This window comes from Rattus norvegicus, chromosome 20 (assembly GCF_036323735.1).
Source record: "Rattus norvegicus strain BN/NHsdMcwi chromosome 20, GRCr8, whole genome shotgun sequence".
Lineage (NCBI taxonomy): Eukaryota > Metazoa > Chordata > Mammalia > Rodentia > Muridae > Rattus > Rattus norvegicus.
In genome coordinates this window covers 36,523,150-36,595,238 of record NC_086038.1, presented here as the reverse complement: position 1 = coordinate 36,595,238, position 72,089 = coordinate 36,523,150, and the positions used below count along the sequence as shown (strand labels likewise).

The 72,089-nt window shown below is 39.6% G+C and overlaps 1 long non-coding RNA gene across 2 annotated transcripts; it reads right to left on the bottom strand.

Moving 5' to 3' along the window:
• Positions 1-26,712: 26,712 nt before the first annotated feature.
• Positions 26,713-67,959, bottom strand: LOC102552402 (uncharacterized). Of its 2 annotated transcripts, XR_005497696.2 has the most exons (4): positions 67,547-67,959; positions 67,075-67,134; positions 30,096-30,170; positions 26,713-27,073 (listed from the first exon to the last, which is right to left on the bottom strand). It is a non-coding gene; the product is annotated as an uncharacterized LOC102552402 (long non-coding RNA). The 2 variants fall into 2 exon arrangements; XR_362236.5 differs by lacking the exons at positions 67,075-67,134; positions 67,547-67,959 and adding an exon at positions 30,365-31,645.
• Between the last annotated feature and the right edge of the window lie 4,130 nt (positions 67,960-72,089).

Here is a 72,089-nt window from a genome sequence, read left to right as displayed (position 1 = left end):
CACATCACAAGCAAAATCTGATTGCCACTGTGCCCATCCTTTCACGATTTGATGAGGAGGCATCACAATGGAATTTACAATCTTCAAAGCAAGAAAGAGCATCAGCAGTTTGATAAAAATCAGGGAGTGGAGAACATGGTGAATCTGAGAGATGCAGTCCTGCCTAGAGTCTCATAAAGTTTCATGGGTCTCATTTTGGAGGAGGGAATTTGTTTTGGCTGAAAAATAGTCCATCAAAGATACTGTCCATAGCAGCTGCCATAAATGTCCGTAGCAGCCATATCCCTCCTTTGTATGTACTATGCTGTAGAGAGAATATTTTATGTATTGTATAGATGCATCACCTGTCCATTGAAAAACCTATGACCTATAGGAAAGGGTGTGATAGAAGGTAGGACATCCAGGAGGCAGATAGAATTCTGGGATAGAGTCAGGCATGTGAGAATGCCCCGGAAGATGTGAGGCATTGGATGCATGGTACCTGAGCACATGTCATGTAAGAGAATGTAGATTAAAATAAATGGGTTGTTTCAGTTACAATCTAGACAGAGAAGAGCCTAGCTGTATGGTCAAGGTATTTTTAAATGTGTTTTGAGGCTGAGTCTTACTTCTTGGAGGGAGAGCCACCTAACATCGACACCAGGCTATTTATTTTTCAAAACACCAGTGTAGGGTATCAGTTTCTTCCTTGTAAAAGGAAGAAAACATATGCCTCGTTATCATGTGCTCTGGTCTATGTCATCTAGCTAATTAGTGGAAGATCCAGTCAGCCAAAGCATCTATATTTTCACAAAGAAGGAAGATATGTTGGAAAGATATCCATTTTCTGTGTTCTTTATGACTTCAGTCTAGTGTCGCACAGAATTATATTACACAGAGTGCAAAGGGGCAAACTTCTTCCTACTTAGAAAAGTCAAATATCTATGACAGAAATTAAACATCCTGAAATACTTAAAGCCATTCCATACCCTTGCTGAACTGTCACAGAATTGGTAATAAATTTGAGATTTATTCAGTGTACCTATTCAGTGTCTTTGCTATAGACATTAACATTTTCACTATAGTGTATTGCTAAGAGAAAAAAAAGAGAAAGAAAGAAAAATATGAGTTACCAAATCTGAAGGAACTTACAACGTTCCTGCCCCCCCAAAAAAATTCTGCATAAATATGAGTCCATGTTTAGTAAAACTCTGGGTAGAGACTTTCTGGGTAGAGACTGAAAAATATCACTCTCGGTGTAAGGCACTGAGAAATGACTCCTCCTTCTAGACCAGTACTGGAAGCAAAGCTGAAGGGGTCATGGAGGTTTTTGAAATTTTAAGTTGGGAAATTTTAATTATATGCATGGACAATGAAGGAGTACAAATGGAGGCTCTGAGAAAAATTTTAGAGGAATCCAGCCATCAGTGAAAAGGAAGAGACTAGAAAGAGGGATCCAATGGGGGAGAGTTTAAAAAGTCCTACATAGACATTAAATATTTGAGATTTCTCTTCCAGCAGAATAATTGGAGATTTTGAAACTACATATGGAGTTGACTTTGGAGGGGGATGTGAGAGTTAGAGTTTGTTAACCTGACATAAGGTATAGTCTCCTAGGAAGAGGAAATTCAACTGATAGAGTGCTTCCCCAGACTAGTCTGCGAGTATGTTTGGGGACATTTCCTTGATTCATGATTTCTGAGAGGGGCATCTTCTGTTGCAGGGCCATCCCTGGGCAGGTGACCCTGGGTTTCATAAGAAAGCAGGCTAAGAAAGCAGTGAGATCAGTTCAGTAAGCACTATTCCTCCATGGTTTCTGCTTCAGTGCCTGCCCTTAATTTCTGCCCTTACTTCCTTCAGTGATGGACTGTAATGCGGATAAATAGAAAAAAAAAATAGACCCATTCCTCCCCAAGTTGATTTTGGTGCTTATCACAATCACAAAGCAAACAGGAACCTTGAAAATACATTACAAAGTGAGAAAGGGGAGATGGGGTGCCAGAGAGGAAAGTAGAAGCTGTCTAAAATGGTTTAATTTAAGACATGAGAAGAAAATGCAGAGCCCATGTGAAATTACTTCTTAAAGATGATTTATGATCATTATTAATATATTGTTGTTATTGTTGCTATTAACAAGATTTTGGGCCCTAATGGTTAATCAAATTATTTTATTGAAAATTAAAGACAACTATTTTTATTTTGAAATACAATTGGCATATCACAAAAATTATTAGAGATGGACCTCTATGCTCACAAATGGTTCAAAGAATGTTTTTGGTGGAACATCAGAGTTGTGTTTGCATTTTAGATAATAAGAGCATGTTAACCTTTTCCCATGACCTTGTCAGAATACCTGGCAAAAGCATTTTAGAAGAGGACAGTTTTATTTGATTCACACCGTATGTCTGTCATGGTGGAGAAGGCAAGATAGAGTTCATGTGGAAGAAGAACTCCTCATAATCCATTGGATCATGGTGAGCCTGAAAGCAGGGCCAGGTAACGTTCACATACCCCAGTGGCCTATGTTCACCAGATATGAAATGCTTCCTATAGGTGCCGCACCTCCCAAAACAGTGCAGCCAGCTGGGAATAAGTATTTTGAGGACATGAGTACAGGGGACAAGTTTCTTTCAACTATTACAAAGAGTAAGCAGATGTAAGGGAAGAGGACGTATATGGAGGCTGCCAATCTAGGTAACTCAATCAACTGATTGGACGTATTTCGAAGGCCTGAACTGTAAGCCAGTGTTATACTTTGATAACATCAAGTGAATGCTTTCCAATGCTTTTTCCCTCCAACCATGTATCCACTGCTTGAAACTCCAAGACTAAATCAGACAATCAGATCTGAAGTGGTAGATACTTATGCTCTGAAAAAAAAAAGATACAAACTTCTGGCCTTTCAAAAGAGAAAAATTAAGTTTCAAAGCTGACCTTCCTAATGGTGTGCTTCAGGGAAGAAAGCAAACCAAGAATGAATTAGTTTTCCAAAGTTTAAATAGAAATGCAAGAACTTGCTGACCGAGATGAATGTCACCAACATGTCTTAAAAGAGAAGCATCAGGGGGCAAGTGATAAAGATTATAAATTAGTGTTTATTACAGCACATAAGTACAGCATTTATTTAGATGGAGGGATGCAGTTTTAAGGGTGCTGTATTTGCTCCTTTGATGTGCAAAGGTCAAAGGAAATTATAGTAAATTGAGGAAATTGTAGCAGCTGCCATCTGTGGCCTTCAACGGACATTGCCGACCCTTTGTTGTGGACAGAAGGGAGCAGCATACCAGTAATTCTTGTCATTTTAAGGCTGTTAAGGGAAGCTTGCTTTGAGAACATTATGGCTGAAAGCTTTGAAGTAGACTTGCATAATATCTAAGAATCTCAGAGTGTAAAACAGTTAAGTCGGTCACCAAATAAAACACTAGACCCTTAAGTATTCTCCTGCCTGTGATTTAATCACTGGAACCAAGCATGTCTTCTACAAGGGTCACATTCCTTCTATGTGTGACTCTTACCACTCACTGAAAGTACATATAATGTCAGTAAGTGATAAAATTTCTTCATGATTAATACCCTAGTGTGCGTGAATACCTAAACTGTTCTCTTTGATGTATAAGCACTTAGTTCTCCATTATCTAGGTCATAATTCTTTGGCTATATTGTCAATAAGAAATAAACAAAGAAACAAAATGCCCTCAGGAAAACAGACTTGTCTGTAAGTTAAATGTATTAATTAGCAATTTTGAAATTCATATATATAACATTATTATATATAATATTATGTATTATTAATATGTAATATTAATAATACCAACAGGGTTGGCAGAATTGATTCTGCAATTTTGACTTTATCTCTTTATACCATGATTCCTGATCAAAGAAAGAAGAAAAGAGAAGACATGACAATAAGACAAGGGAAGACAAAATGTGAAGAGAACAAAACAAACAGAAAATCCCTCACAATTATCCATCCACCAGCATCACATCTGCTGTTGCTCACATCTCAGAAACTCTGGGTAGCTTACTTGTCTATTCACCTCACTAAAGATGGGCAGCGGCCAATGGTATAACCAAAATCATTGGAACAAAGGAATGAGTAGCATCAATCACTACCATCGATAACCAAAATGCAGGAGTACTTCCCAGAGGACTGCTAGAGTCCTATTTTATTCTCCTATTCTCCAAACTAAAACAAACAAACAAAAAACAGTTATGTAGTGATGGTGAGTTATAAAAATCCCCTAATGTTCAATATAATCCCTCCCAGACACACTATTCCAGAGAAGTCTAAATAAGACAATTTGACCACTGATCAGAGACAATAAACATCTTTGTAGTGTACAGACTTATATAGCACCCAACTATTGATACAGACTCAAAAGAAAAGATGGCAGGTTGGAAAATGTAGCAGTATTTTGTTGGCATCCACCTGGAGAAGAAGTTTTAGCTAGACAGTGAAAGCCCTACAAGGGCCTTCCTTCTCTCTGTAAAAGAACTCACATTTCCTGATTCTGTATGTTATCTAGTAATCGGTCACTATATTTAGTTAGCAGTATACTTATAAGAGTCAGTGAAAATTTTATTTTCAAACCTAATAAAAACTATTTCTTCAGTGTACATTAGTAAGTCAGCAATAAGGAGCAAGTATGTCTCTGCAAAACTTTGCTGGTGTAAGTTTTCTCATGACTTAATCACTTGATAATCAGCAAGTAAACAGAAGGCAGGACTGAGTGCTGTGACTCAGGCTGCCCATCTCATTCTGATATCTGTGATGCTGAGAAGCTGGGCTATGTGGCACTTGGATAAAAGACGAAACATGAAGCTTTTTTGTGACTTCTACTCTGTGTGCAGAACTATGACACAAAAGTTTCTGCCTTTGCAAGAAATATGCTGAGAAGTTTCAGTTTTTGCAGGACTTATGGTATGAACTCAGATTTTCCTGTCCCTTGTGAATTGAACAGATACTGATGAAGAGAGAAAAATGGTGCCTGAGAATACTCCAAACTATTAGTTTTAGGGTATAGATTTTAGAAAGGGCTGTACGGTAGCAGGGGGAGCAACAAATATTATAGTCTTAAGATAATTATTTTTTGAAAAGCTTCTGTATGGCAACTGACATAGTCATTCTAATAAAGCAGCAGGGTACAGATGAGAAACAATCTTTATCAATTACACATTTGATGGAGGATTGATATCAAAACTATATAATGAACTAAAAGTATCTTGACATCAAGGAAACAAAAGAATGCAATTTAAAAATAAGGTGCAAGACTAAACAGTTCTCAAAAGATGAAATATATTTCAAGAAATGTTCAATATCCTTAGTCATCTGGGAAATGAAAACCAAATCTGCTTTGAGATTTCATTTTATACCAGTCAGATTGGCCAAGATTAAGGAAAGAAATGACAGCTCACACTGACTAGAATTGGAGATAAGGAGAGCACTCATCCATTGAGAGTAGGAATATAAACTGTAGAGCCACCATGGAAATCAGTATGACAGTTCCTCAGGAAAATAGAAATCAATCCACCTCAAGATCCAGGGGTGCCATTCTTGGGCACATACCCAAAGGACTCTATATCCCACTATATAGACATTTCCTCAGTTATGTGCACTGTTACTCTAAGTCATAATAGTAGTTGGAAACAGCCTAGATGTTCATCAAGAGGTAAATGAATATAGAAAACATGTCACATTTACACAATGGCATGTTATTTGCCTTTTAAAATAATAGCAAAATTCTCAGGTAAATGGTTGAAGCCAGGAAAGAATCACCTGAGTGAGGTAAACCAGAATCAACAAGACAAATATTATGCATCCTTATATGTGGAGATTAGCTTGTAAGCTTTTGATAGGCATGCTACAATCTGTATAACTGCAGAGGTAGGATTTGGAGTAAGGGACTGTGGGGAATGGGAGAATCTCTAACCCAGAAAGAAAGGAAAGAAAGAAAGAAAGAAAGAAAGAAAGAAAGAAAGAAAGAAAGAAAGAAAGAAAGAAAACATAGTTATGGAGAGACTGGACTGAGAAGATTAAATAATAAGGGCAAGGGAATAGGGTGAAAATGGAGGACTAAGAGCCATTTGAGGGGTCATGTAAAAACTGGAGAAGCTTCCTAACATATACATGCAGATGAACAAAATCTAAATGGAATCAGCACACAACAAGAGAGATAATGCCCCAACTAGACATCATTTACAACCCAACGAAACATTCAGTGCCAGGAATGCAGGCTAGTGACAAGACTCCAAAAACTGATAATAGGGTTCTATAGCTGAAGACAACACTCTTATATCTCATTGAACATGGAGAGATTGAGCTGATAACTAACTAGACCCCTACTGATTAGTGTTCATGGTACTAGGAGATACTTTCCATGCTACCACAAGAGAAAAGTAAACACCAACCCATTTATAAAACCTGCTCTCTACAATGGTGCACTGCCGCATGATACAGTGGTCAATAGTGGCCCAAGACCTCTTCGATTAATCAACCACTATCTGGTTGTATTGAAGCCTCACTCTATAGGATAGTAGCCATGTCTGACACTACTTCAGTATTCAAATGCTTGAGACTAGAAAGGAATGACCCTAGGGGAACACCAAATACTGTTGTTCTGCTAAAAGAGCATGGCATTAAAATGACTCCTAACCACATTCTGCTATACCCATAGATCAGTGTCTTGCTCAGCCACCATCAAAGAAGCTTCCACTTGTGGTAGATGAAAACTAATACAGAGAATCATTAACTGGATATTATGTAAAGAGTGAGAGACCTTGAATCACTCAGTCCTGAATATGATGTCTCCATTCAACCCCTCCTCTCATGAATTGGGGGTTATAAAAAAAAAGAAGAGGCAAAAGAGGCAGAAAGCTTGTAAGAGCCAAAGGGGATGAATTATATGAAGGAAACAGTGTCTTCAGACACAACAGGACTGATGATACAAGTGTGCATTGACAGAGACTGTGGCAGAATACACAAGGACTTCCCAGGCTCCAGTCAGACAGGGTCTGTGTATGTGTATGGGAGATGGGAGTAGACCAGATCTCCCATCCCTAACCAAGAAGCTGTCTCCAATTAACAATCACTTGCAAAGAAAAAACTTACTTTTCACCAATGATGTCTCACTGGCTGTTATAATCACACTTACAGGCCAACCTCATGCCAGTCAATAGATGGACACCACAGAATGAACTCAGTGGTATTTTTGTACACAATTTGTCTCACAACACTTTTTTAGGCATTTTTTGATCTTACTGATCTTTTTGGTTTTATATTATGGTTTCCAATTTTATAGTGTGTGTGTATGTGTATATGTGTGCATGCGAATGAAAGTATGTGTCTGTATATGTGCTTCTTGTGCTTTTTCTTCCTTATGTTTTTTATTCTGGTTCCTTTGCTTAATTTATTTATCTATTTGTTTTCTAAAGTGAGAAAGAAAGAACGTATGGAATTGGGAGAGTGAGGATCCGTAGAGGATCTGGAAGGAGTTGAGAGAAGAGAAAAATGTGATCAGAATACATTGTATGGAAAAATAAACTTTCAATTAAAAAAAAACTTGGTCACGTAGAAATTTAATTACCTCATATCATGAATTCTGGACTCCATGGAGGGCTGGAGAAGTATTCTTTATCTTCATTGCTCAAACAAAACTATTTTTATTGTATTATCTGCCATCTTTCTGTGCTGATGATAAAATAATAGAGACATTTCTGACATATAAATGTAACTTAAACGTTTTATGTAAGTGTACATACAGTTCCTAAGTAATACTTCTCATCTTTTCCTAGTTTGTAACTGTATTATTTTACCTTTTTTAAAGTCATGAGTCTCTTGTATCACAGATACCAATCTTTTATTAATGATTTGTAAATATTGCATTCAGTGTTTTATTTTCTTTTTATTTTATTGATGGTATTATTTATTGCAAAATTTTGTAAGTTTTATGTAATCCAGCTCGATATTCCTTGGCACATGTACTTTTGTTGTGACATTTTGGCTTCCTTGAGTCCTGTGATTTCCATATCATTTAGGTCTTCACATCAGCATCTGCAAAATAATCAGACACTGAAACAGGCTGTCTTGAATCTGGAGGTTAGTTGAGGAAATTGTTTTGGTATTGAATCTGTAGGTCAGTCCAGGAAACTGTCCCATCTTAAGAATATCTAGGGATGGAGAGATGGCTCAGCCATTAGGAGCCCTGGCTCCTTTTCCAGAGGACCCAGGTTCAAGTCCCAGTACCTACAGGGAAATTCACGTAGGGTTTCCCTTAGACCCAAGACAATTTCTCCCTTAGACAATTCCTACTTCTCTTCCTCTTCTTCCTCCTCCTCTTCCTTTTCCTTCTCTTCCACCTCCACTGCCTTCTTCTCCAGTTACAAGAGATTTACAACTTTACACAAACATAGATAAGGAGAACACTGATGCACATAAAATTAAAAATTAAATCATTTTTTATATTATATCTTCAGGTGGTGGAGGTGGTACATGGCTTTAATTCCAACACTTGGGAGGCAAAGCCTGGAGGATCTCTGAGTTCAAGGCCAGCTTGTGCTACATAGCAAAACCCAGGAAACTAGGACTTTACAGAGAAATCTGATGTCAAAACAAAACAAAACAAAATGGAAAATTATAATTTTAATCCATAAAGTAAAAAAAGTATTTATTTATATTTTCTTTAATTTCTTTCAAAAGTATTATATAGTTCTTATACATAGCTTATTAAGGTTTTCTTTAATTATTTCATTTACATGTATGTGTGTCTGTGGGCGTGGATGTCACATTCATGCAGATTCCCTCAAGGTTCCAAAAGGTTACATGGTCTTCTGCAGCTGGATTTACAGGTGGTTGTGTCTTCTGCAGCTGGATTTACAGATGGTTGTGAATCACCCCACATAGATGATGTGTAACAACCTCAGGTCCTCCAGAAGAGTAGTGAGTCCACTTAACAATTGAGCCATATTTCTCTGTCCTGAGTCTAAGAATTTTACAGTTTTTATATTTATGTGAGTAGAATTACACTCTTAATTTAATTGATAGATCATTGCTCATGTATAGAAATACAATTGATTTTTAACATTGAGCCTGTATTTAATAATCTTGAATTCAATTATTCATCCTAATTTGTTTAGTGAATCTCTCAAGAGTTTTTGTGCCATGTATGAAGATAGTCTCTACAGTTCCACATTTCCCTTCCTAATCGGGTGATTTCATTTCTTTTGCTTGTCAAATCGTCCAGGTTATTTCAATGCAGAGGGAAGATATTTTAATCTTGTCCCTTGTTTTAAGGCAAAGGATTCAGCCTTTTATCCTTAAGGGTAACTTTAGGGTTGATTTCTTTGCAGATGTCCTTTATCATATTGAGGAAGTCTGCTTCTAATTTGTTTGACTGTGTTTTATCTTGAAAGAATGTTGGGTTTCTCTGATAGCTTGTCAACATCCATTGAAGTGATGTTCTAGGAATGCATCCATTTCTGCTGAGCTATCTAATTTGTTGGCACATTGGCGGTACTAGACTCCCAGAAGAGCCTCCTTGTTTCTGTTAGGTCCTTAATAATTTCTCATCTTTCATTTTTTTCTTTCTTTCTCACTTTTTTTTAGTTGAGGATTTTTCCTGTTTCTTTGTGAAAATGTTCATTATGTTGATACTTTTCTGTTCTTCATTTGTTTCTAATCCAATCTTTACAGTTGTCTTTCATTCAATGTGACTTAGTCTCATCTTCTTTTTAAAGATATAATCATGGTTTCATTTTAATGCAGGTATTTTCTTGAGCTATATCCATAAGATTTTTATGTCATCTTTGTTCCTTTGTCATGTTGATTTGCTTTTTTATTAATTTCCAGTAAATTTCTAATTTCTTGTATGATTGATTCATTGAGCCATTGGTTATTTAGTAATATATTGCTTAATCTCTGCATGTAATTTCTGTGGTATAATATAGAATATATGCATTTTGACAGTTACTCTCAGAGACCAGAAGGTGATGGAAGCCTTGTAACTGGACTTGTGGATGGCTGTGAGCCACCTAACAAGGGCACTGGGGATTAAACTAAGACCCTCTGCAAGAGCATCATAAGTTCTGAAGTGAGCCATTGCTTCAGGCCTTAATGTATATTATTAAAACTTATCTTTAAATGAATAAGAAGAAATGGACACTTATATGTTATTTCCTAGATGCCTACAGATTCAACTTTACTGGCAATCTTTTTTGAATGTGTAAATTTTAATCAATGTTTATTGTTATTTCATCTCATGCTGAAGAATCTCTGAAGTATTTTTTTCACTTAAAACAATTTTATGTGTATGTTATGTGGTTTAGGTCTTTTGCTATGTTTATATGGTAGATTATATTTATTGCTTTATATATTTCAAACCATCCCTAAATCTCTGGTGTGAATTCTTCTTGATGATGGTGGATGATCTTTTGAATGAGCTCTTGTATTCAGTTTACATGTATTCCATTGAGAAATTTTTCATCTATTTTCATAAGGAAAATTGGTCTGCAATTTCTTTGTTGGATTTTTATGTGGTTTAGGAATCATGGTAACTGTGACCTCATAAAACAAACTGGGCAATGTTGCCTCTGTTTCTGTTTTATGAACTAATTTGAGAACTAATGGCATTAACTTTCTTTTGAAAGTCTGACTTTTTTGTCTTTTAACACAGCTGCCTCTAAGATTTTTGTGAGGTAGGAAAATGTAGAATTTAATCACTTTTTCTATTTCACTAGGATTTATAGGCTTGTTTAATTGCTAATCTGACCTTTATTTAACTTTGGTAGATGGTATATATTAAAAAAATTATCTTAGTATTTGCTGGAGTATAGGAGTGCATAGCCTGGATTTCCTTGGTGTCTGTCATGATGCTTCAGTTTTTGTTGCTTTTTGTCTTTTTGTGAATTTGAATCTTCTGATGCTATCTTTCTGTTGGTTTGGCTATGGGTTTGTCAACCTTACTGATTTTCTCAAGAAAGCAACTCTTCATTTAGTTGATTTTTGTGCTATTTGTTGTTTGTTCCTACTACATTGATTTGAGTCCAAAGTTGGATGATTTCTTGCCATCTAGATCTTTTGGGTATGCTTTCGTTGTCCTCCAGAAGCTTGCAGGTATAATGTTAAATTAGTATTGTGAGATCTTTCCAATGTTTCAGGCAGCTTGTCTCTTAGATCCCTTCATTGTGTCCCATTAGTTTGGGTTTTTGTACTTATATTTTCATTCAAGTCTAGAAAGTCTTCAACTTATTTCTTAACTTCTTTTTTGACCAAATTTCCATTCACCTTCTTATATATTAGCGAAAACACTAAACAAAACAAAAAATTATTAAAATCTTTATGGGAAAAAGACCAAGTAATATACAAAGATAAGTCTATCTTATTAGACTGACTTATTAGAATGACGCCTGACTTCTCAGTGGAGACTCTAAAAGCCAAAAGGGTCCAGACAAATGTTCTACAAACCCTAAGAGACTAAAATGCTCAGATTATTACTTTCAGATACAATAGGTATGTGGGGGGAGACATTCTATAATGAACTCAAATTTATGCAGTATAAATCTAAAAATCCAGCCCTATAGAAGGCCACTGAAAGGACACCTTCATCTGAAGAGGTTAACCATGCCCAGGTAAACGTAAGGTATAAATAAGTCTAGACCAGCAAATAAAAGGAAGGGACACACACAGACACACAAACACAGAGACACACACATGTACATGCATACACACCACCACCACCGTCACAACAACAACAGCAACAACAAAATAACAGAAGTCAATGAACACTGCTCATTGAAAACATTAGTGGTCTCTTCACCAATAAAACACACACACACACACACACACACACACACACACACACACAGACTAACAGAATGGATTTGAAATTGCTATCTATTCTTCTACTGCGTCCAAGAACTTACCATCAAGAATAGACATCACCTCCAAGTTAAAAAATAAATAAAACTACCCCATGTAGCCATAACCTCTTAAGAGGGTTTTTCTTGTGCTTAGGGCAGTCTCTTTTGCTGTTTTCAGGGTTTTCTATGCTTTTTGGTTTCAGTATTTTGTACATGATTTGTGTGGGGGTACTCTTTGGGTTTATTATATTTGAGACATTGAGTAGAGATTATTAAAGAAATTTCATTTCTCAACCATTTTTTCTTTTTAACTTTTCATTTTCTTTCTTTTCTCCATCTTGTTCTCTTACACTGCTTGTGCAGACAGGTTTAATCATAACCAACATTCCTCTTATGGTTCATGTAATTTCTTTTGTTCTTTTTTCCTGTTGTTTAAATTCCACAATTCCTCTTTCTAGACTTAGAATTAATAATGTAATTCTCCAAAATTAGGGCTTGGCTATCCTTTAGTGGCTGCAGCTGGGGTTTACTCATACTGTCTCTTACTTACCCTGATCCTAGGAGAAATCTTGATGGATGCCTCATATCCTAGTTTTCAGATTGTGTGTCTCTTTTCTTGTCTTTGTTTGTGTGATGGAACCATGGAAACCCTCTTTAAATTACACAAGAAACATTCTGCTGATACCACCTTTCTGGCATGGAATAAGCTATCCTTTGTTCCTGCCTGGGTAGAAACTTTTTGACTATACAAGACCTGGTGGCAGGGATTTGACTTCCTTCTGCAAAATGATACTTTGACTACATGAATGAATGATTGGAACATGATGCTCCCCCAGCCTGCATTGTGAGTCCAAGAGAACTGAAAAAGCCAACATGCCAGGGCGGGAAAACAGGAGTGGGTGGGTGGGTGGGTGGGTGGGAGAGTACCCTCATAGAAGCAGGGAGAGGGTGGATGGAATAGGGCATTTCCAGAGGGGAAACCAAGAAAGGGGATAGCATTTGAAATGCAAATAAATAAAATATCAAAAAGAAAAGACCAACCGTTCCATCACCTGTTCCTGAAAGGTCAACAGAAGATGAGAGACCCCTTTCTGTCTCAGTGTTAGAATCAGAGACCCTGCAGTAACTCAGCTGGAGCTCTGGGAAGAAGAGCTAGGCAATGTGTCATGGCCTGAATGTCATAGACTACTGTTCTCGCTAGGTTTTAGTTTTTCTTGAATGAATGTTTCTTTATCTTCTATATCTCTTCATGATAATAGTCATATATTTCAAATGGCTGCTTTAAATTATTTTTCTGTTTACATGCTATTTGTTAGAGAAAGAGTATGCCTTAGTATTTGCCTATCAGTTTCATAGAGAGATTAGAAAAAAAACTATCAATGGAGTCCAAGGACATAAATAATTCTGAAACCATGCGCTTTTCCATGTGTGCCCAAGTTCTTGAAATAAAGACTTTGACACTAAGTTATTTCTGAATAAATGCCTAAGCCATAAGCTAGGGGCTGTTTTCGGACTAGCTTGTAACTTACTTAACCCATTTATTCTATTCTATGAATGTCACATTGGCTGGTTACCACTTCTCAGTTTCATGTGTCTATCTTCTCGGAGCTTGGGACAAATCTCCCTCACACCTATCTCTATTCTAGAATCTTCCCTTCTTGACAGAGCTCCAACCTCCTATTTCCTGCCTCAGTTAACAGCGCAACAGCTTTTTATTACCAAGTAATGCTTCCACACAGTTCATAAGAGATTCCCTCTACATAATTCAGTAAAACTTTTAAAAAGAATACGGGGTGTTGTTTGGAGCAATGATTTATAAAGGTTGTAAACCAGAGGTTTCTCTGGCTGTGTGAGTAGAGCCAAGGCCAGTCACAGAGCCACACATGAAGCACTTCTGAAAAGCGGGGTCTGGGAGATTAGGTAGAATCCATCTCTCCAACAGCAGTACGTGAGTGAAAGGTAAGAGTATAATAGTATACTCTATTTCATGCTGAATTTCACCCAGCTAAACAAAGACTGCTCTGTGTAGACTACTGTGTATGAAGCTACCATACATCGAGACAAGTCTTTCCATGCTCTGCATATCATTCCCATCCTTATGACCAGATGGTGTCCAATCACCTAGAAAACTAATGGCAATTTTAATGACGGAATGATCAAACTAGTAAGCTGACTGGCTGGAAAAAAATAATCAATGTCATTTGCATTCAGTTTTTCAGAGACCAGGGCAGGAAGCCATGTGTTCTGACAAATTTGCCTAGGAATAATGTCCCCCTCCCCAAATATCTTTTGTATGTATGTAGTGTGTGTGTATCTTTTGGAAAGTTGTTATTCCTTTATTTGTTTCGTTTTTATTGATCTGGAACCAGTCTGTAACTCACTATGTAGACCAGACTGACCTGAAACTCAGGACAATTCTCCTGCCCATACCTGAAATTACAGCATGTATCATGAAACATAGCAAACAATATTCGTTTAATTCCCCAGACTTATTAATATTTTTAGATTACATATAATGTGCTAATCATAAAACCTTACATGAAGTTAGCTTACCTACAGTGTTCATGCGTGCCCAACCAAAGTATTTTGCACATGGAAGAGAAGATACAAAAGAGTAAGTACCTTTGATAGACAGGTAAAAGATATGACCAAGAGTACAAATTTCCAGTTAGACAAAAGAAATAATTTTAATCTCCCTATTGTATGTCATTGGTAACTATAGTTAATGGCCAAGTGTTTATACCTAGAATGTATTGAGGGGGCAGTGAGATTGATTAACAAGTATAAGCACAAGTGATGTAAGAGTGATGATCAAAGTTTGAGCCCAAGAGTCAATGTGATGGCAGCAATAAAGAACCAACTCCAGAAAGTTGTCCTTTGACCTCTCCTCCAGTACTATGACATGCCCTCCCACACACATCACACACCGACTCCACTCCCCCTACGCACACACAATAACTGTTTAAAATATTGAAAGTAGAATTAAACATTGTTCTTGGCACTGAAAGATAAACACATAAAGGTGATTCGTATATTAGTTACTTTAATTTAGCCAATCTAGCTTTTTTTATTCAAACTTTGAAGATCAGATTTACACCATAAGTGTGTACAACTTTCCTTTATCGATTTAAAATAGAAATGATTTTGAAAAGAAGAAAAGAAATGGGGAGGATTTGAATGGTCATTACTGGCTTTAAAGATGACAGGAACAGTGAGCTTAAGAAGGTGGGTGGCTTCTAAAAGATGGAAACAGCAAGGAGAGCCACTTCCACTAGAGCCTTTAGAAGGAATGCAGCCCTGCAGGCACCCTGATTTTATTCCAAGGACATTTATCTGGGGTTTCTGACTTCTAACGATGAGATAATGGAATTGTTTTAGCAACTCAGTTTGTGGTAACTTGAAAAAATAAAACTAAGATGTTTGAGCTCTATGCTCTCACGTTACAACTTAGAATGCTGAGATTCCAAGCTGCCAAGTCTTACAGCTAAGATTCACACCAGTCACGTGGATCAGAGGAGTGAGGCTCACTGTTTTAGTCTGTTCCCTCCTTGCCTGCCAGCCTGCACATTCATTCATGGCCAAGGCACTCTGAGAAGAACTTGTGGCTTCCACGGTCAATTGTGAATTAAAAGATCAGTCGCCTGGTGGTGGACACATTGTCAACACATGCATCATCCACTGTCCTCAGAGGTCTTCTTTTCCTTCTACTCCTAATATCTCAAAGTGCTTCCTTACATCAAACCAAAATTTGTCCTCCATATGTTATGGCAATGTTCTTGATCCAATGTTCAGGTCACAAAGAAAGTCTTTATGCCCATTGTTTGATTATGCGGCTGGAATTCCTCCTGACTCTCTTGTTTCAGGCCATCTGCCATCTGACCCATGTCTGAAGCTTTTCAATGTTCAATGTATTATTCCTGTTTCAGAGGATGACCACTCTCCTCAGAGGCATCCTCCCTGAAAGTGACATCTGGATCCACACACACAGCATCCACACAACTGTGTGGTTCACAGGGCACCACCCTATCCAGTTCTGTAAATGGCTCTCTGTACTTGTCCTTAACAGATAACTATGAGGCTGGCTTGGGCCCTGGGATCTTGTGTAAATAACACAAGAGTGGATCAACTTTATTCTTTAAAATTTTTCCAACTGTTAAAGCTTTTGTAGATTTATCTTTTCATTTGTGTAATTTAAGTTTTTGTTACTTTGTTATCCTTTTAAAAGTAAAGCAACTGTAAATAAACATGTAGAAGAGAGGTAAGTATTCCACACAGTGGACTCAGTACAGCATTCCAGATATCCTGATATGTTTGTTTTTGTTTTGTTTCTTAAGCCAGAATTTCTCCCTGGCTGACCTGGAACTTTCTTTGCAGACCAAGCTGGCCTCAAACTCAGAGATATGCCAGCCTATGCTTCCTGAATACTGGGATTCAAAGAGAATGTGCCATGTATGGCATCCTTTTTTTTCTTTTAATCAAAAAATTTCTTAAATAAATTTACTTTGGGAAGTGTGAGTAACACTGTTTGTTTTTTTCACTGACAAAAGAGATCTTAGGAGAGAGCCAAGCTTAACTTTAATAGTAAATTATATATATATATATATATATATATATATATATATATATATATATATATATATATATATGGCAAAGGTTACAAAATAAAACCTAGTAGTTTTTAAAAAAAAAAAAAGAACTTTGATGTCTGTGTGCATGCTCACATATAAATAAATGTGTAGCCCACACACAATCACTTTGTATGGTTTCATCTCTTCTGAGTCTAATGAAAACCTCTTGGGGAGCGGTTAACCTTAACTTGGATGGGCTTAGTGACTCACGTCATTCACCTAACAGTGTCCTTAATCCTGTGTGTCTGGCATCTGTCTCTTCCTTCTTTCATCCAGACGTTTGTTAGATAACTATGGACATTCTCTGGGGTTTGCTCCATACTCTGGATTGTTATGTGTTCAAGGGGAACTTTTCCTCACTCCACACTTTGGTTGCTCATTTGCATTGTCTTATCTGTGTTATTCAACCCAAAAGCCTAATACGAAGAACAAAATAGTAACAGCCGAATGCATATAAATCATGTAAATCACATACCAGTATGTAAAATATGAAGAAACCAGATTTATTTTACTAAGATATTAGAAAAGGGGAACAAAAGTAACCTAACAGTTTATGAAGATATTATTTTGTGTTAAAAATTAGAATAAGGGGCTTGGAGGCAGATCTGCTTGTATACTTCTTTCTCTCAACACTGCACAGTCTGTAGGGCTCCAAGGAGATCTGCTGCAGCCAGGGCAACAGGTGAGACATCTGCCCAAATAACCACAGAAGTGGGGATGCTCGGATGCCCAGCTGATGCAGGACACCTCCCCCATGCTTTCGAACCCCATCTCCCTTCAGGTCTGCACCTGCTTGGGGGCAGATCGGTCTGTCTCCCCACCTCTCTCAACAAGTCTTCAGGGCTTCCCAGAAATGTGCTGAAGCCAGTGCAAGAGTCTGCAAGGCTCCCAGGAGATGAGCTGCAGGTAGGGCCACAAATCCTCCAGGAGATCTATTTTAACCCAGAGACACAGGAGGCAGGTATAGAGACATCCAGGCCAGCTGTTAGAGTACTACTGCTGTAAACAGACACCATGACCAATGCAAGTCTGATAAAGGCTATTTAATTGGGCCTGGCTTACAGGTTCAGAGGTTCAGTCCACTATCATCAAGGTGGGAGCATGGTGGCATCCAGGCAGGCCTGGTGCAGGAGGAGTAGATAGTTCTACATCTTCATCTGAAGACTCTAGCAGAATATTGACTTCCAGGCAGCTACAACTAGGGTAGTAAAGTCCATACCCACAGTGACACACCTACTCCAACAAGACCACACCTCCTAATAGTGCCACTCCCTAGCCCAAGCATATATAAACCATCGCACCAGCTAAGATAAGACCAAAGATAACCAGATGGCAAGAGGCAAGTTCAAAATCAAAAGCAACAGAAGCCGATATACTTTGACAACATCAGAACTCAGCTCTTCCACCAAAATAAACCTGGAAAACATGATGCTGACCTAAAATCCCAATTTCCTGAACAGAACATCAATGGCTCAGGCTCTAAGATCAAGAATTGATAAATGGAACCTCATAAAACTGAAAAGCTTCTGTAAGGCAAAAGACAGAGTCAATAGAACAAATCGGCAACCCACCTTCACCAACCCCACATCCAATAGAAAGCTAATAGCCAAAATGGATAAAGAACTCAAGAAGTTAACCTCCAAAAAAATCCAAATAACCCATTTAAAAAATAGGGTAAGAGCTAAACAGAGAATTCTCAACTAAGGAATCTCGAATGGCCGAAAAGCACCTAAAGAAATGTTCAACATCCTTAGTCATCAGAGAAATGTAAATCAAAAGGACCCTGAGATTTTTCTCTTACACCAAAAAATGGTTAAGATCAAAAACTCATGTGACAGCAGATGCTGGCTAGCATATATAGAAAGAGGAACACTCCTCCATTGCTAGGAGGATTGCAAGCTGGTACAACCATTTTGGAAATCAATCTGGTGGTTCCTCAAAAAAAATTGGAAATAGTTCTACTTGAAGACCCAGCATATACCCAAAAGACCCTCCAACATATAACAAGGACACGTGTTCCACTATATTCATAGTAGCCTTATTTATAATAGCCAGAAGCTGAAAACAGCCCAGGTGTCCTGTAATGAAAGAATAGATACATAAAATGTGGCACATTTACATAATGAAATATGTTTCAGCTATTAAAAATGACAACTTCACAAATTTGGCAGGCAAATAGATAAAACTAGAAAATATCATCCTGAGTAAGTTAACCTAGACACAAAAGGACTTACATGGTATGTATGCATTGATAAGTGGATATTAGCCCAAAATCTTAGAATACCCATGATACAACTCACACACCATATGAAGCCTAACAAGTAGGAAAACCAAAGTGTGGGTGCTTCAATCCCACTTAGAAGGGGGAACAAAATAATCAAGGGAGGTAGAAGGAGGAGGGTTCTGGGTGGGAGATGGGAGAGGGAAGGAAAAAGGGTGAGCAGGTTCCAGTATGGGAAGAGACATGAGAGAAGTCCAGAGGACCAGAAGAGTTAATAGAAATATGTAGCAGTGGGGAACAGGGAATGGAGGCGGGGAGGGGTGGGGGATCACCAGAAAGTCCCAGATGGCAGGGTTTCGAGAGGTTCTCAAGACCCAGTGGGGATGACATTAGCTGAAATACTCAACAGCAGAAAGATAGAACCTGAAGAGACCACCTCCAGTGGATAGGCATGATCCTCAGATGACGGAAGTGGCTGTCTAAAGGAAATGCAGGAACAACAACAACAAAAAAAAATGGAGTAGAGACTGAAGGAAAGGCCATCCAGAGATGGACCCACCTTCAGGTCCATCCTATCCACAGACACCAAACCCTGACACTGTTGCTGAGGCCAAGAACTGCTGGCAGACAAGAGCCCAGTATGGCTGTCCTCTGAGAGGCTTTACCAGAACCTGACTAAGACAGGTGCACACGCAGCCAACCACGGGACTGAGCCTGGAGACCCCAATAGAAGAGTTAGGGGAAGGGCTGAGGGAACTTAAGGAGATTGGAACCCCATAAAAAGAACAACACTATCAACTAACTGAACCACCCAGAGCTTCCAGGGACTAAACCACCAACCAAAGAACATACATGGGCCAGTCCATGGCTCCCGCTACATATATAGCAGAGAACTGCCTCAGCTGACATCATGGGGGGGGGTGCTTGGTCTTTTGGAGGTTTGATGCCCCAGAGAAGGGAGATACTAGAGGGATGAGGCATGATGTGTGAGTGGGTCAGTGGGTGAGGGAGTACCCTCATAGAGGCAAAGGGGAGGGGGATGGAATGAGGAGTTTGCAGAGGGGAGACTGGGAAGGGGACAAATTTGACATGTAAGTAAAAAAATAATCTATAAAGAATTAGAATATTGGGGCTGGAGATAGAGTTTGGCAATTGTAGGAGCTTGCTGTTTTCCCAGCACCCATGTCAGATTGCTCATAACCACTTATAACTCCAGCTTCAAGGAATCTGACACTTCTGGTGTGCACAGACACCTGCCCTCAAATGCATTTATCTGCACACGCGCGCGCACGCGCGCGCGCACACACACACACACACACACACACCCCAAATAGAATAATTTTAAAATAATTAAAACATAGTTTCTAACCTTGAATACCTTACAGGTTGCCGTGAGTGACATATGTAACACAGTTTAGTGGTTTTAGATGATACAGTTCTCCTGGGGAAAGTGAAGACCCTCTATGTCAACCCTTATATATTTCAAAGTGATTTGCACCCTCCCCCTTTTGACTTGACAGACTCTCCCCAGTTTCTGCCTGCCCCTGATATCATGGATAACCTTCTAGACCGTAAGGATAAGTGTTAGTTACCTCTTGTATGCAAAACATCCAGGTACTTCTAGAGGTGGGAGTGATAACACTCCCAGAATATTCTTAAGCCCGGCTTGAGTGCATGCTCTCATGTTCCTGGCCTAGAGGGCAAACACAACAGACAAGAGAAGATTGCAGTATAGGCTCAGTGTGTAATCAAGATAAGCCCGGATACGGGATATGTGTGGAGGACCAATCAGAAGCAGCCCCATCTTTATTAATCTGTTGAGAGTAGTTGAGTTTTAAGAATGTAAGGAATGCTTCTGAATTCTTAGTGGCTTTTAGCTGCTTTCAGGCCATGGCTACAGTGCCAGCTAAACTGTGCCCCTTTCCTGGTGTGACTTCAATGAGGAAAGGGTATGCTTTTTTCGGGATGGCGGCTGAGCATTTCAGTGGTCATAGCTGTGCATCCCGCAGGTGTCAGGTTTGGTCCTGTTTGCATGTGCCACATTCTGGCAAGCCGCACTGAAGGAAAGCTTTCAAGGCTGGAAAAAAATAAAGCCTAGAATAACATGCCAACAATGCGCTGCTGTGGATTTGGGTTTCTTCTTCTTTTTCTGGAAAAGGAAAATCTAATGTTTCGTCCACACTCCCACCAGGAAAGACTCATTTCTTTCTACTTCGTGGCATGGAATTCCCGGCATCCAGGGGAACTAATTGTCTCAGTCTGCCAGTTTCACAACCATGATAATTCATAATTTCCTTGGTTGGTAAAGTGGAATGGAGTCAAAAGGCAAAAGGGAAAATAATTTCTGCTGGTGCTTTCACTTTTTCAAAACCAAAACTTGTTGTGCTTTCAGGAGGCGCAGGTGTAAAGCCTTTGTAGCCAAAACAGAACAGCAGTAAAATCTGTGGGTGGGGAAAGTTTACACAGCCTTTTATGAGGTAAGGCTATCGCTTGTGAATTATGAATTTTTATATTAAAAATACTAAAATTCTTGTTCATTTTTGTGAGTTACACCTATCACTCTAAAGTTTATTCTTGTTTCTGGCCCTTCCTTAAGGACTGTGCAGGTGATTGGAAACCAACTTGTTAGAACATTGTTGTTGTTGTTGTTGTTGTTGTTGTTGTTGTTGTTGTTGTTGTTGTTTGATTTTGGTTTTCAAGCCAAGGCTTCTCTGTGTAGCCCTCCTGGAACTAGCTCTCCTGACCAGGCTGGCCTCGAACTCGCAGAAATCCACCTGCCTTTGCCTCCTCAGTGTGGGGATTAAACACCCACTAAGGAAGGAGAGAGGCAATCTACCCTACGTGTTTGTAGGTATAGCTCTTATAGCCAAGGTTAAGAGTACCTTGATAAGATAAGACCCATCTGTACTTCTCCAGCATAGTACATGGTCCTCTGTTTCTTCCTGAACACTGTCCTGATCAGGTCATCCACAAGGAATGATGACCAAAACAGCCTTAGTCTAGGGCCACGGGATTTGAGGATATTTATTTGCCCTCAACTTCACTTGTCAGAAAATTTACATTTTCACTGTCTATGTTGCTTCTTTTGATTTCTAGGGAAACTGTCCTCAAAGCTCTGTACCTCATCCCTAAGCTCTGAGCTTCAGTCTGAGAGTAATAGATAGCAAACACAGTCCTTAAGACTCTGTCTCTCTCCTCCCTCCCTCCCTCCCTCCCTCCCTCCCTCCCTCCCTCCATTCCTTCCTTCCTTCCTCTCTCCCTTCCTTCCTTCCTTCTGTCCTTCCTTCCTCTCTTTCTCAAAATATATTAGACTTGACCCGCGGATCCCGGCCCGCAGCAGCTCTCTGCTCCCAAACCCCGTGGGAGAGAGACCTCACCGCCTGATCAGGTGGGCACTCCTGAGGCTGCAGAGCGGAGGAGACCACCAACACTGCCCACCCCTGCCCACATCCCTGGCCCAAGAGGGAACTGTATAGGGCCTCTGGGTTCCCGTAGGGGAGGGCCCAGGAGCGGCAGGATCCCTGCGCCTGAGACACCGCCGGAACCTGAAGGAAACAGACTGGATAAACAGTTCTCTGCACCCAAATCCCATGGGAGGGAGAGCTAAACCTTCAGAGAGGCAGACAAGCCTGGGAAACCAGAAGAGACTGCACTCTGTGCACATCCAGACGCCAGAGGAAAACACCAAACGTCATCTGGAACCCTGGTGCCGGAGGCTCCCGGAAAGAGCGGCGTAGATCTTCCCAGTTGCTGCCGCCGCGGAGAGGACTTAGGCAGTACCCCACGAGCAAACTTGAGCCTTGGAACCACAGGTAGGACCAACTTTTCCCCTGCAAGAAACCTGCCAGGTGAACTCAAGACACAGGCCCACAGGAACAGCTGAAGACCTGTAGAGAGGAAAAACTACACGCCCGAAAGCAGAACACTCTGTCCCCATAACTGGCTGAAAGAAAACAGGAAAACAGGTCTACAGCACTCCTGACACACAGGCTTATAGGACAGTCTAGCCACGGTCAGAAATAGCAGAACAAAGTAACACTAGAGATAATCTGATGGCGAGAGGCAAGCGCAGGAACCCAAGCAACAGAAACCAAGACTACATGGCATCATCGGAGCCCAATTCTCCCACCAAAGCAAACACGGAATATCCAAACACACCAGAAAAGCAAGATCTAGTTTCAAAATCATATTTGATCATGATGCTGGAGGACTTCAAGAAAGACATAAAGAACTCCCTTAGAGAACAAGTAGAAGCCTACAGAGAGGAATCGCAAAAATCCCTGAAAGAATTCCAGGAAAACACAACAAACAGTTGAAGGAATTAAAAATGGAAATAGAAGTAATCAAGAAAGAACACATGGAAACAACCCTGGACATAGAAAATCAAAAGAAAAGACAAGGAGCTGTAGATACAAGCTTCATCAACAGAATACAAGAGATGGAAGAGAGAATCTCGGGAGCAGAAGATTCCATAGAAATCATTGACTCAACTGTCAAAGATAATGTAAAGCGGAAAAAGCTACTGGTCCAAAACATACAGGAAATCCAGGACTCAATGAGAAGATCAAACCTAAGGATAATAGGTATAGAAGAGAGTGAAGACTCCCAGCTCAAAGGACCAGTAAATATCTTCAACAAAATCATAGAAGAAAACTTCCCTAACCTAAAAAAAGAGATACCCATAGGCATACAAGAAGCCTACAGAACTCCAAATAGATTGGACCAGAAAAGAAACACCTCCCGTCACATAATTGTCAAAACACCAAACGCACAAAATAAAGAAAGAATATTAAAAGCAGTAAGGGAAAAAGGTCAAGTAACATATAAAGGCAGACCTATCAGAATCAAACCAGACTTTTCGCCAGAAACTATGAAGGCCAGAAGATCCTGGACAGATGTCATACAGACCCTAAGAGAACACAAATGCCAGCCCAGGTTACTGTATCCTGCAAAACTCTCAATTAACATAGATGGAGAAACCAAGATATTCCATGACAAAACCAAATTTACACAATATCTTTCTACAAATCCAGCACTACAAAGGATAATAAAGGGTAAAGCCCAACATAAGGAGGCAAGCTATACCCTAGAAGAAGCAAGAAATTAATCGTCTTGGCAACAAAACAAAGAGAATGAAAGCACACAAACATAACCTCACATCCAAATATGAATATAACAGGAAGCAATAATCACTATTCCTTAATATCTCTCAACATCAATGGCCTCAACTCCCCAATAAAAAGACATAGATTAACAAACTGGATACGCAATGAGGACCCTGCATTCTGCTGCCTACAGGAAACACACCTCAGAGACAAAGACAGACACTACCTCAGAGTGAAAGGCTGGAAAACAACTTTCCAAGCAAATGGTCAGAAGAAGCAAGCTGGAGTAGCCATTCTAATATCAAATAAAATCAATTTTCAATTAAAAGTCATCAAAAAAGATAAGGAAGGACACTTCATATTCATCAAAGGAAAAATCCACCAAGATGAACTCTCAATCCTCATCTTCGATTGGTTTATATACAAGTGTGCAATTTCTAGGCTTGAAAGTAAAATGATGCTATCTGGTGCTGGATAGAGGAGCCTTATTTTTTATTATGGCAGCTTGCTATTTTTGTAACATGGTGATTTGGTTGAACACAATAAAGTACAGTAGTAACTGATCTCCCCCTCTTCCTGGATGAGTGAGGAGATGATTAAATGTTGATGTCAGCATCCATGAGCATATTCAGATGAGCTTCTGCTTCTGTTGAAAAGGATGCTGTGTTTGATTGTGGTCCGAAGCTTTGAAGCACTACTTGGCATCTCCTTCCTTGGAGGTCTCACTGTTTAAACATAACAGATTTGATAGCTTGTTGGTAAGGTGAGGTCCAGCTTGTCTCCACTAGGTCATCTTCATGTGAATCCGGTGGTTATACGGTTTTGTTCTAGGGATATTTCATTTTTTTAATAACGGTTTTAGCTGACATTCATGGAGAGAATGAATCCTTAGAAGTGTGCCACTAGTGAAAGGAAATCCTGTCTAGAGTATGTTTCTTTACAAAGCTGTATCACACCATCCTTTGGGCCCTCTGCTGGAAAAGTAGAATCAAGTCTCAAATAATGCCTTTTAAATTGTATCCTCTAGTATTATAGATGTAGGACAGTACTGTATCATACCTCTGTGGATGTAAAATAGCTCGTACCTGCTTTATGATACGTAGTAGTGACCGTGCTTTATCAGAGCTGTTTTTAATGATGTTGCTCAGAATGTTTTCTTTCCAGATGATGATTGAGAAGCTAATTTAAAAAAAAATGGTGCCAGGTACCACAAGAGTAACAGAACTGTGCTGTTTTCTCAGGTTTTGTTTTTTTACTTTTTTTTTTTTTTAATGGAGTGTGCTGGATGTCTCTACAGTTTTGTTCAGATGACTGCAGAACCTGGAAAAGCTGTTGCTGCTGTTGATGCATAACACACTGCTATTATTGGTCTTTTTATATAAATATAAATATATATATATACAGATATATAATTTGAATTTTTTGAAACTTTACCTGTGCTGTCAACTTTCAAAAAAAGTATCCCCGTTTACTGTGTTGAGTTGGCACTGTACAGAAATTAACAGCCATATTGGTCTAGAAATGTTGAACTTAAGTTTTTTCCATTTGTACAGGGGTAACACACTGTATTAAATATGTAAGGTCTTATCTACGTGGGTTTGATTACAAAAACTAATAAAGTATTCTCTAAATTAAAAAAAATATATATTAGACTTTTAAATCTTTCCCCAAAGTTTAAATATATAGTAGTTCATCATCTTTAGCAATTCTTCATTATATTCCTATTAACCCACACATCTGAAAAATAAGTTTAAAAAAACGTAAAGACCCATTTGCTGAAATTTTTCGTGTCTTCCTATTGACCAAAGTATTGCATAAGGGGGAGGGGTTATATTAAATTTCACAAAACTAATCTCTTCTTACTGATTTTCTAAATAGTGATGTTAAATTACTTCGTGCTTCTCCTTGAAATGCAGCCATCTTGCTAGCCGAGGCACACAAGAGAATCTACACTTAAAATAAGATATTTAAAACGGTGACTATTTGAGACAAGGAAGGGGGCCAACAGGAAGTGGCACAGCAAATAGTAAAGGGGAGATACGGGATCAAAACAAATGTTATATGTGCCAGACAGGGAAAGATAACATGATAAAACTTAGTTTTTAAATTACTATATTAGTTAAAATAAGGAGCGAGGTAACATAATCATGTATATTATTTCCAAGAAAACTATATTTACAGTTTTGCAATATTCTACCAAAGGGGGAGCAGGCAGACATTTGCCAGCGCCATAAAGGGTTATCAGTGACCTTGTACGGTAGACATTGAAACCTTTTTCATATATCAAGGATGAGTCCCTACCCGCACTTTCTGCTTTCTGTAGTCTCAGTTACCCATAATCAACCGCAGTCTGAAACTATATAAAGAAAAATGGCTTGACAAGGAAACAGTTCATGACTTTAACTCATACGCTCGTCCAGGCAGCACTGTGAAATTCGTAATCACTCGCCTTCATCTTTCCCACGGACGGGACGTGCTCTGTGTGATGCATCCCAGGGCAGACCCAACCTGCCCGTTACGCACTTAGCTCCAGAGTTCGATAATTACTAGAAATATCACAGTGCTGATATTCAAGCAAATAACATTTTACTTAATAAAGTCCCGTCTTTGTAAAAGAAGTCAGGTCAGTAATTTGAATGTACAAAAGAGGAGTCATGAAATGATGTATTTGAGTGAAAAAGTGAAAGTTACAGGATTTATAAAGAAAAAATATTATCAGTCACTGAACTTGGTAAGATTTTTTTATATTATATTACATTTTATTTATTTATTTATTTATTTATTTATTTATTTATTTATTTATTTATTTTTACACTCCATGTTTTAATCCCCTCCCAGTTCTTCCTCTGACTGTTCCCATCCCATACCCCCTCCCCACCCACCCTGTCTCCATGAGGATATTCCCACCCCACCCACCCCACCAGACCTCTAAACTCCCTAGGGCCTCCAGTCTCTTGAGGGTTAGGTGCATCTTCTCTGATTCAATCCAGACCCAGGAGTTCTCTGCTGGATATGTGTTGGAGGCCTTATATAAACTCATGTATGCTGCCTGGTTGGTGATATGGTGTCTGAGAGATCTCGCGAGTCCAGGTTAATTGAGACTGCTGGTCCTCCTAAAAGGTTGCTTGTCAGCTCCTCGTCAGCTTCCTCCAGCTTTCCCCTAATTCAACCAGAGAGGTCAGCAGCTTCTGTTCATTGGTTGGGTGCAAATATCTGCATCTGACTCTTTCAGCTGCTTGATGGGTCTTTCAGAGGGCAGTATGAGGATGAATCTTTTATAGATGTAACTGTGAAAAGGGAAAAAGAAATGTCTGTTAATATTTAAGATTTTCGTTTTCTTTGGGTTTTATTCTCATTTTGTTTTGTATATCTCTGTGTATCCTTGGCCCCTCCAGAAACTCTGGGTTGGCTTGAACTGAGATCAGCGTGATTCTGACTCTATAGGTAGATGTATGACATCTGACTTGTGTGCTGGGATCTGAACATTCTTCTACGAGAGCAGTATGTACTCTTAACTTGTGAGCCATCTTCCCACCCTGTTGTGTAATTTTGTTATCTTAGGATCATTTCCTGTTTTGGTAAAATGTGAGTACAAAAGTAGCTTAAGGAAGAAGGGTGGACAGGTTGGCGATTTAGCTCAGTGGTAGAGCACTTGCCTAGCAAGTGCAAGGTCCTGGGTTCGGTCTTCAACAACTCCAAAAAAAAAAAAGGAAGAAGGGTTGAATAAGAAGAACAACAATATCAACCAACCAGACCCCCCAGAGCTCCCAGGGATTAAACCACCAACCAAAGAGGGACCCATGGCTACAGCTACATATGTAGCAGGCCTTATCTGGCATCAATGGAAGGAGAGGTCCTGTGAAGGCTCCATGCCCCAGTGTAGGGAAATGTAGGGGCGGTAAGGTAGGAGTGGTTGGTTAGGTGGGGAGCACCCTTATAGAAGCAGGAGGAGGGGTGGGATAGGGGATTTTCGAAGGGAAAATTGGGAAGAGGGATAATATTTGAAATGTAAATAAATAAAATGCCAATAAAATTGAGCCACAATATCACATCCCCAACTATTGGCAATTGGGAAAGGAAAACTCACTGATAACGGTGTGCCCATTGGTAGACACACTATGCTCCAGTGGAAGATCACATTTCTAAAACCAAAACAAACTGTTAAAGATGGCTTTTTTTTTTTTGGTTCTTTTTTTCGGAGCTGGGGACCGAACCCAGGGCTTCCTAGGTAAGCGCTCTACCACTGAGCTAAATCCCCAGCCCCAGGCGTTTTTTAAAGAAAGAAAAATGACACAAATTTGAGTGGGTAGACAGATGATTGGGGATCTGAGTGAAGATAGTGTGAGGGTTGAGGGGTGTATATATGAATATGATCAAACACATTATACCAAATTCTCTATGAACTAATAAAAAATTGCAAAAGAAAACAAAGGAAAGGGGGTTTATTTGGCTCTTAGTTCCAGGTTATAGTCTGTATTAGCTAGTTTCTGTGCTGTGATAAAACCCTATAATCAAGGCAACCTGCAAGAGGAGAGAGAGAGAGAGAGAGAGAGAGAGAGAGAGAGAGAGAGAGAGAGAGAGATATTACAGTTCCAAGGGTTTAGAATTCAAAATGTCAAGGAACAGCATGACAATTGGCCTCAGGCATTGTTGCAGGAGCAGGGAGCTGAGAACTCACATCCTAAGACTTGAGCAGGAACCAGAGAGAGCAAAGAGCCAAACTTTCTAAATTTCCCCCAAATAACCCTGCTAGCTGGGAACCAAAGTGTTAAAATACAAGAGCCTATAGAGGAAATTATTATTCAGACTACTCCATAGCCCAGTGTGATGGGGAAGCCAAAGCGATAGTAACTTGAAGTAGTTATTCAAGTTATAGTAAAGAGCAGAAATCAGTTTGTTAATGTTTGCAGGCCAGTACTTAACTCACCTTTTCTCTCTTAAATAACTCAGAATCTCCTACCTAGGGAATGGTGCCACTGTGGGTGGACCTTCCCATCTCAACTAAGGTGATCAACATTAGCATTAGTGGTGGCATTAGCAGACCGCTGACCTGCGACTTCATTTCTTACCATCCACAGTAGAGAGTGGCCCGGCAAAGCCATTGACTGTACATCTGAAAGTGTGCCCATGGCTCTAAGTGTGTAACTGAGACTGAAGAAAAGCATTGAACTTCTGGGTGAATGAGAAAGCATGATCTATTGGTCACAAGTTGTGGCAGCATGCATTGTGTATATAAAAAAACCTTTGTTAAGAAAGTCCTGGAACAAACAATCTCAAGCCCTTTCCTGAAAGAAGACATTCCTTATGAGCTTGAGCTGACAGATAGAAATAGCCAAAGATGCTGAATCTGCTGATAATGCTCACACTGCTGCATTTCCAGTGATGCTAAGTGTTGATTCAGAAGACTTCTTTTGACTGGCAATGGTGGCATGTGCCTTTGACTCTAGCACTTAGGGGCATAGGGAGGTGCATTGCTATGAGTTCGAGGCCAGCCTCATGTACAGAGTTGAGGAAGAAGGAGAAAGAAGGAGGAAAGGGGAGGAAGAAGAAGACACAATGACATGATATAATCCTAACCAAGATTTCAACTATAATAATCTAGAGTATTCTGCAAGATGTTCAATAGAAGTTGCATCCATAAACATCCAAACACAGAACGTGGATAGATGGACTAATAACCTCATTCTGGTACCATGTTGCAGTCACACAGAGCATAGGGTAAAGCAAATGTATGAACAGCAAGAAGCCTGTACTCTCAGAGTAATATATTCTCACAAGCACTATGTGCACATAGCTTTTATTACATCACGAGCTGTAATCATTCTGTTCTATGAGTATTTTTAATGCTTTACCTGGTTTAATTTATAAATTAAATCCATCATAGGTATGAATACTTTGGAAAATCACAATGTATATAGGGTTCAGTAATATTATTATAAGTTTCAGACAGTCACTGGGCATCTTAAAACATTCACCCACCAGTAAGAGTAGAGGTATAACCCTGCACTGGTAGGATTTAGAGGAATAAAGAAGAAAGCATTAGAAGACAATGCAGGATTCCAAACATTGTGAAGATTATGTGTCACCCATTGTCTCTCGGCTATAAAGGGGAGACCTCAACAGAAATCCTGTGTTAAGTGACAGTGGAATGGGTAGGGTTTATTCTGCTTTGTGATTGTGAAAGACTGAAGAAAATATTTATAGACAGAAAAATGAGAAAAGTATTCGTTCCTTTAGAAAGTGTGAAATATAAGTAAGTCCTCTCCCGTAATGCTTCTTACCTACTCCTTCTCCCAACTAACACTATACCTGGATAGAATGGATGTCAGAAGTTGTGAAGCTGAATCCTGAGATCACCCACTGAGATTTCCAAGTTCCTATGTCCTGGAACAAAGAATCAAAACAGGGACACATGAACAGTGAAGGAAGTCAAGATGGTTCATCAAAGAAGAAAAAGAGACTCCTGAAAAGGGAGAAGTGGCTACAGAGCTAGGATAGGTTGAAATCAAAACCCAGACTCCAAAAGGCCCAGGCTCTCAGTATCAGAATCTTTTATAGGTAATTTACATAACACCCACCTGCTCTGTTTTATTACATGGAGACTTAATGGAGAAGGATTTGTAGTTTGTCAACTGTCATCTTGTCATGATGCCTTGGTCCCCACACCTTTCCTCTCCTCCAACATTGTCGAAAACCCTGTCTTGCGAGGAAGGATAGGTATCTTAAAAATACCAAAGTTGTTTTCTTTTTTCTCTCCCGGGTTTACAGTTGATTCTCTGAAGCTTATCTTAAGAATTCTAAGACCTTGGTGAAATTCAGAATGAAAAAATGATGGTTGGCTAGGAACTGTCAGTGAGCCAGCCAGGGCTCTCGTTTCATTTAATTTGATAAGAGAGTAAACAGTCTGGAATGTAGATGTATGACTTGGCCTGTTTTCATTTTCTTCCCTTCAAAGATAACGACTATCAGTTCCTGAATGTACAAGAAGTAGTGGCTTTTATTTTTTTCCTTTTAATTTTTAACAAAGGTAATGTGATTCTCAAGGGATTCTGAAAACTTACAATGTGGGGGATTTTTTTTATGGTTCTCCGGATACATGGCCAAATTTTCAGCAATATCTAGCATGAAAAATAGGACTTTATCATATCTGTATGCATTTTAAGACAAGTTTCCTGACAGAACAATTTCCTTTGCCTTAGATAGATCACTGCAGCATTCAGAATGAAGTGCTTTATATGTGTGTGTGTCTCTGTGTGTGTGTGTGTGTGTGTGTGTGTGTGTGTGTGTGTGTGTGTGTGTGTGTTTGTATTGACTTCTCCATTTGTAATCATTTTCATGGAAGTCATTAACCTTCCACAGGGGTTTGTAGGTGTAACTCTGTCATATGCGTCCAACTGTAGTAGTTGACAATTTACTATCTGTATAATCTGACTGAATCTTTCTTCGTGGGCAGTATTTTTTATGGCTTAGTATATAGAAACCCATAAGAACCACAAACAAAGGCCTTCTTGTGATGCTGTTGTTACCTCTGGCCCCATGTGCTATGTCTTTTCTTTCTTTCCTTCCCAGATGCTCAGCCCCATGTGGCTGAAGCTGACATCAAGATCAGGATCCTCCTCCTCTGACTTCCTAATGCGTCACTAAGCCCAAATTGATAATTAGAACCTAAATCAAGGTTGTGTTGAACAATCCTAGATTCTCACACACATAAACAAAAACCTTTTCTTAATTTGTTCCTGGCTCAGAAACTAAATAATTATCAAGTGTAATATACTGACACATCCCACTTTCAGGGTATAAAACCAACACTAGCTACCACACTAGTAAAACTCAAATCTAGTGTGAGAAACAACCACATGCAGATTTCAGATTCTATTTCTTTATTAGGCAAACTACTTATGTATTAATAGTAGTACATGCTAGGACATTGGTATCAAAGCTTTGCCTCTCTGTGCTACCCTCAAAAAGAGATAGAGAAAAGAGGCAGCAGGAAGGAAATGAAGATAATAGGTGGGATAGACCAGTGGCATTTACTGGAAAAGGCATACCTCAACTTGCTAGGAGAAATGAGCTTCAGAAATACCATGTCAGAGATGGGGTACTCTAGGTGCATAGCCTAAATTTAGCAATGAAAATTAAATCAGCATGGGGAATGGTCAACTAAACTTTTGAACACATTTTTCAGTAAGTATGGACTAGGGTGATAAGCGTTCACAAATGTATGCTAAATGACATATTAAGGACAGATTGCACCAAATATTGTGCTAAGTACTGGGAGGGGGATGCATATGTCATGTATTTACACAAGACCCTTATAATTTATACATATATGTAGCCAAACAGAGTAAGAGATTTGAGCACCCAGTGACATCTAAATCCTACCAAACCAAAATAATAAAAATTAGCAATTGAACTGGATTATACCAGGCCTCTTTAGAACTTTTTAGAAAAGTAGAAGAAAAACATACAGAGACAGAGAGCAAAGGGGAGTACATAATGCTTTAACATGAGTGTGTCTAGAGAAATGGGAGGGGAAAAAACATCTGGGAGTCATGGCAACAGGATGAGTGGCAGCACAGGGAAATTGCCCACTGAACTCCAAAGAGGTTGACTCTGCCTTAGTCTAAGATTCTTGCCTGTTAGAGTCCGTTTGAACTGATTTCCCATGAACCTTCTTATAGTTTTATTTCGCTTCTCATTAAGATTGTCTTAAAAACATTTCTTGAAAGGAAAAACAAAATCACTAATATTCAAGAACTGGAGTTGTTAGGCTGATTGTTTAACAAGTGAATATGTCAATGGACAAACAGACAATATATTTCTTAAAGGCACATAGAAGCTCAGAAGCATTTTTCTTCATAATATTTTTTAATGAAAACAAGCAGGGATTCCAGAAGAAAAATGAGTCAGGTAGGAACGTGCCAGATGTTTAAATCAATAGCCTAAGTCTACGAGCAATTATACACACACACACACACACACATATGTGTATGTATATATATATATGTATGTATGTATATTACTTTGAACTCCCATAATGATTTAAAATAAAACACAAATAAATTTGTTCTTCCCGACACATTACAAATCATGTGGAAGTTCAGTAGTCCCATTATACGACAAAACAAAACCAAGAGGGGTACAAATGTACTTTGAAATAGTAGCATCAAAGAGTGGAGGCTAAAAAAGAGGGCTGGTTCTTTCCTGTTTGCACCCCACCCCACCCCTCTCTTATTTTCATCTGTCATATTGAAATAAATAAGAAGGCAAGAATTTCTTTTTCCCACAGTGCTGTTTGTGGTTAGGGAAACAATAAAGGATATTGTTACAAATAGGTGGGCAACATAATGAGAAAAAGAAGGAGCCTGTGGTCACAGCTGCAGCTGTGTAGGCCAGAAGTAAGGTTTCCAAGTGGGTAAGAAAGAAGCTAGCAGCAACTGTTAAGGAGTGAAGAGGACTGAAACTCTTGCATGCAGTACGGTTATTTGGAAAACATTGGCCCTAGACTCTAAAGTTTATGAGTGGTTTTCCTAATTTACCTTCTTCTGGAGAGCTTTTGCCTTATGTGTTTTTACTTTTCTCTCTCCATATAGTTTCAGTTCCTTCCATAACCATATGTTGTATACAAACAGCTTGACAGAGAAAGGATGGAGGTGAAGACCTTGTACACACTTGACCCACACTGGAGACAGCTTGTTTGTGGGTAACTATGACTCTCCCCATACCCCCATTGACTACAGAGTTCCACATCTCAGTCAGAGATCCCTCAGTCTAAGGTATTATCATGGGAACCAATGTAAATGCATCTGATTTAGAATTTGTTGTCATGATAGTAGTTTATTGTGTGACATTCTGAAATCAGGAAAGCAATAATGTTTAGTCTGCCCTTCCTAGAGATAATGATCTTTATCTTAGAGATAATATTGATATGCTAGAGATCACCCCTCCCCCCCCAAGAGATACCGGAAATATAGAAGTCTCTACAACCAGAGCCTAGAAGATGGATTGCTCTTGTTAGAGCTACTGTGTGATTTCTTGATCATAGCAACTGAAAAATAAAATGATGCATATTGGTTGGGGTGTACAACTTAGAATGGCATGTCTGCATCTGAAGGTGCCTTTGTTTCCAGAAACATCATCTTTGTGGTTGGAGTTTTTCTTGAAAACACAGCTGACAATGTAGTTTTGTATTTGAGGCCTATTCCAAGGGTCATAAACCAGTTTTCATTTCAAAATAAATGAAATGGATACAGAAAAATTCTGTCCAGTACAAGACATATCTGCCAGCTTGTTACCCAGTTCTCTCTAAAGCTACTGTCTGTCATAACTATCCTACCACTAATAGAATTGAGATCCCTACACTGGTACACACTGCAACAGACTAAACTCCGGATCTTATTCCAATCTTTCCAGCATTTCCAGGGATGAACACTAACTCTACCTGGGTTTGATCCCAAGCAGCACACTGCTGTTTATTTTATTCTCTCTCTTTTATTAATGATTCCATTTCTTTACATCTCAAACGATATCCCACTTCTCAGTTACCTTTCCATCAACTCCCCATCCCACATCCACTCACCCTCCTTCCCTTTGCCTGTGTGAGGGTGCTCACTTACCCACACTCACTCTCCCACCCTACCACTCTAACATATCCCCTTACACTAGGGCATCAATATTTGGGTACATTTTGATGCCATAATAAAGATACTCAGTTTTCTAAACACAAATTGGTAAGCCTTTAAGGTGTTTGGGAATTAGTATAATTGAAGCTATACTTAAGGACAATTGATCTTCATACCTATAAAATGTAAATTTCAGAGGGAGAAGGCACAAGAGGCAGGGCACAATCTAGATTGTATTCCACTCTCCAACAGTGAAATAATGATTGTCCGAAACAAGTGTACCAAAGCTCAAAAGAGAGAATACAGAGAAGCAATACCTTGATTGACTTAGGAACTAGGGAAAACTAAAGAACAGCTAAGTTGTTTTGAAAAACAAAATGATCTGAAGACATAGTTCTGTGATTAACAGAATTTGGGATGCCATAAAGAAAAGTCAAGACATGTTTGAAGTACTTGGTAAATTTGCTTTTTGGTGCTTGCATAAAAATTAAATGATTTTCAAGAGACAGCAAAAACTGCAGGTGGTCATGTCTTAGCAGGAAACTGGTCCTGAATATAGTCACAGAAATCACGGTTGGGGTGATGGCTCAGTGGTAAGAGTGCTTCTACATGAATGCAAAGACCTAGTTCAGGTTCCTAGTGCCCATATGGAAAACCTGCTGTGTCTGTGTGTGTGTCTATAACCTCAGTGCTTGGATGAGAGGTGGAGACAGAAGGATTGCTGTGTTAACTGGCCATCAGACTATCCAATACATGGTGGACTCCAGATTCTGTGACAGTCCTTGTATGAATTGAAGAAAGTAGAGAACGATAGACGAGGACACTTGACATTTCTATCTGAACATGTATGTGAACATATGTGGCTACATATGCAGACATCCCACACTCACATAAATCATTTTTTCTAGGAAAAAAGAATTAATTTCAGTGGGTGGCAATTGATGCTTTTAGAATGCAAAGAGAATAAGTAAAATCAAAGAGAAGACAGAATTTAAATAAAATACCTATATTTCAAAATTAGAGAAAGGATAAGGACTAATGATATTGGTGGAATTTGGGGAGGGTAGGTTGGAAGAAGAATGAGGGGTATGCTGTACTATAAAATAAGAAGCCAGCTTTTTTAAGAAAACAAAATTAGTTCACAATATAAGAAGCTTCACAAATATTGACACTTGTCTTCTAACTTGAAATCTCTATGTTTTATTTTTTCTTACCATGAATTGTGGAATACTAGGTCATACTATTTTCCAAGCAAAAGTTTAAGAAAAGGAATCATGGTTTAAAATACCAAACTCATTTATTAAAAGACCCCTGCCAGGCAGATCATCAGTGTGCCTGCCACTCTGAAGTCCCCACAGTCTGAAAGCCTCCCAAGAGATCTCCTACAATAAGGGTTACAGGTCTCACAAGAGACCTGCAGCAAACCAGGAAAACAGGAGGCAGGCTCCAGACAGAAACACGCAGACCAGTTAATATAAGATAATCAGATGGAGAGATGCAAGCACAAGACCATAAACAACAGAAGCCAATATACTTCGGCATTATCAGAAAACAGTTTTCTCACCACAGCATACATCAACACACCTAAAAACTACAATGCTGACCTAAAATCTTATCTCATGAAGATAATAGATTACTTTAAGGAGGATATAAATAACTCACTTAAAGAAATACAGGAAAACACAGATAAAAAGGTAGAAGCCTTTGAAGAGGAAACAAATAAATCCTACAAAGAAATACAAGAAAACACAGTCAAACAAGTGAAGGAATTGAATAAAGCAGTCCAAGACCTAAAAATGAAAGTAGAAACAATAAAGTAATCACAAAGAGAGACAACCCTGAAAATGGAAAACCCAGGAAAGATGTCAGGAGCAACAGATGCAAACATCAGCAACAGAGTATAAGAAGTAGAAGAGAGACTCTCAGGTATAGAAGATACCTTAGAAAATATTGACACAACGGTCAAAGAAAATATGAAGCATAAAAACAAAACTCCTAACCTAAAACATTCAGGAAAACAATGACACGATGAAAAGACCAAACCTAAGAATAATAGGAATGGAAGAAAGTGAAGATTCTCAGCTCAAAGGAGCAGAAAATGTCTTTGGCAAAACCATAGAAGGAAACTTCCCAAAACCCAAAGAAAAAGATGACCATAAATGTACAAGAAGCCTACAGAACACCAAATAGATTGGAACAGAAAAGAAAATCCTCCCATTACATAATGATCAAAACACTAAATGCAAAGCACAAAGAATGAACAGTAAAAGCTGTAAGGGGAAAAGGACATGTAACATATAAAGGCAGACCTATTAGAATTATACCAGATTTCTCAACAGAGACCCCAAAATCAAGAAGATCCTGTGCAAATCAAAACAACCCTGAGATTTCACCTCACACCAGTGAGAATGGCTAAGATCAAAAACTCAGGTGACAGCAGATGCTGGCGAGGATGTGGAGAAAGAGGAACACTCCTCCATTGTTGGTGGGATTGCAGACTGGTAAAACCATTCTGGAAATCAGTCTGGAGGTTCCTCAGAAAATTGGACATTGAACTGCCTGAGGATCCAGCCATACCTCTCTTGGGCATATACCCAAAAGATGCCTCAACATATAAAAGAGACACGTGCTCCACTATGTTCATCGCAGCCTTATTTATAATAGCCAGAAACTGGAAAGAACCCAGATGCCCTTCAACAGAGGAATGGATACAGAAAATGTGGTACATCTACACAATGGAATATTACTCAGCTATCAAAAACAACGGCTTTATGAAATTCGTAGGCAAATGGTTGGAACTGGAAAATATCATCCTGAGTGAGCTAACCCACTCACAGAAAGACATACATGGTATGCACTCATTGATAAGTGGCTATTAGCCCAAATGCTTGAATTACCCTAGATCCCTAGAACAAAGGAAACTCAAGACGGATGATCAAAATGTGAATGCTTCACTCCTTCTTTAAATGAGGAAAAAGAATACCCTTGGCAGGGAAGGGAGAGGCAAAGATTAAAACAGAGACTGAAGGAACACCCATTCAGAGCCTGCCCCACAGGTGGCCCATACATATACAGCCACCCAATTAGACAAGATGGATGAAGCAAAGAAGTGCAGACCGACAGGAGCCGGATGTAGATCGCTCCTGAGAGACACAGCCAGAATACAGCAAATACAGAGGCGAATGCCAGTAGCAAACCACTGAACTGAGAATAGGTCCCCCGTTGAAGGAATCATAGAAAGAACTGGAAGAGCTTGAAGGTGCTCGAGACCCCAAAAGTACAACAATGTCAAGCAACCAGAGCTTCCAGGGACTAAGCCACTACCTAAAGACTATACATGGACTGACCCTGGACTCTGTCCCCATAGGTAGCAATGAATATCCTAGTAAGAGCACCAGTGGAAGGGGAAGCCCTGGGTCCTGCTAAGACTGAACCCCCAGTGAACTAGACTGTGCGGGGAGGGTGGCAATGGGGGGAGTTTTGGGAGGGGAACACCCACAAGGAAAGGGAGGGGGGAGGGTGATGTCTGTCCGGAAACCGGGAAAGGGAATAACACTTGAAATGTATATAAGAAATACTCAAGATAATAAAAAAAATAAATAAAAAAAATACAAACCATTTAAAAGGTCAAAAAAAATGGGGTTCAGAGCTAAACAAAGAATTCACAGCTGAGGAATGCCGAATGGCTGAGAAACACCTAAAGAAATGTTCAACATCTTTAGTCATAAGGGAAATGCAAATCAAAACAACCCTGAGATTTCACCTCACACCAGTGCGATTGGCTAAGATCAAAAACTCAGGTGACAGCAGATGCTGGCGAGGATGTGGAGAAAGAGGAACACTCCTCCATTGTTGGTGGGATTGCAGACTGGTAAAACCATTCTGGAAATCAGTCTGGAGGTTCCTCAGAAAATTGGACATTGAACTGCCTGAGGATCCAGCTATACCTCTCTTGGGCATATACCCAAAAGATGCCTCAACATATAAAAGAGACACGTGCTCCACTATGTTCATCGCAGCCTTATTTATAATAGCCAGAAACTGGAAAGAACCCAGATGCCCTTCAACAGAGGAATGGATACAGAAAATGTGGTACATCTACACAATGGAATATTACTCAGCTATCAAAAACAACGGCTTTATGAAATTCGTAGGCAAATGGTTGGAACTGGAAAATATCATCCTGAGTGAGCTAACCCACTCACAGAAAGACATACATGGTATGCACTCATTGATAAGTGGCTATTAGCCCAAATGCTTGAATTACCCTAGATCCCTAGAACAAAGGAAACTCAAGACGGATGATCAAAATGTGAATGCTTCACTCCTTCTTTAAATGAGGAAAAAGAATACCCTTGGCAGGGAAGGGAGAGGCAAAGATTAAAACAGAGACTGAAGGAACACCCATTCAGAGCCTGCCCCACATGTGGCCCATACATATACAGCCATCCAATTAGACAAGATGGATGAAGCAAAGAAGTGCAGACCAACAGGAGCCGGATGTAGATCGCTCCTGAGAGACACAGCCAGAATACAGCAAATACAGAGGCAAATGCCAGCAGCAAACCACTGAACTGAGAATAGGTCCCCTATTGAAGGAATCAGAGAAAGAACTGGAAGAGCTTGAAGGGGCTCGAGAACCCAAAAGTACAACAATGCCAAGCAACCAGAGCTTCCAGGGACTAAGCCACTACCTAAAGACTATACATGGACTGACCCTGGACTCTGACCCCATAGGTAGCAATGAATATCCTAGTAAGAGCACCAGTGGAATGGGACGTCCTGGGTCCTGCTAAGACTGAACCCCCAGTGAACTAGTCTATGGGGGGAGGGCGGCAATGGGGGGAGGGTTGGGAGGGGAACACCCATAAGGAAGGGGAGGGGGGAGGGGGATGTTTGCCCGGAAACCGGGAAAGGGAATAACACTCGAAATGTATATAAGAAATACTCAAGTTAATAAAAAAAAAAGAAAAAAAAAAGAAAAAAAAAAAAAAAGAAGATCCTGGACAGAGGTCATGCATGCAGACTTTCAAAGAATACAGATGCCAGGTCAGGCTACTATATCCAGCAAAACTCTCAAACATCATAGATGGAGAAACCAAAATATTCCATAACAAAACCAAATTTAAACAATATCTATCTACCAATCTAGCTCTATAGAGATTTCTAGAAGAAAAACTCCAACACAAGGAGGGCATCTACATCAAATAATAAAACAAGAAATTAATCATGTCACATCACAACCAAAAGGAGATAATCACATAAACATAATGTGATCTACAACACATAGTAGGAACTAATGATCATCTGTCTTTAATGTCTCTTAATATCAAAGGACTCAAAACCCCAATTAAAAGACATAAGCTAACAGACTGGATACATAAGCAGAATCCAGCAATTTGCTGCATACAAGAAACACACCTCAATGGCAAAGACAAAAAGTACCTCAGACTGAAAGGTTGGAAAAAAGTCTTCCAAGCAAATGGTCCCAAGAAACAAGTGGAAATTGCCATTCTACTATCCAATAAAATAGATTTGCAACAAAAAGTTAATAAGCAAGATGGGGAAGGACACTTCATATTCATCAAAGGAAAAATTCACCAAGAGAAAGTCACAATTCTGAACATCTATGCACCAAAAGGAAGAACACCCACATAAAAGAAACTTTACTACAGCTCAAACCACATGTTGAATCCTAGAAAATAACAGTGGGAAACTTCAACTTCCCACTCTCACCAATAGATAAGTCATTGAAAAAAAGAGAGAGGCACAGTAAAACTAATACAGGTTATAAACAAAATGGATTTAACTGACATCTACCAAACATTTCACCCTAAAACAAAAGAATATACCTTCTTCTCAGCACCTCATGGACCTTCTCCAAAACTAACCCTATAGTCAGCCACAAAACAGTCTCAAGAGATACAAAAAAGATTGAAATAATCCCATGTATCCTATCAGATCACTACGGACTAAAGTGAGACTTTAGTAAAAGCAAAAACAACAGAAAACACACATACTTATGGAAACTGAACAGTTCTCTACTTAATTTGGTCTTGGAGGAAATAAAGAAATTAAAAACTTTCTAGAATTCAATGAAAAAGAAGACACAGCATACCCAAACTTATGGGACATACTGAAAGACTGTTAAGAGGAAAACTCATAGCACTAAGTGCCTTCATAAAGAAATTGGAGAGATCCTACCCTAGCAACTTACCAGAACACCTGAAACCCTAGAACAAAAAGAATCAAACACACCCAAGAGTAGTGATAACAGGAAATAGTCAAACTTGGGGTCAAAATCAACCAAATAAAAACAAAGAGAACTATAAAGGAATCAACAAAACCAAAAGCTGATTATTTGAAAGAATCAACAGGATAGATTAAACCCTTAGCCAAACTAACCAAAGGGCACAGAAATAGTATCCAAATTAACAAAATCAGAAATTAAAAGGGAGACATAACAACAGAAACTGGGGAAATTTTAAAAAATCATCAGATCCTACTACAAAACCCCATACTCAACAAGACTGGAAAATCTAGATGAAACGAATGGTTTTCTTGACAGATGCCATGCACCAAAGTTAAATCAAGAGCAGGTAAACTATCTAAACAGTCCAATCATTAAAAACCTCCCAACCAAAAAAAGCCCAGGAGCAGAAGGCTTTAATGCAAAATTCTATGAGACCTTCAAAGAAGCACTAATACCAACTCTCCTCAAACTAATCCATACAATAGAAACAGAAGAAACACTACCTAATTCATTTTATGAAGCCACAGTTACTCTCATACCAAAACTACATAAAGAACCAACAAAGAAAGAGAACTTCAGATCAATTTCTCTTACAAATATAGATGTAAAAATACTCAATAAAATTCTGGCAAACTGTATCCAAGAACACATCAAAATCATCATGTAGGTTGATGTCATTATGCAGGTGAAGGAAGACAAGATAAAATGGGGCCTGTCATTGGTCAAGAAGGAAGGGAGGCAGGAACAAAGGTTTTAGTATGAGAGGGAGAAGCAGAAGAGAGGAGCTAGGAGACTCAAGATGGAGATGGAGAAGGATGACCCAGGTCTGGGTGGTCTTAGATTGCCAAGGTAGTTGGGATGAATTTCTGTAGGCAAATTTGTCTTATCTAGGTGGGCAGTTTGCATCCTTATCAATTGGTTGTGAGTTCATTGTGAGGAGGTATTTGGATTAAGAATTTAACATATAATTCTGATAAATTACAGTTTATTGAGTCATGATTTCACTGAGTTGTTGGGAGTGTGAGCAGAGTCCATGATAGGGAGACACGATAGTCCCACCCGTGCTGGACTTCTAGAACCCTGATTTTACTGGGTAGCTGGAACCAGAGAGTTCGTGGTTACCAGACAGCCACCGGGAGAGATACTAACTAGAGAAAAATTATGGTTAGTTTCATTTGGTCCCATGGGTGCTGGAACTAACTTTAGAGACCAAGGTGACAAGGTGCCATGCTTGAACAGGTCGAAGACCACCCGGGTCAGAGAGTATTTGGGGGCAGCATAGAGTCGCTGAGATAAATTTGCACTAGTTCCAATGGCCCACAGAGCCAGAACTAGAGAGAGAGTCTGGGAGAGGAGCAGAGCAGTATGTGCAGTCATGCTATTTTTTACTGCAACACCATCATTCACCATGATCCAGAAGGCTTCCTCCCGGGGATGTAAGGTTGGTTCAATATATGAAAATCCATTAATGCAATCCACTATATAAACAAAAGTAAAGAAAAAGATCACATGATCATCTCATTAGATACTGAAACAGCATTTGACGAAATACAACACTCCTTCATGGTAAAGGAATTGAAGAGATCAGAATTCAAGGCCTGTATATAAATATAATAAAAGCAATATACAGCAAACCAACAGCCAAAACAAAATTAAATGGAGAGATAATTGAAACAAATCCCACTAAAATCAGGAACAAGACAAGGCTGCCCAATTTCTCTGTATCTATTCAATACAGTACTTGAAGTTCTAGCTAGAGCAGTAAGACAACAAATAGAGATCAAGGGGATAAGAATTGGTGAAGAAATCAAGGAATCACTATTTACAGATGATATGATAGTATATGTAAGTGAACCCAAAAGTCTACCAAAAAACTTCTACAGCTAATGAACAACTTCAGCAAAGTGTGAGGAAACTGGGAAAGGGAATAACATTCGAAATGTAAATAAGAAATACTCAAGTTAATAAAAAAAGAAATATCCCAAGTTCTGAGTCATCAAGGAAATGCAAATCAAAAAACACCCCTGAGATTCCACCTTACACCATTCAGAATGGCTAAGATCACAAACTCTGGTGACAACACATATTGGCGAGGATGTAGAGAAAGAGGAATACTTCTCCATTGCTGGTAGGACTGCAAATTTTTACAACTGCTCTGAAAATCAATCCGCAGGTTCCTCAGAAAACTGGGAATAAATCTACCTGAAGACCCAACTATACCACACTTGGGCATATATCCAAAAGATGCCCCACCATTCCACAAGGGCACGTGCTCCACTAGGTTCATAGTGGCCTTATCTGTGATAGCTAGAAGTTGGAAACATCCCAGATGTCCCTCAAACAAAAATTGATACAGAAAATGTGGTTCATTTACATAATGAAATACTACTCAGCTCTGAGGAAGGAGGACATTGTGAGTTTTTCAGGCAAATGGATAGAACTAGAAAATAACATCCTGAGTGAGGTAACCCAGTCACGAAAGAACACCCATGGTATGCATTCACTGATCAGTGAATATTGGCCAAAAAGTACAGAAAACATAGGATACCATTTACAGAATTCAAGAATGTTAACAAGAAGAAGGGCCCAAGTTCAATGTTACTTGGAAGGTAGAAGAAAATAATTATGGAAGGCAGAGTGAAGGAAGCATCTGGCTGGGAGAGGGAAGGAGAAAAGGAGAATATGATTAGGTATTGGGGAATTGGGAGGAGACAGGAGAGAAGTCCTGAGGGCCAGCAGAATGAATGGAAATATCCAACCTCATGGGGGTGGTTTCTGGGGGGGACCCTTTAGAAAGTACCAGAGACTTGGGGGATGAGAGACTCTCAGGGAGAGTCCTTAGATAAAATGCCCTATAGTGGGAGAGGGCAGTCACAGAATCCTCCTCCAGTTGAAAGACAGGATATCAAGTGGAAAGATGGGATTGCCATCCCACACTCAAAAATTCTGACCCAGAATTGGTTCTTGTCTAAAAGAACTGCAGGGACAAAAATGGAGAAGATACTGAGGAAAAGGTGGGCTGGTGACTGGCCCGACTTGGAATCTATCTTAAGGGGAGGCTCTAAGGCCTAACACTATTACTGATCCTATGGTGTACTTACAGACAAGAGGCTACCATGGCTCTCTTCTGGGAGGCCCAACAAGCAGCTGCCTGAGACAAATGCAGATACTTACACTCAACCATTGGACTCAAGTTAGGGAACCCTATGGTTGACTTAAGAAAAGGCTAGAGTAAGCTGAGGAGGAGAACAAGCCAAAGAAAGACTAGCAGTCTCAGCCTTATTTATAATAGCCAGAAGCTGGAAAGAACCCAGATGCCCTTCAACAGAGGAATGGATACAAAAAATGTGGTACATCTACACAATGGAATATTACTCGGCTATCAAAAACAACGACTTTATGAAATTCGTAGGCAAATGGTTGGAACTGGAAAATATCATCCTGAGTGAGCTAACCCAATCACAGAAAGACATACATGGTATGTACTCATTGATAAGTGGCTATTAGCCCAAATGCTTGAATTACCCTAGATGCCTAGAACAAATGAAACTCAAGACGGATGATCAAAATGTAAATGCTTCACTCCTTCTCTAAAAGGGGAACAAGAATACCCTTGGCAGGGAAGAGAGAGGCAAAGATTAAAACAGAGGCTGAAGGAACACCCATTCAGAGCCTGCCCCACATGTGGCCCATACATATACAGCCACCCAATTAGACAAGATGGATGAAGCAAAGAAGTGCAGACCGACAGGAGCCGGATGTAGATCGCTCCTGAGAGACACAGCCAGAATACAGCAAATACAGAGGCGAATGCCAGCAGCAAACCACTGAACTGAGAATAGGACCCCCGTTGAAGGAATCAGAGAAAGAACTGGAAGAGCTTGAAGGGGCTCGAGACCCCATATGTACAACAATGCCAAGCAACCAGAGCTTCCAGGGACTAAGCCACTACCTAAAGACTATACATGGACTGACCCTGGACTCTGACCTCATAGGTAGCAATGAATATCCTAGTAAGAGCACCAGTGGAAGGGGAAGCCCTGGGTCCTGCTAAGACTGAACCCCCAGTGAACTAGACTGTTGGGGGGAGGGTGGCAATGGGGGGAGAGTTGGGAGGGGAACACCCATAAGGAAGGGGAGGAGGGAGGGGGATGTTTGCCCGGATACCGGGAAAGGGAATAACACTCGAAATGTATATAAGAAATACTCAAGTTAATAAAAAAAAAAAAAAAGACTAGCAGTCTCTACTAACTGAGACCCCTGAGGTCTTTTATACACTGAGTCACCAACCAGGCAATATACAGAAGCTGATATGAGGCCCTGAACACATATACAGCAGAGGATTACTGGGTCTGGCCTCAGTGAGAGAAGATGTGCCTAACCCTCGAGAGACTTGAGGACCCAGGGAGTGGGGAGGCCTGGTGGTGGGGTGGGGAACATATTCTTGGATGTTACAAGGGGGAGGAGGAATGGGATTAGTAACTGTCAGAGGGGCACTGGGAGGGGGCAACAGCTGGACTGTAAAAAAAATAAAATTAACAATAATAAAAAAGACCCTGGTCAGCCAACCTGAGTCCCCTCCAAACAGTTATCAGAAGCACAAATGCCACCAAGACATATGAGTATTTCTGTCTAGAATGAAGCAGTTGCTGGAAAAGGCATTGGTGCTCTGTGTTTGTAGAGAATATGTTTGCAATTACTCCATTACATCGCCTAACTGCAATTTGTCTTCATCCCAAGGGCTGGAAAGAATAAATTTTGAATTAGAGCTTTTTTTTTTTCAATTTTTGTTTGGTTCTGTTTTGATAGCTTGCTCTTTATTTCCTCAATTTTAAACTTCTAAGATGCAGAAGGTTGCCAAATCTAGCCTTCATGCTACCAAAAACTTAATAGTCGAAAGAAAATTGAAATAGATCTAAAGGATGAAGTTCCTTGAGATGTTGAACAATTATAATTTTTTTTGAACAGCTCAAAGTCAATTCACAAACAAAATACAATTCAAAAAAGTTAATGAAACAGACACCTAAATGGTGAACAACTACTAAGAGATTGTAGTTATCAATTTAAAATGTATAATTGTATAGATAGTTCATTTCTGAATGTCAATGCACTCCAATTTTGAAAACCTGAGTTGATGTTCAGAATATGCTTGCATGTGTAACTATCTGTGTGTGTGTGTGTGTGTGTGTGTGTGTGTGTGTGTGTGTGTGTGTGTGTGTATTCAGAGATCCCAGTGCTGGAATTATAAGTATTTGCTAACACACATGACTTTCTTTTACATGATCCTGATGACTAAATTCTCGTCTTCATGCATATTGTGCCTCTCCAGTGCTAGATGTTTATTGTGGAAACTGTAGTATGGACTTCCTTTTTCTTTTTCTTTTTTCTTTTTTTCTTCTTTTTTTTTTATCTTTAGTGTTTGACACTTGAGTTCACCAGTAAATGGGCAAACAGAAGATACAACATTATATCTAAGTTGGAATCAGGAATACATTTCTCAACCCAGCGATAGATCAAAGGAAATTTGCATTCCTTTTCATGAGCTCATGGGACTAAATAAGATTTGATGTTCTAATGAATATTCAGGAGTCAAGCCAGGGTTATAAAATTGTATCTATTCAAAGAAGACTAATCTAAAAATGATAGAACTCTAAGGAATATTCTAAAATTCACTATATTATTTTTGAGACATATATACATATATGAAATTCATCACCGTAAATTCAGAAACAACATTTTCTTTATTTTCTTATGCTACTATTTATTGACATGAGAAGTTGTCAAGGAGGTGCATTTTATGAACCTTTCATAGTGTGACTAATATTTTAAAGACTAATGCACCTATTAAAAACCCTGGAAAAGATAAGGATTTTTGTCTGAATGCTGATTCTTTTAGAGTTCCAGCTTCTCGTTTTTGCAAATATATATTGGAGTACACATCCCATACAGCAGTTTCTTAAGTCAAAGTTTAGAGATGTTTTTGTGCATCAAGTTCTCCAGGCAAGCTTTCTTGACACCCTAGCTACTCAGTGAATTCTTGCCCTTTCTTTCAAACTATCAGATGGTATCAAATTAAACTGGTCTTACTAGTGCTATGGTCACCTTGAAGGTGTGTTCAAGGAACAAGTCTTCCCATTCAGAGTGCCTCCAAATAGAAACTGGAGAGAGCATACACTAGCAACTTGACAACACCCCTTAAAGATCTAGAACAAAAAGGTGCAAATACACCCAAGAGGAGTAGATCGCAGGAAAAATAATCAAACACAGAGTTAAAATCAACCAACTAGAAACAAAAGAAACTATACAAAGAATCAACAAAATCAGGAGTTTATTTTTTAAGAAAATCATCAAGAGAGATAAACTCTTAGCCAGACTAACCAGAGGACACAGAGACAGTATCCAAATTAACAAAATCAGAAATGAAAACGGAGACATAACAACAGAAATCGAGGAAATTCAAAAAATCATCAGATCCTACTACAAAAGTTCATATTCAACAAAACTGGAAAACCTGGATGAAATGTACAATTTTCTAGACAGATACCAATTACCAAAGATAATTCAGGATTAGATAAACCATCTAAACAGTCTCATAACTGCTAAAGAAATAGAAGCAGTCATTAAAAGTCTCCCAATCAAAAAAGGCCCAGGACCAGATAAGTTTAGTGCAGAATTCTATCAGACCTTCCTAGACCTAATACCAATACTCTCCAAACTATTCCACAAAATAGAAACAGAATGAACACTACTCAATTCATTCTATGAAGCCACGATTACACTTATCCCACGGATGCTGAGATGGTTCAATATACAGAAATCTATCAATGTAATCTGCTATATAAACAAACAAAGAAAAAACCACGTGATCATCTCATTAGATGCTGAGAAAGCATCTGTCAAAATTCAACACCCCTTCATGATAAAAGTCTTGAAAAGATCAGGAATTCAAGGCCCATACTTAAACATAGTAAAAGCAATATACAGCACACCAGTAGCCAACATCAAGATAAATGGAAAGAAACTTGATGCAATCTTATTTAAATCAGGGACTAGACAAGGCTGCCCACTCTCTCCCTACCTATTCAATATAGTACTCAAAGTCCTAGCCAGAGGAATTAGACAAGAGGAGGTCAAAGGGATACAAATTGGAAAGGAAGAATTCACTATTTGCAGATGTCATGAATAGTTTTCTTAAGTGACCCCAAAAATTCTACCAGAGAACTCCTACAGCTGATAACTTCACCAAAGTGGTTGGATATAAAATTACCTCAAACAAATCAGTAGCCTTCATTTACTCAAAGGATAAAGAGGCTGAGAAAGAAATTAGGGGAATAACACCCTTCACAAAAGTCACAAATAATAAAAAATACTTTGATGTGACTTTATCCAAGGAAGTGAAAGATCTGTATGACAGTAACTTCAAGTCTCTGAAGAAAGAAATTGAAGAAAATCTCAGAAGATGGAAAGATCTCCCATACTCATGGGTTGGCAGGATTAATATAGTAAAAATGGCCATCTTGCCAAAAGCGATCTACAGATTCATTGCAATCCCCATCAAAATTCCAACTGAATTCTTCACAGAGTTAGAAAGAACAATTTGTAAATTCATTTGGAATAACAAAAATCACAGGATATTGAAAACTATTCTCAACAATAAAAGAGCTTTTTGGGGAGTCACCGTCCCTAACCTCCAGCTGTATTACAGAGCAATAGTGATAAAAACTGTGTGGTAAATACAGAGGCAGATGTTTGCAGCCAACCATTGAACTGAGAATGGTGTCCCTGATGGAGGAGTTAGAGAAAGGACTGAAGAGGCTTAAGGTGTCTGCAACCCCGTAAGGAGAACAACAATATCAAGCAAGCAGACACCCCACAGTTCCCAGGGACTAAACTACCATCTCAAGAGTACACAGTTATGGACCTATGACTCCAATTGCATATGTAGCAGAGGATGTCCTTGTCAGGCAGCAAAGGGAGGAAAGGCTATGGTCCTGTCAAGGCTAGATGCCCCAGTGTAGGGGAATGTTGTTGGGGACATAAGAGAAAGTGAGTAGTTGGGTGGGGGAGCACTCTTATAGAAGCAGGGGAGATGAGGTAGAGGATTTCTGGAGGGGGAACTGGGAAAAGTGATAACATTGGAAATGTAAATAAAAAAAATGTCCAATAAAAAAGAAAAAAAGAAATAGAATTAAAAAAAGAAAGAAAGAAAATTAAGGTTTAAGACCTAAGCCTGTAGGTCTTTGAGAAAGAAAAAAGAAAAAAAAAGAAAAGAACTACAAAGAGATACATGCACACATGTATACATGAATGTTTGTACATGTACATGGGCACAGAATTATCCTAACAGTTGCCTGTTCAAAATGAGCTGCTATCTAAGGTCACATTATGTCATCTCTACGTTTATTTCACACATATCCATTTCTGTGATTCAAAGCAATAGAGTCATTGATGGCTTTGTAATCCATTAGCCTTTTTTATTATATTATAATAGTATATATTATATAATTATATATTATTATGTATAATGTATAATATATAATAGGATTGTATTATATATTTCAGATTAGTTATGGTTCATTTAGTTTTAATAGAAACTCTTAAAATATGTATGTACATGTTTGTACAGTAGTTCACAAAAAAAAAGACCACAAGTTCTTAAACTGATTTTAAAAAATGAGCTATTTCTATTTTCCCTTATGCTTTTCTATAGGACAGTTTTTCACTGCAACACTTTGTGCCATTTCTCGTCCTCATGATCCCTTCCAATAATACACTCCAATATTTCCTTTCTTGGAAATCCAAGAGAATTCTTATGTTCATTGGTCTTTTTTCGAGTAATCTGGAGCCATATGCAGGAAGCATTGACTGTTAGATAATACAGAACCTGAACATTCCTGTAATCATGGCTGAATTAGTTTCTTCCAAAACAGATTGCACTAAATGGAAATGACCTATGCGGTCTGCACACATGCTACAGTTGTGTAGCTTGGTCTTCTTTTGAGACTCCTAACAGGGATACCAGGCTTTGTCTCTGCCTCTGCCTTTGGAACCCGTTCCTTTTACTGGGTTGTCTCATGTAGCCTTAACAGGAAAGGAGGTGCCTACTCTTACTGCAGCTTGATATGTCACCGATATTTGATATCCATGGGAGGCCTGCCCTTTTCTGAAGAGAAACAGAGGAAGAGTGTATGGGCGGAAGGGGAAGGGGAACCGGGAGGGAAGAGAAACCGTGGTCAAGAAGAATGAATGAATGAATGAAGAATGAATGAATGAATGAATGAATGAATGAATGAATGAATAACAAGCTTGCCTCCCAACAGTTCTGGATGCTAAAGGTTTAAAATTAAGATATTCCAAAGCCTTGAAATTTCAGTCTCAACCCCTTGAGACTGGCCTGTCCTGTTTCTGTTTTAATCACATGCCAGTGCTCCTTGGTTGGTGACTCGGGCTGTCATTTCCCTATAGATTGCTGTCTTTATGCAGGTGAAGGCATACATAGGATAAGGCAAGGCCTGTGATTGGGCAGTGAAAAACTAAGTCAGGTACAGAGTTTTGAAGGGAGGAGAGGGAGAGAGGAGAAAGAGAGAAGAACCCAGATGGAGGCAGAGAAGGACGACCCAGATCCGTGTGGCCTTAAATGGCCACAGGTAGTTATGTCTTAAGGAATGGATTTTTTAATAGAACAATTTGTCTTACCTACGTAGGCAGTTTATATCATTATCAATTTGTTGTGAGTTTATCATGTGGACATTTTATGGATTGAGAATTTAAGTTATAAATCTAATTGCCTAATTGCAAGCTTATCGAATTTTGATTTTAACGGGTTACTGGGAGTTGTGAGTATAAGCACAGGGGTTGGATGCTGGGAATGTGAGCAGAGTCCGCATCAAGAGAGTTCCAAGAGAGCAGCTGCTGCTGGGCTCAGAGAGAAGCGGTGGCGTGGCGGTAGCGTGGCAGCGTGAGATGGCTAGTTGGGTTGAGACATTGCTCTTTGAGATGAAAACACCCCGCAGATGCCATGTAGCCCACCAGAGCTGGCATTAGGAAGGGTTGGTAGATTCTTATTAATGTTTACAGCAACATTCCCCCTCTAACATCACCTGCTCTTTCCTTCTGTTTCTCTCCATATTTCTTAAAGACATAAGTGATTTAGGTCTATCTTAATTTCATGGTGACCTTAGGACTCTTCGTTACAACTGTAAAGGTCCTATTTGCAAAGGAAGTCTTACGTGTGAGATTTGGATGCCAAGCCTTGGGCTTGGGCTTAAATTATTGTGGAAAACACAAACCAACTTACTCCACAGTAGTGGTATAGAAAAAAACACATGCAAGACGTCGTAGTACTGGGTTGAATTTCTGTCCTGATGCAAAATAACTGCAGGTTGGATGATCTTTAAAAGTTAGATGGTTGGTTATACATTTAAACAGGATATTTATATTAAATAGGTCTGTGAATGATTAAGCTAAGGTCCTGCTTTTTCTTCATCGTCAGTCTCCTCTATAATTCTGATGGGAAAAATTAAAGTGGACCGACTTAGGACAATATAGTTCTTATAGATTATAGTACATTAAGGAGGTTCCTTTTATCCCGAGTTAATTATTAATGAAAAAAATCAGTGGTCAATAACCACTGAACAGTACTTCCTAGAACCATGCCATGTCCTAGTTGATGTGTGTGCCTGAATTAAAAAGAGCACATCCATTTCTTATTATTCTTTCATGGGCATGAGTCCAAAAATAGTTCTGCCCTTGATTCAAGGGGGAGTAAAGGATAGAATGCAAGAAGTTTACAAGCAAGGTGCTTCCCATTGTCTCGTATTCCTTCAACCACTCTTCTTCACAGTGATTTGTGGGAGGGCTAAGAGCACGCATTTCAGAGCATTTTTCTTGGCTGTTGTTCTGGTTCTCAATGACCTAAGCCCTACTTTACCATAGGTGGGTTATCATCTTCTTCGGTGAACCCAGAGTGAGCCTCACACATCACTAGCTCTGAAACTTGTCCACAATCCCTTCCCCGAATTAAACATCTATCTCCACTCTTTGCAAATGGATTCCAGCAATGTCTTCTCTTCTGCGTCTCCATTGGTCCGTCCAAAGATGAATGCTCCTCTCTGTCAGCCTTGCATATAATTCTGGATTCACCTTCCACATGTAGAGTTGTTAGTCTTTTCTCTGCCACCACAGCCAAATGGTCCAGGGATTTTATCAGAAGACAAGGACCTAGATCTGACATGGAGTAACTGGGAGCTGGTAAGACGGATTGATCTTACATTAAGAGAAAAGGTAAACAAGAAGAAAATGCCAATACTCAGAAAATCTTAAAAATAAGAACTTGTATAATCCACTTTATAATTGCATACATTTCCAAGTAAATCTAGAAAGTAGAGGCAGAGACGATATTACTTATCTGTTAAAGAGAAAATTAGCAATAGGTTTTGTCTTACGTACTTGTAATCCTAGCGCTCAGAAGCCAATGGAAGGAGGATATCCACAAGATGAAGACCTGCCTGTACTATGTGGAGAGCTCCAAACAGTGCCTCGGAGGGAGGGAAAGGCAGGCAGGCAGGGAGGGAGGGAGGCAGGGAGGCAGGGAGACAGGGAGGCAGGGAAGCAGGGAGACAGGGAGGGAGGCAGGGAGACAGGGAGGGAGGCAGGGAGACAGGGAGGGAGGCAGGGAGGGAGGGAGGTAGGGAGGGAGGGAGGCAGGGAGGCAGGAAGGCAGGGAGACAGGGAGGCAGGGAGGGAGGGAGGCAGGCAGGGAGGGAGGCAGGGAGGCAGGGAGGCAGGGAGGCAGGGAGACAGGGAGGCAGGGAGGCAGGGAGGCAGGGAGACAGGGAGGCAGGGAGGGAGGCAGAGAGGCAGGCAGGCAGGGAGGCAGGCAGGCAGGGAGGCAGGCAGGCAAGGAGGCAGGCAGGCAGATGACAGACAAAGAGAGATAGACAGAGAAGAATTATGATCATGTGAAGGAACATCCCTTGAGAAGGACTTTGAGAGATACTGCAAGATGAGGCAGCGAGATGCCACAGGTGGTGAAGGTACTTGTGCAGAGTTCTGAAGTTCCAGCTTTCATGTTATCACATCTGTGGTGACACAACTGCCTCTAAGAAATTTCGTTTGTAGGTAAGTAACCACTTATTCATACTCCATCAAGTAATTCCAATAAATCTATTGGTTCACCTGGCTGAATTTTGGTGATATTACTTTGCTTTGCTGTCAATTTCCTAGATGGAGTAAATAAACCTTTGTTTTTGCTTTCCCAGGGAATGTTTCACACACCAGCATCTCAACTAACCCAGTCTAGAAAACCCAACATATATGATCTCCAAGGTTTGTTGCCTATGTGGATCTATAGTCTCAAGTTAACTATTAACCACTGCATTTATGTTTGGAATATTTATTTGGCTTTCATTTAGAGGAGAAGCTATCTCCACATAGGGCAGATAAGGTAAAAGCCAGCCTCTGTTCAGTTCTGTACAAACCATTTAGTAACTGAAAACTCCCCTTCCAATTGGACCCAACCTCAGTGGGAGGCAGTTTAAGGATCTTCTGTTTTCACTCAAAACATTGCTGGGGAAAGAAGGCATTTTACCTTACATTCTGTGAGCTTATCTTAGTATCTCCTGATAACCACAGACAAGCATGTTTTCTGAGGAGAGACCCGGTGATTTTTTTTCCCCCTTCAGCTTGTTAAATATTGTAGGTTGGTTCAATAACCTAGCATTTCATCAATTCTCACGGACACTTCCCAAGGATCTTAGCCTTCATTAAAATCAAGACAATCTGCTGTGTACAGGATACTTGCTTTAATGGTTCTACAGAATCCATTTTTTTGTAATCCCAAAATAACAGTGGTTGTCCTTTCACAGCTCAAATCAAAACAGTAATGTTCAAGTCCTGTAATTCATAACTGCACAGCCTGGGTTCAAAACCATGATCTCATAAAGTATGATTTACACATGTTCCTGCACAATATATGGCAGAAAACCTTGTACATGCTACTATACCTTGACTCTAATACAAAAAGAAAATCCATGGAACAATACAAACCAAAGGGATATAGCTTGAACAGTAAAATGTGTCAACTTTGTTAAGCATGAAGAGATCAAGGGACCAAATGATAAACTATCTTGGCCATGAATGAGCCAATTCAAGCCAAATTCAAGTATATAAAGACAGGTTATTGGGAAGCCGATATCAGGTGGGTTCACTGGTAGAATCCAGGGAAGTTGCTATGTGGAGGGAGATAGAAAGAAGGATGAAGAGAAAGAGAGAAAGAGCATGTGTACACAGGGAGAGAGAAAATACAAAGACAGGAAGAGAAATTTTAAAAAGGGAGACCAACATGTCTGGATTATATAGGAAAGTGATTCTGGGGAAGGGGAAGTCCAGCTCATTAGTAGGAAAGTTTAACAGAGAAGGATGGAGGATACCAGCCATGATCTATAACAAACAGGTAAGGGACTAGGGGATGTTGGGAGAACTTAGAGGCCAGGTCCACTTTGGTATGTAAAATATACACCTCCGTCATTTGTCCTGAGTCTGAATCCCAACACACACACAAAAAAGATAGAACTAGAAATGAAAAGATTTAGATTGGATATTGAAAACTCACTTAGTATTATATTACCCAGCATTCCATGCACAGCCTGTAAACAAATACAATTTTAACCACTGTGCTTAAGGTTTCTGGGAGTTCAAGTCCACAATGTGTATCCCTTACCTACATCCACAGATGTGGGAGGGAAGGGCGTTCACAGAGGAGCAGCACAGAGCTGCAGCTGTGGCATCAGTTTCCTGCTTACTGAGTTTCTCTGGGAAAAGTCTCAAGAGTTCATTGGATAATTAAGAGAGTGCATTAAGTAAATGTTATTAAGAAACACAAAGCCTTCACAGACTCAGACTGTACTCCCAAGGAATTTTCCCCTTCCCATTACCACATGCACTGCTTAACCCCCACGCCACCCCCCCTCCAGCCTGTTTGTTCCCCTGTACAGACTTCAGACACAAGTCTTTAATCTCCTATTGAAATTGTCTCCTTTGGGCCATCCCATAGCATCTAACAGGCGTATGTGGCCACAAGCACGTACTCACCTCCTGTGCTATACCTCTTCTCTTTATATTACCTTCCATTCCTCTCTCAGTCCACAGCTGGTAGTCACCCTATTATCTCTGCTTCCTTCCACTGAGTACCTGCTAATTATACCTCATAACACTGTACTGAGCCCATCCAGCCTTTTATAGTTCTAGCTTGACTTTGCAACCTCACTTTTGGTTTCTCTTTAAACTGCCCACTCTCTGTTCATTTAAGAAGCCCAACAAAGATGCTCGGACCAGAGTCATAAAGGTCAGCAAAAAGCTGCCCTCCAGTTCTCCCTCTTTCCTTAGTTTGCCTCCACATTCTATAGTCCATTCTCAAAAATACATAATTTACAGCACAAACACATTTTGTAAGCTGTCTGCTTGTTCTTTGTATATTATCTCATTCTTATCCCCGTCTGCCACCCTTCTCTGTTATCCTTCAGTTCAAATTAATGACATTTCTTTTAAGTTCCCATGCCTTGCTAAAGGTAAATTCATGCTCTGCTCTGGGCTTCAGTCCAGAGCAGTGGCCTTTCAACTTCAGCATGCATCACACGGACCTTAGAGACATGTCAAAACAAGGATCGCTGACTCAAGTTGATTCAGCAGGTCTTGGGATGAAGCCTGAAAGTGACAGGCTGGTTGACCTAGTCAGATTCAACACCTAGGGTTTAATCTCATAGCCTCCCAGAACTGGCTGAACTCTTAGATCACCTCTGCTACACAAAGGACCCCCCAGCAACACGGTGGACCAGCTTGTTACTAAGGATCAATCTGCATGTGGCAGGCTCACTGAGTCTTAGCCACTGTTCCTGAGTGTCACCCACACTGGCAGGCAAATGGAAGCATTCTGCCTCCTCAACACACCTGCGCCAGCTGTGCTGACCTGCCTTGCCTCCTGCGCCAAGGACACAGTCATTACTGGTCATAGGAATTGCTTCACAGACCTTAACCAAAATGCCAACGCAATGAGTTCTAGGTGAGGGAATGATCAAGGCTATTCAAGTTGTAAGACCTCAGAACTGAGGTGTTCTTGGGACTTCTAACTCCTGAAAGATCCAACTGAACAAGCACTCGATCCTGAGAATATGACTCTCTTCTCTTTATGGAGAGAGAGGAAAGAAAAGGGAGTGATTCGGAAATCTAGTATCACATTGTCAAAGATAAAATGGTGCCTTTGAAAGGGTAGAGAAATGGTTTGAGATTTTCTTCTGCCATCCGGGAATAAATCTCTCTCAGAACAGTTAGACAATTTATCTTTTGACAAGTAACTGCAGAGATGTTTCTTAAGGGCCTGTTCCATAGCACTCATATCTCTAGGAGACGGTTAGCTGTAGGACATAGTCAGATGGGCACAGGCCATAAGAAAAGTCACTCGATACTTTAGTCTGTTTGAGGGTCATTTTTTTCCCTTGGAAGTCACCAGGGAAAGTGACACTGCACTCCTTAGAGAGAACCCTTTCTGTAATCATAGCAAAAGACAGAGAAAAACAGGTTATTCTCTTCCACCCATCCCCCACTTAAAGATACCATTTTGGTTAGCCTTTACTAAATCAAAGTTTCTTTCAAAAACTGTATTCAATGTGTTTCAAATTATGAAACATATTTAAGACATTATCTCCTCCCCTCACTCGGGGCATCTCTTAAGAGATCTGTTCAGTCTCCAGGCCTAATGAGTGTTAAACATCCCGAACTCTGCCTCTCCCCTTCAGTCTAAGGGGGTTCTTGTCAGTTGCCCTCTTAAAAGTGCTTTTAAAACACGTTGCCTCCCAGCCCTGCTCCCAGCAGCTAATTCTACCAGACGTCTTTGATCTGAACCAGACCTGAACCTGACTGGCTGCCTTTCCTGGTTCTTACAAGTCTTTCTAACCTACAGCTCAGACTAGCTTGTTTCTGCAATTCCCCTAAACAACAGGAGAATCGGAGCCGGCAGACTTCTGTCAGCTTTCGGGATGCATTAATGCCTTTATAAAAATTGTCTGGTATTATACCTTGTTACAAGACAGTTCATTGTATTTGTTTTGGTTCGTTTTACCATAGCACCACACACAGAGATTTACCAAAAGCCTTTTAATGATCAAACTAGCAACTTGCAATTTTTTCAAATTATACAGATAGCAGAAATGGGAAATGCTAATGCATTTTAACCTAAGAGAATGACCCAAGAGTTTCAACAGTTTGCATGTCTAAACAAATCCTCTCTCTATGCCTGCTAGCCTCCTATCCAGGAAATAGTGGGACTCAGCACTTCATTACAAGAATTAAGAAAAAGAGGATTATGAGGAGGTAAAAATCTACTGTTCCCAGGGTAGGATTTACCCTTGGTTTTCAACATTGCTGTTTCTGGTCATTAGAACTTTAGTGTTTATGTGGGAAAAAAGAAATACTATTCTCCTTTTCCCTATCCAGGGGTCGGTCTCTTTGGCTCTGTAACTTGAGATTTAAAATAATTGACATTCACTCTTAAATTTCCTTCAGTGATAAAATTTATTTTCTTTTCATCTTAATTTCTCGTGAATCATATTATTTTTTCCTCAAAATTTTTGGTCTCATTTGACTAAAAGGACCCTGAAGCTAAAAGTGGGATCTGAGACACCTCAAAAAGCAGCCAAGGCATATATCTTACAATAGGTTACTAAAGATAATTGGATTACAGGCTGGTGGTAGCCCAGACCTTTAATGCCAGCACACGGAGGCAGAGGCTGGCAGATGGAGGCCAGCCTACAGTTCGAGTTTCAGGATGTCTAGAGCTACACAGAGAAACCTTGTCTCAAAACAAAATAAAATAAGACATTTGACTATTTGATTTTGTCATCAGAAATGTAAAACATTAAATACTTCTTAGGAATGTGTTCTTGGCAAACTACTGAATTACAAGCAAGCAAACTATTAGGTTATCATCCTCCTAATATTTATAGACTGCCAAACAATATTCTCAATGCTCCTGCCATTATTATTTCTTTAAATCCCCAATAGCTGTCAGGAAAATAACTTTACTTCCAAGTTTCAGATAAGGAACTAATTCCGAGGGGAGTTCACTGAGTAAGACAGTTTTCACAGAAACTCTGTCAATAGAAGTGGCAAACCATACAGGAGCTGAGGACCAGGACAGCTGTGATATTAACACAATATATCAAGACATACAACAGAAAATAAGTCAGAGAGAAATTAAGCTAAGGCATATGGAACTTGAAAATAGATCATTTGTATTGTTAATAAAGTTCTTAATTTCTTCTCCCTGACTTCAATAAATTTAAGGTCATCCCCTAAGGACTCATTTACCAGAGTCAAAAGTTTGACTCTTGCCTTCACAAAGGACCCAGTTTTTTAAGCATGAATTTCCCATTGACATGTATGCATAAGAAAGACAGTGTTAGCATTAAGGGCTACTTTTATAAAGCCTGCAGTGAATCTGAGCTAAGCACAGTATTTACAGCTGCCATCAGTTGCTTCCTGGAAAGGAAGTGCACGTTTGTGCTCTTCCTCTGTCCTCTAATTTTACTTTTTTTTTCAATTTCTAAGAATAAATACAGTTAAATTGAAGGTTTGAAGGATCATTTTCAAAGTATATTCTGGTGCCCTGACATTGACCATCTTTTAAGTAGAAGTCTCTCCCAGTTGCCCTTGTTGGCATTTTCTGTGTGCTGGGTATTTAAGATACTAGGCTCCTCACAAAACTCTTAACGATGGGGATGGAGAGATGACTCAATGATTAAGAGCACTGGCTGTTCTTTCAGGGGACCATAACTCACATGTCGACCCACAACAGTCTAAACTCTAGTCCCAGGGCATCTATGCTCTCTTCTTATTTCCCTGGGCACTGGACAACCACATGGTGCACAGACATATATGCGAGCAAAATACTTATGCACATAAAATAAATTAACAGTACTTTTTAATCCTGTGAGGTTGTGCACACCCCTCATCCCCAGTACTACTTGAGGTGCCTGAAGAGCTCTGGTAAGTTAGAATGCTGACTTTCTTTCATGCTTCTACCTATTCTGGGAAGTCCAAGGCAGCCTCGTCTAGTTGACTGAAAGAGAAGACTATAATAACACTGTCTCACTTCCTTACATATTGAGAATTGGACAGGAAATGAAGGAAGAATGGTTGGAAATTACACCACAGGTATTAGAATCATCATAGCAGGTGGCTAGGTGTAACTCTGCATAAGGGCCACAGACACAGATTTCCTTACCATCCTTCTCAACAATTACACTTTTGTCCACTGCCAGTCTCTGCACGCATCACCTACTCATTTTCCAATAGGTCTTGATCATTTCTTTTCTTCCTGTTACAAATGGGCACTATATCCGTACATTCATGTGTGCACATGTGTGGATAGATGTAACTAGGATGTGTTTGAGGTGGTACGACCGAAGGTTGTGTTTTGTTGTCAAAACAGAATTTGCTAAGGTGATCGTATCTGCTATGGATGGTAGAAAATGGTTCTTAGGTGGCCTGAATGAGGTCGCACTTAGGGGCTGAATGACAGGGAGAGCAGCCCAGCAACAGCAGGGAACAGAACCTTGAAAGGGGACCCTCAGGAATCGAAGTATGAAAAGGTCGAAATAGAAACAGATGTCTTATGAACAGCATCTGCCTTTGAGAGCATCGCTTCATTCAGGGATACATGGCTTCTTCTTAATTTCCTTCAAGTTATTGCTTCTGCCATTGGGCCTAAGAGATGATTGTTCAAAGAGTGGCTGGACTGTAGATGGACAGTTTCCAAAGGGAGCTCCTGACATCTTTGTTGAACAGTTTTTGTACTGCCTTCATTCTTTTCTTTAAGAACCCTACCTTGTATGACCATGGCAACATGCAAATCTTCTTCCCTGACAGAGCTGCTAGTCTATCAGCTTGTTCCTCAGACATTTCTTGTTGAAATAATAGATGACACTTGAAATAGGAAGTTGGAACTACAACGATATTGCCTGTGCTCACAGTAAACTTCAAAATGTGTAATAAGTGCTCCAGAATGAGAGACCATGCAAACACATGCAGCAGTGGCAAAGACATAGACTTATGCTCTGTTTAGGGGGGTTGGAGAGTTGATTTTGTTTTGTTTTAGTTTTGTGTTATTTGGGGCTCTCTCTCTCTCTCTCTCTCTCTCTCTCTCTCTCTCTCTCTCTCTCTCTCTCTCTCCCGTCCTGATCAGACCTCAAGATCCTCTTGCCTCTGCATCCTGATGGTATTATAGGCATATGCAACCAAACCTAGACCAATGTCCACCCAAACATGGGCTTTTGAATCAACCAGGCGACCTTGAATTTGAAATCCACTAGAAAAAAAGTTTTGAGTCATTCAACATTTCCAATCTCATTTTACTCAACTACAAACCGGCCATAATAACAATCTCCTTGCAGATCACTAGAGTCCAGAATGAGTTGTCAAGAAATCTACCAGCACAGAGAACATTAATGAACAAAAATATTCTTCTTGGTTTATTTGACCCATATTCTCACCCAAGAACAAAGAAAAAAGATTTTCTTTTTTGTTTGTTTGTTTTCCCAATCAAGTACCTAACTTACTTCCTCATAACCAAGTGGAGTTAATTACTCCTACCTTGACCTTTCTCTGCCCCTTGGATAACTCTATTTTTTACCTCGTGTTGTAAAACTTTTGTATGCCTGCTCTTTTTCCTGTTCCAGACTGCGAGAGAACAGGGCATATATTGTTAGCATGGTGTTTCCAATGACTAATGCTCTGCTGGGACATATTGATTGTTAATGTGTCAACTTGCCTTGGCAATGGGTTATGCAACAATTAGCCAGTCATTATTAAGGGTGCGTCTGTGCAGATGTTTGGCTGTGAGATTGAAATTTATAGCTCGTCTTCAGATTGGTTAACATAAAGTTTGATATTTCCTACCCTCCTTACTAATATAAACCAACTCATTTTCCAAGATTTTATTTTTACTTTTTAATTATGTATCTATGTATGTATGAAGCTCTGAAAGAGTGGTATGAGCTCTTGGTTGCTGAACCATCTCTTCATCTCCTAAGTCAATAATTTACAGAAAATCTCTCTAGGTAACATTGATTGGTCTCATAAGACTAATACGGGTGAATTTAGCTGAGCTCCCTGAATGAAAAAACATTATAAGAATACTTGACAAATTCATTTTGGTCATTTTAGCCTTCTGAAAAACAAGAGTTTTGACATTTCAAATTTTCCCAAACAAAACTTGTCTCAGATCCTCTTATTAAATATATTTAAGAGACCAAAATATTCACATAATTTACATATTACCTAGGGGGGGACTACTCTTATTTGTTTGTTTTAATTTTGAAAGTCTTGCTCTGCTCCCTGGCTGGCTTTGAACTCTCCATCCTCTTCATTGGTCTTCCCAGTGATAGAACTCCAGTCATGTACCACTGTGTCCAGCTTTTAAACATTTTCCTAGGAAGAATCAGTTTAAGGTTTCAAACGGAACTTCTGTCTTTGATCCTGAAATCAATTTCTAATGAAGACTTGCAGATCTGAATTTGACTGGGAGTGAGGGGAGAGACAAAAATGTCAAAATGACTTTCTGGATATTAAACAGCTGTTTTAAAAGTTCCATGATTTCAGAGTATGTGACTAAGACACATGTGGGTTAAATTTTCTTAAAATATACAAGGTTTGATGAATTAAGAGAAGCCTGGTTTGGCTCTGATGGACTGAAAGCATTTGCAACCCAGTAACCTTCCTCTCCTCCATGTCTCTTTGTTAAAGCTTCTCTCTGGCACGCCCTTCACTCTTATGAACTTGACATCTAGAAGACCATGTCAGAACTGTGAAAGTAGTTAAAAACTGAGTCCTGAGATCAGTTGTTTCTGAAACTAATAGACCTTGTAGATTACAATGCCCCACTCCCGTGTTTATTTACAATTTAATTCTCCAAAAAATATGAGGCTGTTTTCAAATGATCTTCAGATCACACCTTTAAACATTGATATCTGCTTCCTCCTAAATATAATATCAGTTCTAGATTTAAGAGTTGTTTGATCCTTTACTTTTGAAGGCATTAAAAAATGAACTTCTATAGTCTCCTTGTAAACGTATATACTTTCTAGGAGAAAGAAATATTAAAATTATTGTTAAAATTATTGGGGCTGGGGATTTAGCTCAGTGGTAGAGCGCTTACCTAGGAAGCGCAAGGCCCTGGGTTCGGTCCCCAGCTCCAAAAAAAAAAAAAAAAAAAAATTATTAAAGTCCAGAAAAGCCAATGAATATATATTCAAACAATCTTCCCAGAGATGTTTTGACCTCCATGAGAAGTATGAATTCTTATTTTGATTCACCTGGTCTCAATTTCAGAAACAGGATGTACATTGCCAGCACATGCAGATTTATCACTGATTTTATACTTTTACATTGAGCATTACTCTTTACCAAGTAATAATTGTTGAGTATGAGATAGGTGTTTGAGGACTAAACTTTCTACAGTATTTTTTATTTTTATTATTCATTCATAGTCGGTATCAATTTATGTGCATATATATGCAGGTCCTTTTAAAGACCAGAAGCAGGCATGGGATTCCTTGGAGCTTACAGACATTTGTAAGCCACGGACATGGGTTCTAGAATCCCAACACAAGAGAGGATAAAACAACAAGAACTGTTAAACACTGACCATCCCTCCAGCCTGCACTGAAGCTCTTGTAAGTACTCTGTAATTAGTAAAAGAAAAAAATGAAAATGAAAATGAAGTGTTCACTAGTCAGCAAGTAAGCTGGCAAAAGGTCCCAAGGAGGTCACTGCGGGGGATCCCAGTGTGTACACAACTGGGTAAGCTCACCACCATACACATCACCATGGTCTGTTCTCTGAGCAGACATCCAGTCATTTGCTGAGTCAATAAACAGAATCTCCCAAAGATGCGTCCCTAACAAAAATCGTGGGTTTTAATATTCTTGCTGTATAAAGACTGGGGAGAAAAGAATCAGCAGAAGGGGATGCCAATGTTGCTGTTGCACTGCAGTCAGCAACAAGCTGAGTACTTAACATGTGCAGGGCAATGCCTGAGCTGGCGGGGATAAACTATAAGTGCCTGTGCGTAGCTGCCCAAAGCTTGGAATTTAGCAGACAGTAATGAGTAATCTCCCTCTCCACATATGTGTGTACTTTTTCATGAATATTTATGGAGGCACACACACACACACACACACACACACACTCACACACAGAGAGAGACAGACAGAAAGAGAGAGAGAAAGAGAGAGAGGTCCATATAATGATCCTTGATAATTACTCAGAAAAGGAAAGAAGCGTATAAGAAAAACACCAATGTTTATTTTAAAAACCAATAACTATTTCAAAATCTTTGAGAATGACCTATCTCTTATCTTTCAGGGTAGATACGGAAGATAAACAAAGGCTATAAGGAGGAAGAGAGACAGAAGAAACATCCCGAGCATGTTATGTTTCTTCTAATGTTGCCATTTAAGAGACTAGCATCCTAGACAAGGAAGCAACTACAAGGGAAAACCCAGAAAGGCAGATCTTTGGGGTCTATGGCTGCCATATTCTTATCCCATCTCTGCATTTTCTCCCTGACAGCTCATCTACAGAAATGCTTCTCTAGAGACAAGGATTACACTTTCCCCCCAATAGATCACAGACCAATAATTTAATAAAATGTTTGCAAAAATTAGGAAAATAAACATTCTCAAAATAAAATCTTAATTTTTGTTACAAAATGTATCAAACATTCAGCTGTTTTAATAAATAGAATAAGTCTAATGTGGATTTAAACACCACATACACACACACACACACACACACACACACACGTGTAGAGCTGGTGAGATAGCTCTCAGTTAGTAATGTGTTTGCTACACAAGCACGAAGAATAGAGTCCCATCCCCAGACTTCATAAAGCAAACAAACAAAAACAAACAAACAAACAATGAAACTTGGGCCTGGTAGGAACAGTTGTAATCCCAGCGCTGCAAAGACAGACACAGGAGAATGTCCGGCACTTGGTGACTAGCTATCATTGCTTACTCTATGAGCTCCAGGTCATTAATACACCCTGTCTCAAAAACAAAGTGGATTGCTCCTGAGAAATGCCAATCTAAAGGCTGTCCTCTCATCTCCACAGACATGCACATGCATATATACACACACGCATGTACCTTTGTGCACGTGCACACATAGACACAACTATACATGCTGTTCATTAGAATGTGTGCGTTTTATGAGGTAAGATGGAGAATTACTACTATATGCATAACATTTTATTGATTCAACATTGTGACTATTCAAAGAGTTTTGTAAAATATTCACTCCCAGAAATAAAAACATATTTGCATACTTTAAATAAATCGTAAGTATTTATACTTGGGGTTATTTTTAAAAAAATGTTTTGTGTGTGTGTGAGTGTTTCAAAACCCACAAGTGTGTCCATGAACCACATTTGTGCAGTATCCGTGGGGGACACAAGAGAACATTAGGTTCCATACGACTGGAGTTACAGACAGTTGTAAGCTGTCATGTGAATCCTGGGTCCCCTAGAAGCACAGACAGTGCTCTGAACTGCTGAACCATCTCTCGAGACCCCAATCCTAGTACTTCAGTGACAAATGAACTTGATATGATGCCCCACACCACCAATGGTGTGAGGGTAATGATGTGTGTTATAGTTAACGATCTCTACTGTACAGTTAAGCACTGTGTGATGGCCAAACTGCCCTAAACATGTCTACACACCTACTCTTGGAATGTGTTTCTCTCTCTAGGCAGTAGATAAACAAGCTGCAGCCTACACCATTCCAGATGACAATTTGGATAGTCCCAGTGGAAAGAATGGCTTCACCCCACCTCCTGTCATCTCCACTTCCGTGCCTGTTTTTTAATGATTCTTATATTTATTATGTAAAAATTAACATTTGCAAAATTAGTCTTTGCCCCTAAAATGCATTCCCATTTGGAGTGTACAGACTGTTTCCTCTCTGATTACCTAAGCAGTGCTGTATGTGTACAGTGGGATTTTATCTGAGACCTAATTACTGACTAGTTGCTAGTGATAAAGCCCTGTAACTAACTACCAGTTCCCCTGTAGCTTCTTTTCTCACCGTTAGCCACTAAAAATAATCCAAAGATTGTTTCAGCTCACAGTCATGCATTGGTAGTGAATGAGTAAAAATCTCTGAATCAATGTAAAGGAATGATAAGACCACAAGACAGATACCTGCAGACTGCCAGGGTTAGAAGGTCTGGAGGAAGAGGAGTCTAGAAAGAGATCCAAGGCAGCTGAGTATACAGGATCTATGAGCAATAGGGAAAGGGAAAGGAAAAGGAAGGGACCAGATTCAAAACCAAAGTTTCAAGGAAAGGGCACTAAACAGTTTCAAGTGTTTCAGAAAAGTCATCAAAGCAGGACTCTCTGCTTCAAATGTTGATCTTAGTCCTTAGTCCTTGACCGAGGAATGCTATAGGAGCAACAAGTAACATCCTTGACTAGCTAAGACAGGAGCAAGTGCACGGGGTGCCTTGGGTGGGTTTCAGAATGCTGTAGAATGAATGCTCTTAGGAATTAATGGGTGACTGAATTATACTGTGGTCTCTATCAGAAGGAGGGAGGAAAGCAAGAGAGGGTGCAAGACAGAAGCAGCTACTGCCCCTGCTTTCCTTTTCCCAGCCGACGGTCTTGCTTACATGTTCAAAGGCCATTTGGAAAAGAAGGCAATACAGAGTGCAAGACCTGGAAACAAAAAGCAAATGGCAGACAGCAATAGGAATGAAGATGTGAGTGAGAAGGTACTTCAGTGGTGTCCTGAGCCTGCCAGGATAAGGCCAAGAGAAGGGGGAGGGGGTAGGACAGAAGAGAAAGCATTTCATGGAAAAGGTCTAGGCTCAGAATAATCACTATCTGAGGGTCTGGAGGTAAGGAAAGATTTCTTTGCAAAGCTTGCTACCTTCTTTTGATTCCCTGTAGTTTCTGGCTTTTAAAGGGATGCAAATGACCACAGTTGCTTACTCTTGATTAGGGTCTCAGGGAGACAATTCAGAAGGTGTGTATTTACTTTCTTATACATCTCCCTTTGGATTTTCTGGGGTTTCTGTTCCCACCAAAGACAGTTACTAATAGATGGTTTGCTATATACCTTTTCAAAAGACAGAAATGTGACATTTGAAAATGCAATGGTCACAACAAAGTCAGTGCTACTAAATCACAACTTTAAGCATTATCATGAGAGAGTTTTATTTCTCTTTTTTCCTTTTTTTTAAATCATTGGATTGTTTTAAGGTTTAAAGCTTTATTTCTGTAAGGTAAATAAAGGAAAACTTTGATCAAAAAATAAATTCCATGTACTACATAGAATTCTAAATTATTTTGATCTTAGATCTAAAGAGAACGCAAATAACCACACAAAATCTTTTTATTTAATACTCATCACAAAATGATATACTGCTTTTTAAAAAGCTGATTTGTGTATTATGCTTTCTGGAAGTTTATCTAAGATTTTTATCAATGTCTAATGTCTAAAAGAATGTTTTTATATCTGGGTCATATAAGAAATACGGAAAAGACAAAGAGAAAAGACTTAAAATTTCTAATATTTTCTTCATCAACATTGCACTAGTGGCTTTGAGCTTTGCTGTGTCTCCGAGGAGAAGCACTGTGTCCTTAGGTAGTACCCAGCATCCTGTTTACAACCCCCATCCTTGTAAACCTGGAAGCCAAGACTTCCCACATCACAGCAGCAGGCTCCTGTGAGAGGTTAACATCCTGTGTAAAAAAGCATTTGAGTTTCTAACATCATAACACTGTGTTCTATGAACTCGTGGGAGAATTTTCTCACCGGAGCTTAAACAATTGGCCATCACACCTTTTTGAAGTTCATAAGAGTCTTTTTGGATTTCAAAGATTTCTCACTACGGGAAGAAAACAGGCTAGAATTTTCACACAACCATTGGACTAAACATTGTAAGATGTGGCCGAAACGTTTGTCGTAAATCAGCACTTTTGTGCTTTTAAATAGCCTTAACTGGAGATTGGAAGTGATGAGACAAGTTTACTGTTCTTCATTTCTTCACGCCAAGCAAGGGAACCCTATGTTCATCTAGAATGAAAACAAGCAAGAATGTGAACATAGATGTCCTTGAACCTATTTGGCTAAACAAATTTTTGGAAATACCTTCTTAAACTACTTTGCTCTAATCTTAAACAACCTCGGATTTTCTGCCCTGACCTAACTTAGAACAAGTTGTCTCAAAGCCATGACGTGTCATAAGCAACGCTTTAACTCAGTCCATTTTGAATTATTTATAGAGAAGTTCACGCTCCTTAAACCAAGAAAGTTAATGAGATCATGACTCTGATAATAAACGCTTCTTTACTTACAAGTTTTGCCTTAGTCCATGCAAAGTCTGGCGGCAACTTGCTCCCACTCAGTGCTGAATCCTGGGGACAAGAAAAGGCAGACTTACAAGGAAAGGAAATCAGTCATAGTCACTCTAAAATTAAAGTACCTATTCCTGCTTTACAGTTTATCAGATATTTGGGCCGGATGCTGATTGTTTTAAAACTGTCTAAACATAGTGTATTTCCTAAAGGAATGTTGGCAAACCAAACACTTGCTTCTAGTGACAACATCCGAAATTTTATTAACATAAAAAGACAAATGAGTAAACAGACAGAGTGCTCATCAGCATATGTATTTCCTAGGAGAGCTAAGCCCCTGGAAGGATATGTCATGCCTTTTCAGTCAGTGATTAAGTACTAGTCATAATAGAGACTTAACTCAATGTTAAATTCTTGAAAGTGAGGAATAATAGTCTTCTAACTTTAGATGTGAATGTAATTGTTTCCTTACCTCTTAATAAAGATTAGGCATCTGTGCACAAAAGCTCACGTACTAGAGCAAATACATTTTAAAATTAGTTTGCTGTTCCTTCAGAAGTCTGCTCATTGCCTCATACAAGCCCATTGCCTCGTGGTTCAGTTTCTCCGTGAAGAGCAGCTTTCAAGAATGGAAACTTGCCTAAGCCATGATCTTTATTTCTTCAAGGTTGTTTTTAATGCTGCCAGTTGAAAAGGAACCCACTTTTCTAGATTGGAGATTTTGCTTTGGGGGATGAAACAGCTTCACTCCCCTGCTCCGCTTGTTTTTAAGTTCCCCAGAGTTCCTGGCCTTCCTCAATGAAGAATAATGGTTTGACTGACAATTATTTTCAGCACATGACCAAAGCTTCTTTTGAAAAAAATCTCAAAATAACACAGGAAATACTGAAAGGCTAACGGCTCAGACTCCTACAGTTGAATTAGACTTACGGAGAAAAAAACTAAAGGGTTGAGTGTGGGTGGTAAAGCTCTTAAGACATTTTTAATGAATATAAAGCAGTCCATCCAACAGTTAAACAGAGCAGCCTGAAACACGTTTTGATCAACTACAAGAGTTAAAAAATGTGGATCAGGAAGCCGCAGTGCAACACCATGGCGACGTCTTGAGGAAATGGGCTTTCAAAGCATCGATTGTGCAAGGCCAGCTGAGTCACATAGGAAATTATGAGCCTGAATCCTGTTAAGACACCACTGGTTCCAATAAATAGTCAGCGCTTCTTCCCTCCCTCCCAACACATCTGTGCCGTCTTCTTGGTTTGAGGGTCATCCAGCTGCCCATGAGTAACCACTACTAATCTTTCCTGTTGTTCGTTTTTGTTTCTACTTAATTAATAATCCATGTAGAATTCTTGTCCTACATCCACTGTGGCTTATTTCAAGATCTGATAAGACACTAGTCACATAGCTTACGACTTTAGGATGGTGCCTTTCTTTCAATTAGCCTGGCTGCCATTATTTCTTGCTGCAAGTAGCTGAAGGAGTCATTATAGTCAGAAGACTGCAAGAGTACTGAATGGTTTAGGACTGTGAATAGTTAGTAAAGATCATATAGAGGGCATCATGCACAGAAGCCAGATATTTTTAAACAGACACAGACCAAGGGACCCAGCCTACCCTGGTTATTGGGGCAAAGGTTAAACATTGTTGATCACTGTTAAATCTCCTTAAGACCTTTTGGCTAAGCTTTTGTTAAAGTCTTTTTCTATAAGCACCTTTTGATGTTTCTTCATGAACAAATAAAACTGCCATTTGAGAAAGCTTCCTTCCTTAGTGCCTAATACCCTCGAATGGAGAGCTGTCCAGAAAGAATGGCACTCCAGCTGTGAGAGCTAGAATAATGACAGCTGCTGAAGGCTACTGTGTAGGAGTCCACAGCCTGCGTGAGCAGTGGAAACTTCCACTAAGAGCAAGACAAGCCCCAGTGAACTGTAGATGACCTGGCCTACAGCATCTCTAGCATCTCCACACGTATGGTTGATATGACCTTTCAGAGGCTGTCATCAATCCAGCCCAAGGGAAGAAGAGCACAACCCCTACACAGCAAAGAGCTGTGACTGGCAGATAGGAGGGCTTTACCTATACTTGGCTGCCATTGGCCCTGCCGTTGGTTGCTGTTGGTATATATTAGAACCACCCAGTATACTATACCCACACTTCACAGTCCCTTCTAGCTGCATAGCCAGTCAATCTTGTTATATTTTAAGTTGGTCCAGACAAGCCATTACTCTCAGAATACTTTGCAGTCACAAAGAGTGACAAAAATAATGAGGGCCATTGTGTTGATGATTGCAACAGAAACATGCAATAATGACATCCATAGGGCAACCAGATGCGAAAGTCAGAGGATGCAAATATTGAAAACATCAAGAAGTTGCAAAAAGCTAAGGATGAGAAGCTAAGGTTCCAGGCCACTGAAAGGCACTCCAGAGAACAACCAGGGCTTAAGGATTCAGGGTATTGATGCTCACTGGGCATGAGGTAACGCTAGAGGCTAAGTCTTGACACCAAAGGCTTGGAACAGGAACCGCCTGGCACTGATTGATGCCACTATCAAGAGCTGAGGACTGCCCCAACCACTGGGGACTTGGCAATGGGAGAAAAATCAAAACCTAGAGCAGTAAATCTCCTATCTGAGCAGCTACACATATGCCTCAGGCTTCTAACATGAGAATACAGGGATCTGCTTGGCAGGACTGGATCTTCAGACACCATCCACCTAGCCCATGGGCTTTTGACTCTCCAGGACAGGGGTGTGGACAGCAGTAGAGCTAGTCTTTGCCTTCCGTGCAGGCAGAGCAGGAGGACAAAGCCGTCTTGATACGAAGTCCGATGCTTTAAGCTGAGAACGGAAGTTTGAAGTACTAAGCCAAAAAGAATAAAATACCCTAGAAGTGATGAATATAGTATCTAGACTCCATGGAAATTTCTATGACAAAAAAATGTAATATTTTGTCTGAAACCTGTTGGGTTTGGATTAGTTTGTTTTTTGTCCCTGTTTTTGAAGTTTTAAAACATGTTTCCTGCATCCCAGCTGATCTGAATCTCCTTATACAGCCCAGGATGACCTAGAACTGCTGATCGTCTGCCTGTACCACCCGAGCACTGGGATTACACACGCCAACCACCATACCTACTGTGTGCAGTACCGGCAACACCCTAATAACCAGGTTTTATCCCTAACCAAAAGGGTGTGCGTGCGTGCGTGCGTGCGTGCGTGTGTATGTGTATTCAATAAGTTAAAATGCGTGTAAGTATGGTTTGGGATGAGGGCATTTTTATGTACTTAAGTATGGAGGCCAGAGGATAGCCTGTGTCATTCTCAAGAACAATGTCTACTGCCTTAGAGACAGAGCTTCACACTGGCCTAGGCCTCACCAATTCTTCCAGACTGGCTGACCTGTGAGCGTTGGGATACTCCTATCTCTGTCTTCCCAGCTCTCTTATTACCATTCTGCACCACTATGTCCCAGAGCTTTACACTGACTCTGGTGACTGAACTCGGGTTTTTCGCGACAAGTCCTTTATCAACTGAACTACCCCCAGCCCCATTTCTTTTTTAATTAACTGGATTCAAGATTGGATTGTTCTCTACTGTGGAATGAAACAACTCATCAATATTTTTGAAGTCCTTATTTTCTTAGATTCATGAGTGCCAATGTTGGTATTTGACACCAAACTGTACTTAGAAGACTGCTGAAGTGAAAGATTGACTCTTATCCAAGCTATTAGGTCAACTCATCGCGCAGTTATTAACACGCGCTGTGCATGCTACACTAGTGTCTTGGAAATTGGTACAGAGAAAGGATTGTGGTTTGAATCTCATGTACTATTCCCAAAGTTCATCTGTTGACACTTGCTCTGCAATGCAGCAGCATTGAGAAGAGGGTTTTTTGGGAGGCAGTTAGCTAATGAACACGTTAATGAATGAATGAATTCCTAGCTCGATAGTCTATTAGTAAGTTATAAAATTGTTAGGAGGTAGGCCCTTAATTGTAGAAAGCAACTCATTGGGAACATGTCTTTAAAGACATATGTTCCTCTTGGCCCTACCTAAGGGCCTTTCTCTCTCTTTCTGTCTTTCTCTTCTGTCCTTGAGCCATTAGAAGGTGATTGCCCCAAAACAATTCTAATATCATGCATTATTACAAAACTTTCCTCCTTTTAAATAAATAATACACCCACACACAAAAAATAAAAGATACTGTCCTGTCTTTGAGGGATTTCAGAAATCTGAGGCACAAAATAGTTTTCCATTGCCTCTTCCTCCGCACAAAATTGGGAAATGTGGAATTTCCCTTTACACCATATCACCGAGATCTGTCCTGTCCTCTGCAAACATCTACCTATTGCATATTTCAAGACTTTAGGACATAGTTCATTGGTGTTCATTTTAACAAGTGTTGTGGGCTTATCGAGCAGTCTCCTTCTACTAGCTTCCATCTCTAGCTACCTAAACTCATTGTCTAAGCTCTTTTTCTTTTTAATTCCATTTATTTATTTGTGTAGGTGTATGTGCTCACAGGTGTTCATAGGTATGTGGAGGCCAGAGGATGACTTAGAAAGTCATTTTTCTCCTTTGGCTAGGGAGGGCCCAAAGATGGCACTTAGATTTTCAGTTTTGGTGGTAAGTCCCTTTATCTCCTAAGCCATCATGCTACTCACAGTTTTTTCTTCTTAGCAAATTTCTAACTATCCGTAGTCTGAAGTTTTTTCTTTCCTACACACTTCGAGGTATTAGAAGTCATTCTTTAGAAACTGTACTTATAGCATGTAAAAGAATTTCAAATGTATACATATTAAAAGTTTTCTTTTGTTTGAGTTATCTTCCAAGTTCATTATTTTCCATACAGTTATCACCATAAGAGGATATATTTGTTTTCTTTTGAGACAGAGCCTCAGATTTGTAACTTAGGTGCATCTTGAATTGACAGTTTTTCTTCCCAAGTGATATGAATCTATACACTACCAAACACAGTTTGCTTACTCAATTTTGTTACTATACATTTATTACTAGA